Source organism: Euleptes europaea, chromosome 1 (assembly GCF_029931775.1).
Source record: "Euleptes europaea isolate rEulEur1 chromosome 1, rEulEur1.hap1, whole genome shotgun sequence".
NCBI classification, from domain to species: Eukaryota; Metazoa; Chordata; class Lepidosauria; order Squamata; family Sphaerodactylidae; genus Euleptes; species Euleptes europaea.
In genome coordinates, this window is record NC_079312.1 from 115,990,335 (window position 1) to 116,061,960 (window position 71,626).

Sequence of the window (71,626 nt, forward strand, 5' to 3'; positions counted from 1 at the left end):
TCGTGTACAAAGACGCTACGTCAAACGTTGCAAATATGGCTTCAGATGGAATATGCAAACCTTCTATTTTCCCTATGAAGTCCCGAGTATCCTTAATATAAGAACTAGTGCATTTGGTAAAAGGTTGCAGAAAAAAATCCACAAACCGTGATATGGGTTCTATTAGGCTCCCTATTGCAGAGATTATAGGATGTCCGGGTGGGTCTACCAGAGTCTTATGTATCTTAGGTAGTGAATAAAAAATAGGAACCCTAGGAAATTTTACCATTAAGTATTCGGCTGTTTTTTGATCAATGTAATTCAATGACACGCCTTCAAAGACGACTGTTCGAATAAGCTGCATTGCCTTCATGGTGGGGTCAGAAGGTAAAGGTTGATAAAATTGCTCATTTCTCAACTGCCTTCTATTTTCAAGATCATAGGCAGAGGAATCAAGAAACACAATGGCTCCTCCTTTATCTGCAGGTAAACAAACGATGGAGGAATCTGATGCTATGTCTTGTATAATTTTTAAGTCAGAAGGAAAGATGTTAGGATAGTTATTCTGCCATCTCCTATGCTTTTCCAATTTCCCTAAATCTCTAAGCACCAACATTTGAAAGGTATTAACTTGAAATCCCGGGTTTTTTGGCACAAACGTAGACTTCGAACAAAAAGAACTGTAAGCCGACCTCGGTCTATCTTAACCTTTAAAAAATTCCCTAAGCTTGATATCGCGAAACAACTTGAATAGATCTACACGTGTTTGAAAGCCCGAATACTTGGGAGTCCGGACAAAACTAAGACCCAGATTCAAAACTCTGGTCTCCTCGGGAGAAAAGACCCGAGAAGAAAAGTTGACTATAGGGCTTGGTTGGGTGGTCTCCGAGGTGCCCGCGGTCTGCACTGTGGTGTTGGGGCATAGGAAAAATCCCGGCGGTTGGGCTGGAGATAATAGGAGGAACTAAAAGATCCTCCGCTAGAAATGCTGGAACCACCTCCTTCAACTGAAGAATCTTCTGTATCCGTATTTCTATCTGCCCCTCTCCTGTTCTTAAAAGATGTCCATCTTTATTGAGCCAAAAATAAACCCGATCCCGGGCGTAATCATCCTTTTCTCTCTGAAACTTGCGTGCCTTATAGGCTTCTATGTCTGCCCCATACTTAAGTAGGTCATTCTCAAGTTGTTTCAATTGTGCCTCAAACGTCTCATCTGGAACTGAGGACTTAATGTCATTCTTAAATTTTCCAGCTTCCTCATGAGCTGCTTCCGCTTCCCTCAGGGATCTTTCTATGATCAACATCATGAGGTCATAGGAACATTTATTTAAAATGGCCGTCCACTTCTCATTGAATAATAATTAAGAGACCTAACTTTAGGTTGCCAACCTCCAGGTAATAGCAGAAGATCTCCTGCTATTACAACTGATCTCCAGCCGATAGAGATCAGTTCACCTGGAGAAAATGGCTGCTTTGGCGATTGGACTCTATGGCACTGAAGTTCCTCCCCTCCCCAAACCCTGCCCTCCTCAGGCTCCGCCCCCAAAACCTCCTGCCGATAGCAAAGAGGGACCTGGCAACCCTACCTACCATCCTCTAGAAATCCCAGCAGCAGCAGCTGCATTTTGTAAAAAAAGGGGGGGAGGTGTCCCAATCCCCAAGCCAAAAGTGCCGAGGAAACAGGCGTTACATCAGCCTACTTCTGTCACAAAGCAAGCCTGACAATTTTTGCAAAAAAAAATCTATTTGCTTTGTTGCAGCAATATACTCAAGGTTGCATCCTTGAGAAAGCTAATGTATGAATTAATGGTTTTATGCCCAGAATTAAATCTTACAGTATGAAGAATGAACAGATCACAGGTTTGCCACAATTATTTCTATGGGAAATTCATTCTAAGCTCAGAGGCGTTTATAATCATGCCTTCAGAGGGAACAAATTCAATGGTTTTGATAGATTAATGTGAGCTTCACATAAATGAGCCTATGTAGGGTAGCCACACCCAAAACATCTCAGATGGGAACTACAAAACTGTCTAATTTTTCTGAAAGCACTTTGGTGAGAATCTCAGAAATTGTATTTTATCTTTTAAATTTAAGACAGTAGGATAAAGGATGATACGGACATTTTTCTGGTTCTGAATTCATTGAGTTGGGCAAGTATTTTTGTATCATCGTGATTCTTTTATGTTTAATAATACCAAGAGTGATTGGATGGATTTTAAATTTTAAAAATCTTAATTGGTAACATGAGTGCTCTTTGGCTGAGATACAAGGTTTTCACTTGACACCTGGAATAAATAAACTTCTGGCTCCTCTTTAGTCAAAGGACTAATAATCTGCAGTGATGGTTACAAGAAGAGAACAATAATCTCAGTATAGTCTTGTGGTTTGGAGGATAATGTGTTGCTTTGGAACTGACAGAGAGACTCTTGGGGACAAGTTTAAAAGACTCTGCATCACCTCAGATACGCCAAATAGCAAAGACATGTTAGTACACCCGCTACACTGACACAGAAAGAAGAGAGGCTGTGGCAGGGTAGGAGATAGTCAGCTTCCTAAGCCATTCCAGTAGTGAATCCTCCCACAACGTCTCTGAAATGCTATGCCACCAAAAATCATGGTGTATCCCACCAGCACCCATGTAAATAAGGGAAACAAACAACCCCTAGCACCTGCCCTGCCCCTGGGGACACCCCAAAGCAGCACATGATGCTGACTAAGGGAGCTGTTCCACCACAGCAGCCCCTTGGCAGCCATCTCCCCTCACAGCCCCCTCAGCACCACAGAAACCCAGAACTATACACACACACTCCAGATGCTAAGCTGCATGGGACAGGAATACATCACTCAGGCCCATGCAACTGGGGCTTAATATCTTGCACCATGGTGGTGGAACTTGTTAGGTCCACGTGGGGAGGACACACGAGGTCGAGACGGAGTTCCAACACAACGCGTTTATTGAAGTACAGAACAGAACTGGAGAACTTGGTGCAAACGGCCCTGCTTATATGCTCCCTTGGCCGCCCACAGCCACTCCCCCCTGATGGCACGTGCCGGCTTAGGGCCAATAGCGCATTCAGGGCTTAGGATCCTTCGTCCAGGACTCAAGCTCCTAAGTGTCCCCCTGCATATCGCCTAACTATATACATACATAACACCCCTCCCTCCTAAGTCCGGACAATGCAGGAACACACAAAGTCCTTCAGGTGGCTTGGTGGTGCTCGGGTGCGCTGGGAACGGCGTGGCATGGGAATGGGGGTTGCCGACTGGGACGCCGGTGCGGGGGACGCATCTGTGGCGGCAGGGGCGTCCTCCGTTGGGTCGTCCGTGGCGGCCGTGTCGCTGGGGCACCGTCGGTCCTCTGGCCGCTCGTAGTCCAGCATTGCTGCTGGTTCCTGTGCAGTGGCACCAGAATGCGTCAGAGTCGCTGGGACAGGAACGGCGGGTGGTGTCGCTGGGCCCGGAACGATGGGCAGGTCCACGGGGGGGCGGCAGAGCTGGTCAATGTGCCGGCGCAGTACTTGCCCCTCCGGGGTGGTGATCCGGTAAGACAGCGGCCCCATTGATTCCTGAACGGTGGCTGGAATCCAGGTAGGTCCTGCCTTGTAGTTGTGGGAGTAGACCAGAACGTCCAGCTTCACGACTCGGGGCAGCCAATGGGGTCTTGTGGCGGGGGCACTCAGGCGCCAGATCGGGGTGCAGCCAGTTGAGCAGCGTTTTCGGCCGGCGGCCCATGAGGAGTTCCGCTGGACACTTCCCGGTCGCGGCGTTGGGTGTGGTGTGCTGGGCTAGGAGGAACCCCGCTAGCCCCCTGTCCCAATCGTGGCGATCGATGTGGTGTAACGCCTCCTTGGTCGTCCGGACCATTCGCTCCGCCTGACCGTTGGTGACGGGGTGGAACAGAGCTGAGGTCGTTTGGCAGATTAAGTTTTTGTCCAGGAACTCCTTGAACTCGGCAGAGGTGAATTGGGCCCCGTTGTCAGAGACCACGGTGTCTGGCAAGCCGTGAGTGGCGAAAACCTTGCGCAGCTCCCGGATGACAACACGCGAGGTCATGGATCCGACATCGGCCACCTCCAGCCACTTGGAGTAGGAGTCCACGATAAGCAGGAATGTCTTACCCTGGAAAGGCCCCGCGAAGTCTATGTGGATGCGGGACCAGGGTGTGTGTGTGGACTCCCAGTGTTGGGTCGGGGCTCACGGCATCTCCGGTCGCGACTCCTGGCAGGGTCAGCAACGGCTCACCCACTCCTCGACAGCAGCGTCGATGCCCGGCCACCATACGTAGCTCCTCGCCAGGGCCTTCATGCGCATGATTCCCGGATGGCAAGCGTGTAGAGCCCCCAGGACCTTCGTGCGCAGTTTTGCCGGAACTACAACGCGGTTCCCCCAGAGCAAGCACCCCTTGTTGAGCAAGAGCTCGTGCTGGTGCGTAGCGAGTGGCTTGAACAGCCGGCCACCCCTTCCCCACCCAGTTGAGAACCCGGGCGATGGTGCGGTCCTTAGTGATACCACTGCAATGGCTGCAATGTCCAAGGCTTGCAGTGGCGGCTCTGCAGGGTCTCCAGCAGCATGACTTCGTAGGCTGGGGACGGGTCGGGATCGATGTCCTCGAGCGGCAGGCGGCTGAGGGCGTCCGCGTTTGTGATGCTTGAACCGGGGCGATGCAGCAGCCTGAACTCGTAGGCATTAAGATTGACCACCGGAGCATGCAGGGGGACAGGATCTGCGGTCTGTGATGATGGTGAAGGAACGGCCGTCAGATGGTCGTGGAATTTCTTGACACCGGCCACGATGGCCAGAGCCTCCCAGTCAATCTGTGTGTAGTTGCGCTCCGCCGAAGAGAGAGTCTGGGAGTAAAGGCGATCGGGGCCTCCCAACTGTCTGGCAACAGGTGGTTGAGGACCGCGCCGATGCCGTAGGGCGAGGTATCGCACGTCAGCACAACCGGCAGACGCTCGTCGAAGTGGACGAGTAGGCTGGAGGACGACAGAAAACCCTTGGCGGCCTCGAACACTTGCTGCTGCGGCTTGCCCCAGGACCATGGGGCGGACTTGTCCAAGAGCCTTGTTGGGCAAGAAGGGGTGGTAGAAGTTTAAAAGTCCCAGGAACGACTGGAGCTCCTGCTTGCACTGGGGTGGAGGGGCACAGTGGATGGCCCTGATCTTGTCAGGCTTAAGGTGGATGCCGCCACGTCGATCAAGTAGCCCAGGAACTCCACCTGCGGCAGGCCCAGCTGGCACTTCTCCCGCTTCACCATGAGGCCGGCGTCCCGGAAACAGCAGAGCACCCGGCGGACGCACTCCAGGAGCTCACCCTTGGAGCCGGTGGCGATGAGGACGGCATCAAAGTAGGGGACGACGCCCGGCTGGCCCTTGAGGAGGTCCTCTATCAAGTTCTGGAAGATGCCCGGGGCGGTGCTGACCCTGAACTGCAGCCGAGTCACCCAGAAAGAACCCCGTGCGTAACTATGGTCTGGGCCGCGGCCGACTCCGGGTCCACCGGTAGCTGCTGGTATGCCTGGGCAAGATCCAGCTTGGCAAAGACCTGGCCCCCCACAAGGGAGGCCAGGAGGTGGCTGACTACAGGCACCGGGTAGGCATGAGGCTGCAGGGCCTTGTTTAGGGTGCATTTGTAGTCCGCGCAGATGCGGACCTCCCCGTTGGCCTTCAAGGGCGTCACGATCGGAGCCTCCCGTGGATTGTTGGGCACAGACACGAGGACGCCCTGCGCGATGAGCCCGTCGAGCTCGGCGTCGATGCGGTCCTTGAGTGTGAAGGGGACCCGGCGTGGCTTGAGGCGGATGGGGGTGGCGGTGGGGTCGACATGCAGGCAAACCGGAGGCCCCTTGTAGCAGCCCAGCGGACCCTTCCAGACATCCTCAAACTCAGTCCAGATGGAGTCGAGGGCGGGCTGGCTGATGCGGTGGATGCCGGCGAGGTGGATCCCCAGGGCCGGGAGCCACTCAAGCCCCAGGAGGCTGGCCTGGGGCCCGTCAACCACAACGAGGCGGAGGCGGCTGGAACGTTGCTGGAACTGGACATTCACATAAGCGACACCCCAGAACGGCACCCGACGACGCTGGTAGTCGGATATGAGGATGCCGGTCGGCTGCAGCTTGGGCAGGGTGGCGTGGCGCCCCAGTTTGTGGAATGTGTTCATAGAGATGAGGGAGAGGGCCAAGCCCGAGTCAACCTCCATCTCGCAGGGGACGCCCTCGATCCGGACGGAGATGGAGACTTTCTCTACACCGTGAATCTTGTGGAGGTGAATGCTGTGTAGCTGGGAGTCGCGGCGGCAGCGGCAGTGAGCGGGGCGCTCGTCATCGGACAGCATGTGGACGGGTTGGGCGGCGCCATCTTTCTTGGCCGGCCCCGTCAGCCGGCCCTTCTTCGCAGAGCGGCAGACCTTCGCGATGTGGCCAACCTGGCCGCAAGCCCTGCAGTTGGCGTCGTGGAAGCGGCACGTGCGGCGGTCGTGCAAGTCGTCGTAGCTGGCGCATGGGCAAGCCACGGGGCCCTGCGACCGTTGCGCCCTGGCAGACATTTTGTGGGTCTCAGCCTCGCTGTCCTCATTACTGGAGCTCTCGTAGTGAACGGGAGGAGGTGGAGGAGGTGCGCCCCGGTTGCCCCCCCAGTCAGGTCTGGAAGAGGCCTCAGCGGCGGCGGCCTCCTCAACAGCCGTAGTGAGGGTGATGTCCTTTTTTGCGATTAGGCGGCGGCACACCTTCTCGTTCCAGAGGCCAAAGACGAACCTGTCGAGCAGGGAACCGTTGAGGTCTGGGAACTCGCAGAAACGGGCCGTCTGATGCAGGGCGGCGAGGTAGTTGGCGGCGGATTCGCCTGGCTCCTGGTCCCGGAGGTGGAACGGCAGGCGGCGAGCGAGGCACATAGGCTTGGGTGTGAAATGGTTGCCCAGCACAACCATCTTGGCGAAGGGCGCCTCGATCACCTTGGTGGGGGCCAGCAGGGACTGAGCGAGCTGGAAGGTCCGTGGCCCAGACATGCTGAGGAACAGCGAGCGCTTTTTGCCGGTGTCCTCAACGTCGTTGGCGTCCAGGAAGCATGTAACTCGGTCCGCGGAGTCGAAAACTTGCATGTAACAACCATTTTGTAGTCACTCCATTGGTTACCGGTCACTTACCAAGTTCAAGACACTCATTATCACCTACAAAGCCCTTAATGGCCTTGGGTCCCACATTCCTGTAGGACCGCCTCTCCCATCATGTGCCGCCATGACAGATTTGGTCATCTAAGCAACACCATCTGAGGGTGCCACCTCGCAAACAGATAAGACTGGCACGTGCGTTCTCTGTGGTGGCGACTACCTGTGGAACAACCTGCCTGGGGTGGTCAGGAAGGCTCCACCACTTCCATTATTCCATTTTTTGTGGATCTAGCTGACACTCACTGACTCAGTGAAGAGCCTACAGGTAATATTGGACTCACCATTATTACTGGAGAAGTAAGTAAATGCAGTTGCAAAAAATGAGCTTTTATAAGGGAATAGGATTGCATTCTATTGCAATATGTGTTGTATTTTACTTACTTTCACTGCTGTTTTGTACCACTGTAAAACACTCTTGGCATTTCTTGTAGTATTTTGCCTTAGACAGTTTTCTGTTTGCATTGTTCCTTACTTTACTTAATCCTAGTCATATTGCATTGTTACAGGATGTCTTGTGCTCTGTCTGAATTGTTTTCTATATTTTGTAATCCACTTAGAGCCTCAGTGAGAAAGGCAGGCTATAAATGAAGTAAATAAATACCTACTGCTGACACCACAAACTCTCAGCAGGAGGGCCTAATCCAGTGTATCAAAGACTTTTGGTAGCTCCAGTAGCAACAAGGAAGCACAACCTTTGTCTACATTCAAAGGTTGTGCTTCCTTGTTGCTACTGGAGCTATCAAAAGCCTTTGATACAGTGGATTAGGCCCTCCTGCTGAGAGTTTGTGGTGTCAGCAGTAGGAATTTATTTACTTCATTTATAGCCTGCCTTTCTCACTGAGGCTCTAAGTCTACATTCAAACATAAATCAGCTAAAGCTACCAATGCCATATTTGTCTCATAGTTTGTTCTGATTGAAAGGAACTAGGGCAGATGTGTCATTCGGGAAGGCCTGGAGTTACTCTGCCACTACTCTGAAATAAACATAAGAAAAGCCATGCTGGATCAAGACCAAGGTCCATCAAGTCCAGCAGTCTGTTCAACAGTGGCCAACCAGTGCCTCTAGGAAGCCCACAAACGACTGCAGCAGTATTCTGCCTGTGTTCCAAAGCACTTAATAGGCATGTTCCTTTGATCCTGGAAAGAATAGGTATGCATCATGACTAGCATCCATTTTTACTAGTAGCCATGAAGAGCCCTCTCCTCCATGAACATGTCCACGCCCCTCTAAAATCCTTCCAAGTTTGCAGCCATCACCACATCCTGGGGCAGAAAGTTCCACAAGTTAACTAACCAATTTACAGTGATTGGTACACATGCAAAACTGTTACCAGATAATTGTCCCTTGTGGGGTTTTGTGTTGTTTTTTTTTACTCCGAGGTTGCTGTCATGATTTTGAAGCATCTTAATCATATTCCACTTTGAGCACCTTGTGGGTGAAAAAGCCATGCATAAATAAACTAACCCTACCTTTCTTTTCTTTACTCAGCTATAAGGTAGCCTTGGGAAAATAGTTGAGGAACAAAACCAGAGCCACCCTAAAGAACCCAGCTCCAGAAGAATGAACGAGTTGCGGCCCAAGCCCAGTCTTGTGGGTGATCCTTCAAGTTATTTCAAACTTTACAAACAGCCTAGGCATGCTACTGGTCCGGCACTGACCTTCATATTAGTTACCGTGATCAAAGCGTCAAGGGGAAGCGGAGACTCTTAACTCTATCGCACGTGATAGATTTGTGCAAACACTCTCTGGTTGGACCCGACTCTCTGACACGTTCTTTTTCTTTTCACTTGTCCAATGTTTAAGTCGGCAAACATGCACACTGCTACGTGAAGGAGTCCAGCGTGCTCCAAGCAAGGCCCGTGGACGTTAAGGCTTCGCTGCAAAGAAGCCAGACCCACGAAACTTAGCGCACAGGGCCCGAAGTGAGTTGAGGGCTGATCCAGTTTCGCCTGGGCTCAGACATGGGGTGGGAGCAGGTGTTGTGTTGTATGCATTGGGGGCCTGTGAAGAATTTCACAGGCAGAGAGGGTGGAGATTGGAGAATCAATAGGCCATCCCTTCCTCCCCCACGAGTAGGGCAAGATTATCAAGCTCTAGGGAGAGAGAAGTCCCTTCCTGTGTCCCAAACCTGTGGCTGTGGCTCAGTTTGTAGAGCATCTGCTTGGCATGCAGAAGGTCCCAGCTTCAGTCCCCGGCATCTCCAGTTAAAGGATCCAGGCAGGTAGGTGATGTGCAAGACCTCCGCCTGAGACCCTGGAGAGCCGCTGCCAATCTGACTTTGATGGACCAAAGTCACCTTCTCAGATAGGAGGATCCTTGAAGGGGGGGCCAGGGCTGACCCTATTACAGGGGAACTGAGCTCCTGGTTGAACCTGCTTTGATAAGCTCCTGTTGCTGTCTTTCCTTTCCTCCTTAGAGGTGTTTTGTGTCCTTTTGCCCTTTTCCCCCTCATACACCCCATCTGCAGAGTGTACCTTGTTACTTTGGACAAACTTTGACGGACTGACTTAGTGGGGTTGTCAGGTCCCTCTTCGCCACCGGCAGGAGGTTTTGGGGGCGGAGCCTGAGGAGGGTGGGGTTTGGGGCAGGTAGGGACTTCAGTGCCATAAAGCCCAATGGCCAAAGCGGCCGTTTTCTCCAGGGGAACTGATCCCTATCGGCTGGAGATCAGTTGTAATAGCGGGAGACCTCCAGCTAGTACCTGGAGGTTGGGGGAGAAACAGGCACCTCTATACTAATACTAATACCAAAGGTTAGGAAAACAGTAGAGGAGCGAAAAACATTTACAAACAAGGTGCAATTTTTACATAAGCTACGGAGGTTCCTATAAACATACAATGTACAAATACAAGTAACCGCACTATAACCAACACATAGTATGTACAAAATATACAATAAGGGAACAAATTTTTTTTTCAAAGGTACTCTGCTGAGACCTTTGAAAGATTTTTTGCTCCCTTATTGTATATTTTGTACATACTATGTGTTGGTTATAGTGTGGTTACTTGTATTAGTACCTGGAGGTTGGCAACCCTACTGAGGGACTCAAGGGCCTGCTTCAGTACAAGGCCGCCTCAGGCGTGGAGCGGGCCTTTCTTTCTCACAAGGGGCGTGTCCCTGAGGGCGGGCTCGGAAGGGGGGGAGTCCCAAAGGCCGCCGCGTGACGCTCCGCCCGTCTTCGGACGCGGAAGCGGAGGCCTGTGGGGAAGCGAGAGCCAGGCGTGGGGCTCTCTCGCGGGGGGCCATGGCGCCGGCTGGCCTGAAGGCGGTCGTGGGCGAGAGTGAGTGGCGGGCCGGGCGCTGAAGCGCGTGCGTGCGTGCGCGCGCGTGCGTTGGGGGCCCTTCTGCTGGGGACGCGCGCGCGCGACCCTCGCCTTGAGAGGAGCGCCGCTTCCTGCCTTCTCGCGCCTGTCCCCGATGGGAGGGGGGCGTGGGGAGGGTCTCTGCGTGTCGGTTGTGTGGGGAAGTGTTCGACCCCTCCTTCCCCCCACCCCATCTTGCGTTGCGCCTTCCCGAGGGGAGGCGGCGCGCCAGACCGGCACTTCCGCACGGCCCAAATAATGCACTTTCAGTGCACTTTGGAGGTGGAGTTTACTGTGTGAGGCTGGCAAGAGCCTCTTGCAAAAGGTGCACTGAAAGTGGATTATTCACAGTGGATTGAAAGTGCATTATTTGGGCTGTGTGAAAGCGTCTCGTTATCGCAGGTCACCTTTGATAGGAGGTAATTCACAGTGGGTCGCCGTGTTAGTCTGTCTGCAGTAGTAGAAAAGGGCCAGAGTCCAGTAGCACCTTAAAGACTAACAAAAATATTTTCTGGTAGGGTAGGAGCTTTCGTGAACCACAGCTCACTTCTTCAGATACGAAACCTCATACCCTACCAGAAAATATTTTTGTTAGTCTTTAAGGTGCTACTGGACTCTGGCCCTTTTCTACTCTGATAGGAGGATCCTTGAGGGGGGGGGGCAGGGCTGACCAGCCCCTCCTATTACAGGGGAATTGGGCTACTGGTTGAACCTGCTCTCATATGCTTCTATTACTGTCTTTCCTTTCCATTACTAGAGGGGTTTTTTGTGTGTGTTCTTTTGCCCCCCTTTTCTCATACACCCCATCTGCAGGGTGTACCTCGTTACTTCGGACAAACTCATTTGGGTTTTATCAACAAAGCTGCTTCTCTGCTTGTAAACAGCAAGTGTAGATTGGAATCACCTGTCTCTAATAGATGTCTCCTTAGATGTCATGAAGGAGCCCTGTGGCACAGAGTGTTAAGCTGCAGTACTGCAGCCAAAAAGGTCTGCTCACGACCTGAGTTCGATCTCAACGGAGGTCGGTTTCAGGTAGCCGGCTCAAGGTTGACTCAGACTTCCATCCTTCCGAGGTCGGTGAAATGAGTACCCAGCTTGCTGGGGGTAAAGGGAAGATGACTGGGGAAGGCACTGGCAAACCACCCCGCAAACAAAGTCGGCCTTGGAAACGTCAGGATGTGATGTCACCCCATGGGTCAGGAATGACCCGGTGCTTGCACAGGGGACCTTTACCTTTTAGATGTCATGAACACATGAAGCTGCCTTATACTGAATCAGCCCCTTGGTCCATCAAAGTCAGTGTTGTCCATTCAGACTGGCAGCAGCTCTCCAGGGTCTCAGGCGGAGGTCTTTCACATCCCCTACTCGCCTAGTCCCTTTAACTAGAGATGCTGGGGATTGCACCTGGGACCTTCTGCATGCCAAGCAGATGCTCTGCCACTGAGCCACGGCCCCTCCCCATTGATCTTGAACTGTTGGGTCAGGATCCAGAGCTGCTTTGAGAACTGATTTAAGGTGGACCATGATACCACCACCCTTTATTATAGGAGAAAGGGAGAGATAGGGTGGGAAATGAGGTGAAAGCATAATCCAGTTTAATATGACGTGAATAGCTAAGAAAAGCTTACCAGTGTGATACTGCTTATTTGCTCCTAGTGCCTTGTTGCAGCTAGGATGCTCCTCATTCTATGTGTACATTGTAAGTATGCCAGGCTATGGATCTCTGGTGTGCTAACATTGCATGTGCAGCAGCTGAGGGCCCAATTTAAAGGAGATGCTGTGTGTACGTGCACTGTCGCACAGGTAAGTTGATCTTTTCCACCAGCATCACATCTAAATAAACTCCAAAAGAGAAGAACAACTGGAGAGAACGAAATGGAGGAGAGAGACAAGAAAGGGAGACAATATACAGTAAAAAAAAAAATGGGACCCATGAAACATTTTGTGGAAAAGACTAGACTGTTACTTTAAGGGAAGGCAAATCAACAGATTGTTTTGTTGTTGAACTACTTCAAGATTTGTTCCCTAGTACGAAAATTTAACTGGTGGATATACTGAACAATTATGTTCTTTCTTTTTTGAAACCTGCCAAAAGGGACCCCCTGTGGTGCTCATTTTTCTAAGATTAGCAGCTTCAGCACAGTATCCAGGATGATTTACCATTTTATCCCCTAACGTCCTCTCAGTAGTTCCCTTAGGGCCAAACTAGATGCATCCTCATGGCCGCCACTAGGCTGGCACCACCATTTTAAAATGATTTTTTAAATGCTGCAAGAGCCTGATCTTGATCGGGCCTGTGGTGGGCTGAGACAGGCACTTTATCAGGTGTTGACACCCTCCACCCCTCTGTGGCTGTTTTGGCACTTGAAAATGCATGGGAGAACAAAAGTGTAGCCACAAGGACACCATCATGTCTAATTTGCCCTTCAGGCTTTTCTGATTCATCAGCATCTTTCTTCAATTGTAGTTCATTATTGCCGCTATCTGACTGAATAAGTCTATTTCTTTGCCCTTGACAGGGACTTGGAGAAGCCTAATAAAATGCCAGGAGTTGGGTCAGGTTGCTAAAAATGCCAGCTGTCCAGTCTCCTGTAGCATCATAGATCTCATCTGTATGCCATTTTTGAATTAGCCAAGGATGAACTCCCATTCCCTACTTTAAAATGGGATATTTCAACAGGCAGTGACTTTTTAGTTCAACACTAAGGTGTGCAGTCTTATGCATACTTGCCTAGGAGTAAGTCTAAAAGACTTGCTTTCTGACTAAACATATTAGGATTAGGTAGCAGGTTAGGTACCTGTGTTATGCAAGGCTGGATGTATAACATCAATTAGTTTGTTTCTAATGCTCATGTTATGTAATAATGTTAAAGTAAGGTTACGTTAAGCCATTATTCACTTAACTCTTTAGTATAAAGGAAAAGGATAAGTTTTAATACCTCACTTATTCCCTCCTTGAGCTGTACTTGACATACTAAACTTCAGAAGTGACTGCATTCTTGGGGTTGCAGTGTGTAACCCTTTTTTAAATTCATAAATCACCTGAGGAAGTTAAGATCTTGTCTTTGTAGGAGGCTAGCAATGCATCCTTTCCCCCGTCTCTGCCTATTTTCTTAATGCCACGTCGGCTGGGTTTCTAAACCTCTCTGCCCAGTTTCTCCACAAGCGTACTAAGGTGATGAATGATTAAACATTAGTAACTCGCTAATGTTAATTCTGTGGCATACTCTCCACACACACATTACTATTTTGTTTGTCATCACTGAGCTGTTTCTGAACATGACGCTGCAGCTGGTTGTGACATTGTCATTGTTATGGTAGCTCTCTGTCATTATTGATTCTTTGGAATCTCTGCTTTACAAACTCTGAGACATCATCCTCGTATCTTTATGTAGCAACTGGGCTAATAAGCAGGATGGCCAGTTAAAACCTTCCTCTAGTGAAATTGCCCTGACCTGGATGGCCCAGGCTAGCCTGATCTCGTCAGATCTCAGAAGCTAAGCAGGGTCAGCCCTGGTTAGTATTTGGATGGGAGACCACCACGGAATACCAGGGTTGCTGTGCAGAGGAAGGCACTGGCAAACCACCTCTGTCAGTCTCTTGCCATGAAAACCCCAAAAGGGGTCGCCATAAGTCTGCTGTGACTTGAAGGCACTTTACACACATACAGTGAAAAATTAAGAGAAACAAGGCCTCGTTCTTTACTACTGCGGCTGTTAGCGCTTATAAGTGGCCGAGCTTTTATAAAATTTTGTTGCGTGTGCTTTCACAACAACCTTGTGAGGTCCATTATTTTTGCCATTTAACCTGAGGATGAGAAAGGAGGACTTGCGGGTCACACGTTGAATCCATTGGAGGGGTGGGGGCTGTAGCTCAAGTCTGATGGGCTATATTGGTTTGCTTTCATTTATATTTGATATCTGAGCAGCTGTATAACCTTTGGATTACCCAGAGAGGGAAGCAGATGGAGATGATGTGAGTGAAGGTATTGCAAGACTGGTGCCCCACCTGTTATCTGCAATCGCTGGCAAAAGCTTTTGACCAAATCTCCTTCACTGTACTAACAACCCTAGTAAAAGATACCAAAATTTGGGTTTTAAAATCCTTCCGGGCTTACATATAACTAGGCATGCTTAACAAGTTACAAATTCAGAACTCATTTTTGCTGACTATTGAAAGGGAAGGATCTTTCATCCAGCGTGGGGTAGTGGTTAAGAGCAGTGGTTTGGAGTGGTGAACTCAGATCTGGAAAACTGGGTTTGATTCCCCACTCCTCCACATGAGCGACGGAGGCTAATCTGGTGAACGGGTGACCTTGGGCTAGTCACACTCTCTCAGCCCCACCTACCTTACAGGGTGTCCGTTGTGGGGAAGGGAAGGTGATTGTAAGCCAGTTTGATTTTTCCTTAAGTGGGAGAGAAAGTCGGCGTATAAAAACCAACTCTTCTTCTTCTTCTTCTAATTATTAAGGCTGTCAACTGAATGAAGATTTTTAGTTGATTAATCCATTGCCTCTGCATGTTTACAAACCCACATCTTCCCACTGCAGAACCTGGTGTACGTGCAACAGAACACATGTGCTGTAGGAAATGTGATATGGCCTGCATGTGCCAAGAGCCTTTATTATGTCGGCTGGCCATGGTTTGATCCTTAGACATCATTTCGGAAATCTCCCTTCATCCGTCATTGATCTGTTAAGCCAATAAAGGGGGCTGTGCGAATGGGCTCTCAGTTTGAGTGGTATAACACTCATCTACCTATTGGGGGAAAAATCCAGTGGGGACCCCCCACCCCTTGTTTCCACCAGTTTGTTTTGAACTCTCTCCAGAAGTGATAGACCAGTAGATCCCCGAAAGGATTTGTCGATACATTTCAGCATCTACTATGTTAAGGATGGGAAAATTCTGCCTTCTGCCATGTGGTGCTTGCTTGTGAAAGATGAGTGTGCATTTGTCATGTTAACCAAATAGAATAAAAGACATAGACAAGATTGATTTTATTTTTGTTATCAGGACCAGTTGTAGCTGTGTTAAAGAGGATCCATAAACATGAAAGACATTTTTTGTTGCAGGGCAATGTTTGAAGCAAGTATTTAAAAGGGGAGAGAACGGCTTTTGACCAAGTGAAGTTCAGTTAGGTTTTTGAACTGTCCGTTTTGTTTGTAATATGATAATTCAGTTGAATAGTGAGAGATTAAAAGGAACCTTAGTACACTCATTGAGGACAATATTCTGTGATTCAAGAACAAGTGAAGGGGTCCAGGAAAGATGTGAAGTGCAACACGATGTGATATTCCTCTTGAAGTCTGTAACTTCAGCTAAAAGTTGGTGTACATATTTAAGACACATGGTGTAAATAGACTTCCCTTTCAATCTGTTTAACATCTCCAGTAAAGCAGAGGCTTTTGAATTCTTTCCATCATTTTGTTTTAAAGGTGTTGTAATCTTTGTTTCTTCTCAGTAAGTGCATGTTTCATGCTTCACCTTGAGAGAGAATTCCACATACCAAGAAGATTACATGCTACCCCCCCTCCATTTTATTTGCTGAAAGCAAGCTCAGCTGAGCTGTCCATAGGTACCTTGTTCAAATCCTGTAACAGTAGGGCAATTCAAGGAGAATTGGGCTGTAAAATATTTCCAGGCCCCATGGAAAAGGCTTTAATTCACTGAAGGTCTTACTTTCATCTGAGATTAAATATACTTTTAACATACTAATGATGTGAGCCCTGATTTTGGCAAGTTCTCCTGTTTTGATTCTCTGTATAATGGCTTGTTGTGTTCTCATTTCATCATTAATTAAACATGTTGCTCTAACAAACAGTGTGTTGAAATAGTCTTGTTCAGATATTAAGTGCTGGTTGTCCTTCCTGCTCCCATTGCTACATATCTACCTGGGATATGTCTGAGTATTGTAAGGGAGGGTAAATTCAGCTGTGCAGCCTTCCTAGAGCAGCCCTGTATGGCAGCCTACATCTAGCTCAGGGGTCCCCAACATGGTGCCTGTGGGAAGAAGAAGAAAAGTTGGTTTTTATATGCCGACTTTCTCTACCACTTAAGGAAGAATCACTGCGCCCACCTTGCCATGTCAGAATTCCAAATGTGCCCTCAGGCTCAAAAAGGTTGGGGACCCCTGATCTGGCTTGATGAAATAATACAGTGGTAGCTGCATGAAGTCCCCGTAAGCCATTTACTTATTTTGCAGTAGGTAACAAAGTGAATGGCTAATTGAAAGCCTGGTTTTAGAAGAGCAGGAGTACCGTAATTTGACTACCAAAGAAGCGTTAAGCTGTCCTGTCCTAGTTGGAAAGATTGTTTTAGCAAGCCTTATTTGAGAAATGGTCTAGCTGAAAAAGGTAACTACGCAATAGGTAGTATTCTCTGCTAGTTTAAAGTGTTCATTTTATTAAACTAGGATGGCCTTCAACTTGTATGCTATATTTTTGTCCGAATATCCAGGCTGTGGTTCTAGGATTAACTTTGTTGTTTTAAAGCACTTTTACTGTAGTTGCTGAAATTTCAGTAATTTTAAAAGAGTGGTGTTATGGTGAATGCCTGTTATCTAATTTCTGCTATTTGTGTTAGAGCTGTTGTTGATTGACCAGACCACAAAAGGGAAGGGTGGAACATAAAACACCCACAGTTTAAAGCGGGTTTCCACCCAAGCCCAGAATTTGATAAGAATTTGCTGGTTTCCCCTCCTTGGTGACAGGAAATCTTTGTTAGATTTCCAGGGTTGTTATTGACACTCATCCCCCCCTCCCCAAATGCATCTGAGACAGACTTGTTCAAAGGGGAATAGTTGTAAATGAAAAGGTTTTATATTAGATTCCGTGACTGGAATTCATGACTCTGTAGCCAGTCATTCCTGTATTGATGGTACATTACTGTGGAGTGAGTTGATCATGCTCCAGACATGTTGGATTCAGGATGGATCCATGCTTGCCACCTATTCACCATTGTACCGCCAACATGCATATATCATGATTTGACAATGGCAACCTGACCGGAAATCAGTACAAACCAACTGATAACTGTGGCTGTTGTGGCCATATGATAGAGCCCAGACATTCCCCATGGCAAGGCAAGGAAATGCAATAGAGGGGGGGGGGAGTAGTATGGTGTGGAGAAATGCATTTTATGTTGAGGTTTGGGCTTTGCAAACCCCACACACTTGGTTTTAAAAGTTTTTTCTCGGTTAGCAGAAGGCAGCAAGAAGGGGGAAGTCAAATGCCCATAAGCATTGCCCATCTTGGCAATAACTCTAGCAAGTATCAATCATCGAAGCTCTGTGAGTGCAAATGACCCTCCTTGGCGAAAAAAATGAAATGGCCAACTCACATAAGAAAAGCCATGCTGGATTACACCAAGGCCCATCAAGTCCAGCAGTCTGTTCACACAGTGGCCAGCCAGGTGCCTCCAGAAAGCCCACAAACAAGATGACTGCAGCACCATCCTGCCTGTGTTCCACAGCACCTAATCTAATAGGCATGCTCCTCTGATCCTGGAGAGAATAGGTATGCATCGTGACTAGTATTCATTTTGACTAGTAGTCAAGGATAGCCCTATCCTCCATGAACATGTCCACTCTCCTCTTAAAGCCTTCCAAGTTGGCAGCCATACTAGGGTCACTATGCAGGGGTAGGCAATGGTGAACAACGTCTCTTGCCTTGAAAATCCTATGGGGTTGCCATAAATTGGCTGCAACTTGACGACAGGAAAAAAGGACAAGTGGTGAAACAGATAACTTGTAAAAGTAATCTGAGGTGGTGGCATTCTTCAATATTTGCTGGAAATGAAACCTTAACAGGAGTGTCTTAGTTGCTGGAACCGAATCTAGATATCTGAAATACCATGTATGGTCAAGAAGAAAATGGCAGTGCAGAAGTGTAGAAAGGTGAGGAAAGTGGGGGTGGGGGAGAGAAAGCTTCAACAGTTACTAAGAAAACAATTTATTGTGGTAAATAATAAACTGACACATTTTGGTATGATATTCTTTTATTATGGGCAGCTGCTTCTTTGAACAATTATTTTAAAATGCACCATTCAATAACCGGTGCATGAGGATTTTAGAAGTCTGGAACCACCAGAAAGAATTGAAGCATAGTATGACACATTAAATGGTACAAATATTAATAGTGTCCTCCTTTACAGTAAGCTATACAGAGCAGTATAGACCAGTCTAGACAATGTTTTGTGCTTGAATCTGAACCCTGATCCAAATCTCATATTCTATATGAAGCCACACACCCTGACTACTTGTACAGCTATCCTTGCAGCTACAGCATGGAGAGAATCATGTAGCTCAACACCTTAACAGGCACCCTACCTTAGCCCACAGTGTTCTGAGTACGAAAATAGTTCTCCTTTGTGATCTCTGTGGAGCCCAATGTGTGGGATCTGTGCTGACACAAACCCATACAAGGCCACTTTTCTGAAACATGGGATGGACACCATGTTGGGGAATGATGTACCACCTACCGGTATGGCTCTTATGCACAAGAAAGAGCTGCATGTGGCCCCTGAACCACTGAGTATTGCTGCTCAGGAGGGACACTGTGTTCATTTGTTACTAAGACAATAGGCTTTCCATGTAAAGGGCTTTATTTCAAATTCCAAGTTTCTAACCACAAGGTGTGACAGTTCAGCAGCAAGAATGGGAAAATCTGATTGAATTCTAAGAGCCATTATGAATGCCAAGCTGGTCCCAACTTGTCTGCATGATGATCATGAGGCTTGTTTGTTTTTTAAACTTGGGGGTAGTTTAAAAATTGCCTCACTGCCTATTTAAGTGAAAGTACACGTCCTACAGGAAGCCTTAGAGGCAGTTTACTTTGATTAATGCATCTTGATAAGGAGACTGTCCCAGTGGTATTACCCAGAATGTGTAACAGTAAATGACTTCTGCAAAGAGCCCTCCACAGAGACAGAATTGGATGTGAATAAGAAGGTGAGAGTAGTTGGATGCAGAATTAACTTGCTAGCAGATAAGCAAATATTTCTTCTTGTTCTTGCAGGTGGAGAGCTTTCTTTCTATGACAAGCATGAACTAAGAGAAAAAATGCTCTCAAGATTAAATGGACTGATGGAAACATGGATTTAAATCCTCAAAACACTCTCACACACACTTTGGATTTGAGTTACTTTACCATTTCCTCTAAAGATACATAGTGTGTGTTTGTGTGTTAAGTGCTGACAGTATGACTGTTAAATCACATCAATTCAATTATTATATGTTTAGATTCCTACTTTCTTCCAGAACAGGCAAACAAGCGACATATAATTTTAATATAGCTTTATGCCACCTTTTCTTATATCCTCATCCCCAAGTTTGTAAATGCCAAAGAAATTTTTGAGAGAAATAGTGGGATCAGTTCTTTTTCAAGAAAGTAATACGATTATTTAAAAACACTGCAACAAGTGATAATTCCTGCTCATCCCTACTGGACTTGAGTTTTCAGGCGATTTGCTTTGAACTCTGTGCACTTATCTCGTTATAATGATAAAACTAGCTATCCCATGGCTCAGTTTAATTACTCCTAGGGTTGAAGCTATGTGTGAACCACAACTTATCTGTTTCCAATCCATCCTTCACCTTGTCAACCCTGTTTTCTACTCATAACATTAATTATTGTTCTTCTCTTCTGAATGAACTGCTAAATATGTGGCACCGACTCATGTAGACAGTTGCAACTGCAGTGTGTTGTGCAGTACATTACACAGGGCAAAATGGCTGCTCCTCTGGCAGTGCTTTCTGCCCAAGTTGTTATTGCTTCATGAACTTTCCTCACAAGTCTACAATGTCAATGTGCTGGCATTGCCACTTGATATCTCTTGTATGCCAGACAGGGTGGCACTCCTCTCATACCAGGGGTAGACCTGAAGTGTCGCCGCCTCCAAAAATTCGTTTTGTTGATTTTAGATCAGACTCTGCTTGGCTACTGCTTTGTTTCTCAGAGATGTCTTCCTTTCAATGATACTGTATGAATTTCTTCTTTACCAACCATTCTCCCTACAAAAAAGGGACAGGAGAAATTAATGCTGTGACATTTATTTAGAGAGATCTGACTCCTGTGTGTTCAAAGCTGTTTCCTTTTCTTTACTATGATAAGGGAGCTTGGAGAATGTTGAATCTCCTCTCCCCAAGAAGGCTGTCTTCATTACAACAACATTACAACGTTAGATCTTGATCGAAGAGGGCTTGCTGTTGTCCCTATTATGTTTATTCTTGACTTCAGTGGGTGTCTGGCAGTATAGGTCCACCACTCATGGCTGGTAGTGATACTTAGTAGTCCTTGTATTACCCTCTGTCCTCTTCTGGACTTGGGACATGAGAATTAGTTAGCTTCAATGGCCACATCTACTATTATGTACCAAATATTGGACACTGGATGGAGGAGAGGCCATTTGCAACTGACTGTTTGCCTGGTCACCTGTAGATTTTCCCACCCACGTAGCAGCCATTTTCCCTGACACTGTCCCCATGGCAGCCACTTCCTCGCCACTGGGAGCCTGGCATTTAAATGTAATTATATCAATATAAAGGGCCCCGTGGCACAGAGTGGTAAACTGCAGTACTGCAGTCAAAAGCTCTGCTCACTACCTGAGTTCGATCCCTACGGAAGGTGGTTTCAGGTAGCCGGCTCAAGGTTGACTCAGCCTTCCATCCTTCCGAGGTCGGTCAAATGAGGACCCAGCTTGCTGGGGGTAGATGACTGGGGAAGGCACTGGCAAGCCACCCCGTAAACAAAGTCTGCCTAGTAAACGTCGGAATGTGATGTCGCCCCATGGGTCAGGAATGACCCGGTGCTTACTCAGGGGACCTTTACCTCTATGTCAATATAACGTTACAACAATATATGTAAAATTTAAAGAAAAGTAGGTGCCTAGCCCCTTCTGTTGCAAAGATATAAGGCAAAAGAAAGGGACTTGAGTAATTTTTTTTAAGCTAGGAATTCAGAAAATATTTTACATATATTGTTATAATGTCATCCTGATCTAACCATATTCAATTGTTGATTTTCTAAAAACTGAGAATGTTCCAGTGGCCTGAGAGAGGGGGATGGCTGTTGCTGGGGGACTGGATCAGGGAAACTGGGAAAACCTGCCATGTGGAAACCCCGTCAATGCTGCGCTGTATCAGCAGCCACACCAGCAACAGGGATACCATACAAGCCCGTCCCCATGTGGAAACCACTACATTTACATGAAACATACAGCCACATTTATTTATTTATTTTTGCACTTGTATCCCGCTCGCTGCCCTGACCTGGATGGCCCAGGCTGGCCTGATCTTGTCAGATCTCAGAAGCTAAGCAGGGTCGGCCCTGTTAGTATTTGGATGGGAGACCACCAAGGCAATACCAGGGTTGCTGTGCAGAGGAAGGCACTGGCAAACCACCTCTGTTAGTCTCTTGCCGTGAAAACCCCAAAAAGTGGTCGCCATAAGTCGGCTGCGACTTGACGGCACTTTACATACACACACACACATCCCGCTTGCTATCCCAGCCGAAGCTCAGAGCTGCTAACATCAAGTAAAACACCATAAAACAGCAATAAAAATATACAGGAGAATTCAATCCTAGATTAAAACCAACAATTTCTGGAATTTTAGGTAGCTGCTCATTTATCAGGACACAGGGCCGCAGCTAGCTAGGGGAGAGCAATCAGAAAGATCAGATGGAAGGAAAAGAAGGAGGGGAAGGGGAGGGAGGCCAGCTAAGATGGAAACCATTGCTGCCCTCGACCATAGGCCCGGCAGAACATTTCGGTCTTACAGGCCCTGTGGAACTGCGTTAGATCCTGCAGGGCTCTGGTCTCATTAGAGAGAGAATTCCACCAAGCCAGGAGCAAAGCCAAAAAAGCCCTGGCCCTGGTTGAGAACAGCCAGACACTTCTCGGGCCAGGGACAACCAGCAAATTGGTATTTGCTGAATTTCACTGCTGTGTTTCAAAAACCAGAGGTTTGGTTGTGGTTTATGAACAGTCTCTCCTGCTTTTCTGGATGCTCTGTTAGTTGTTTTCTCATTGAACTGGTGTGTGAGGGATGGGCTGAGATTCTCATCTGCCACGTACTCTAGTGTTGGCTTTCCTGACCCCTGTTTCTTGTTAATCTGCTTTCTGGTGTTGCTGCTTGCTCTCCTCTGACAAAACACCATGTTTCCAAGAGACATTGTTGTTCTGCAGCTACCTAAAAGCATTTGGTCTTCAGCAAACATAAAAGAGCTCCTAAAGTTAATTCGCAGTCATTTTGGAACACTTAATGTGGTTAATGTGCTAAGCAAATGAAATGGTTGCTGTATCCTTCTGGCCAGGTAGGAAGCAATTAACTTCAAATCAGTCCAGGGACTTTTTGTTCCAGTAAAACACTTTAGAGTGGTTTTGCAATATTGGAATGTTCCTGGGCAAATGTGTCTGTCCCTCCCTGATTAACTGTAAGGGTAGTAGTGACCGCTCTGTTTTTCAAAGCTTGTCTTCTATGAATGCACATATGTGCTGAGACGAAGGTTAACAACGAGTGGGTAGATCTCTGAAGCTGATTATCCAGGAATGGGAGTGTTCCTGATCTGCATGTCTTTTGTACTAAAAGTCCAGTTTAGCTAGTTTTCTGGATCAAATTTTCTTGTAGCCATCACATTGTGTAATACACAAGCACAGGACGCGGAGGAGGAGGAGGATGACCCCCCTGAAGTTTTGTGTAGCCCAGGAAACTAGGATGTGCCTAATTTCAGGGTTCAATGATAGCAGCAATCAATTCTGTGCCATAGGCAAGGGCCTACTCTTGAGAATTACAGTGGCTGATATTACTATATCAAAGATACATTGCCCTCAAAGAACATGCCAGATTGAACATACCCAGTTCCTTGAAGAAGGACTCACCTGGTGGACAATCAACAGCCATCACTCCAGGGAAAAACCACTTCACTGGTTTGCAGACATACGATTACTATGGATGCAAGCCTGGTGGGTTGGGAAGTCCATTACCCACTGGCCATGTACAGGACACATGGACCAAAACAGAATCCAAACACAGCATTAAAACTTTCTGGAGTTGAGTGATCTGCTTAGCCATATGCCATTTTCAAGAGAAAGTATAGAACATGAATGTCTGCATAAGAGCAGACAACAATACAGCCAAAGCACATGTGAATCACCAAGGAGGGACCAAATCAAGATTATTACAGCAGGAAGCAGCATGTATAATGACGTGGGCCGAAAAACACATAGCCTCGATAAGAGCAGAATACATTCAAGGCTGACTTAAATGTCCCAGCAGACTGGCTAAGCAGGAGCCAACTAGATCTGGGAGCGTGGCACTATTTCAGGAGATAGTGAGTCACTTTGGTTGCCCACAAGTAGATCTGTTTGCAACAAGAGACAATGCCAATATACCAAGATTCTTCTCCTCATTCATGTTCCCTCAAGCAGAGCAAGTGGATGCCCTGATGGTGCTGTGGCTGAGAGGTCTCCTTTATGCCTTCCCTCCAATTCCAGTCATTCCCAAAATGCTGCGCAAAATCAAACAGGAGAAGGTGGAAGTCATATGTGTGGCTCCCAGGTGGCCATGGTTCTCCAGTCTAGTAACCCAACCACCATTAGAACTACTAATAGTTCGAACATTCTAATGCCTGGCCCTGTTTCACACCCAGGCCCTTCATGATTGCATCTGATTGCCTCAAAATTGAGCGGCAGATGTTGTTAGCTCAAGGTTTTCCCGAGCAGGTTGTTCACACAATATTATTTGCACATAGACCATCTACATCATGGGAAGGCATATGTGAGATGGTCTAGTTGGAAGCAATGCTAACCTCAGTCAGCAGGTCTTCTCCAGATACTTCAATTCTTACAACATGTTTTGTTTCAAGGTCTTAGACCAAACCCCATACATAGACAAGTAGGAGCCCTGGCTTCAATAATTATGAATATAGATGGTTTCCCCATTTCAATGCACCCAATAGTTTAAGGGCACATCATTATCCAAATCCACCAACAATTCCAAGATTCCCAATGTGGAGATTTCATGTAGTGCTGCAGGTTCTGATTAAACCACCGTTTGAGCCATTCTCAAGTTTCTGACACTTATAGTACTGTTCCTAGTGGCAAGTACTTCAACAAGAAAAATATCCAAATTGGGAGCACTGTCTATCTCCATGGGAGTATGCATCTTCCATAAAGACATGGCGGTCCTACAACCAGATCCTACATTTGTGCCTGAAGTGAATTCAGTCTTCCACAGGGCACAGGAACTGATCTTACCATCCTTCTGTCCTAGTCCATCACATCCAAAAGAAAAAAACTGGTATTCACTGGATCTGAGCAGAGCCTTGCATACACACATTAGAAGAACTAAACCAACCAGAAAGTCAGAGGCATTGTTCGTAGCATATCACCCAGTAGTGTGGGGCAAAAAGGTTTTTAGGACTACTCTTAGCAGGTGGCTGAAAGAGTGCCTAATCAATAACCTACTCATTGCAAGGCCTGAAGGAATCCTGCCTGAAGGAATCATGGCACATTCTACCAGAAGTGCATCTACCACAGCAACCTTCCATACAAATGCCTCAGTGGAAGACATATGCAAAGCAGCGACTTGGACATCCAAGCCAGTGTTTGTCAGGCACTACAAAATGGACACTGTGGCAGCAGCAGATGCATCCTTCAGCCAAAGGATGCTGCAGCAGGTGCTCTAGACAAGCTTGTGTCTATGATTGGCAGTCAGGACCCTTCCACTGGACTCGTAGCTTTGTGGCATCCCAAACGTGCCAGGATGTCCTCCTCGTTTCTAATGAAAATAGAACATTGGACTTGTCATGAAGGTTCCTTTTGTTTAAGAATGAGGAGGACATCCTGGATCCACCCAAGGTTGTTGTTTTTTTGTCTCCAATGGTGGGGGAAGTGTCTGCCAACAGGATGTAAATTTGTTCTTATAGAATACTGATTGGACTTCTCCACAGTGGCTTTCTTTCTGATATTGCCTCTCAGTAGCTTACTGTTATTATTACTACCTTGATCCCCATTGGCCAGGTCTGTATTCACAGGTGCATATTCCATGGTTCTGTGATATTTCATCTGTGATATTTCTGTGAAATATTCCCCCCACACACATATACACAGTGTATCAAAATAGTCTTTGGTCGTTCTCTTGCTTGTCTTTCTTCCCTGTTACTCTACTTTCCTCTCAAAATGTTTCTTCCAGTGGTTCTGACTAGAGTCCTCAATATTGTGAGTCTTAGCTCTTCAGTAGTTGATAAGCTTTTGAATAATGCTTTAGATGAATGTTCAAAGTGTTTCATATTGATATTTATTAGTACATTTTTATCCTGATCTTATCCTGGTGTAGTGGTTAAGAGTAGTGGACTCTAATCTGGAGAACTAGGTTTGATTCCCCACTCCTCCACATGAGCGGCAGACTCTAATCTGATGCACTGGGTTGGTTTCCCCGCTCCTACACATGAAGCCAGCTGGGTGACCTTGGGCTAGTCACAGCTCTCTCGGAACTCTCTCAGCCCCATCTACCTCACAGGGTGTCTGTTGTGGGGATGGAAAGGGAAGGTGATTGTAAGCCAGTTTGATTCTTCCTTACGTGGTAGAGAAAATCGGCATGTAAAAACCAACTCCTTCTCCTCCTCCTCCTCCTCCTTCTCCTCCTTGTTCTTCTTGTCCATTTGTTGCTGCTTCAGTTTTTTGGGTTGCCCATGCCACCACCAGCTTCTCCTTCTACTAGCCAGCTGATTCAGGGTGGCTTGGATTGGAAAGCAGGACAACTTTCCCCACTATGTTTCTTTTGTCTCTTGCTATTTCTGGATGCCGTTTCAAACCCTTCCAAGCAATGGTTATGGGGGTTGCTAGGCATCTCCCAAAATGGCAGTCATGGTCTTGCAACATTATTTTGTGAGACTGGCTGTGTTTAAGTTGTATCTGCACAGGTCGGACATAATTTCTTCAGTTCGTAAAATCTCTGATTTTTATTTTAAAGTTTTTGGATTTTTCAGAAAGCTTGAGGAATTCCTGGGTTTATTGAAAATTCTCCCTTCTCTGTCCATGGCACTATTTTGTGGATTTATTGAACAGCATTCTAGGGCCATATTCAGAAATGGATATACGGCAGATGGTGGTCTAACAGCTGTTCAGGGTCTCCCTGAGCATTTCCCCCTCTTGCATAGTTTTGATGCTGTTCTTAATCAGAGCTTTGGTGTTGGCAGCTGAATTCCTCTAGGTTTCACTTTGCTACAGCGGCTTGTTTTATGGCCTAGTTTTACATTCTTCAGCTTAGGTTCTGTCATTTATTGCCATAATCCTCCAAACAAGTGCTACTGGTTCTTCTCAGTTCTACCTTTCCTTTCCTTTTATCCCTTAGAAGCTCCTTGATCAATTGATCTTGAGCAGCATATATCTAGTGTTGGAGGGATACAAGGACTGAAACAAATCTTGCCACTGACAATGTAGCCTTGGGGTCCCTATCACTTAGTAAAAAAGGCATTATGTCAGTCACAGAGGCATTGGATTTGTATATTAAAAGGGGGGAAATATAGTGCGATCGAAGTTCCTCGTAAAAGCGGCATTCCAAAAGGGCATGGGCTAATGAGTCAATAGAGCCAGAAGAGCAAGGGCAGATCCTCAGTTCTACCTGCTAACTATCATGTGCATGTGTTTTTATGTATGTAGTTGTGAGCTGGGCATATCAAACACTTAAAACACCTTGAATATTTGACGAATTAGAAAGGATTTAACACGTTAGTTAGTAATGTTGCTGAAGATCGTAGTTATCTGGTTTGAGATCCAAACTTGTCCAGACCGTATGCTTGGTTGAGTTTTGAATTGAGTACTGTGACCTTAAGGTATTGTTCAGCTTCAAAAGTAAAACAAAACAAGCTTCTTGATGTGTACAAATCAACAAAATGCCCTGAGAACTTATGTTCTGGTTACCTAGAAATCCCACTACTGAAACACAGTGGGAAAACTGTGTTGGAAGTAGCAATGTCTAGCATGCAAAGGAATTGAGAAGAAGACCCAAAAGGGGGCGGGCAAGTGGTCAGCTAATTAGGGCTGTAAGGCTAGAGACCTTTCCAACCTTTTCACATCTCTTGTCTGTCCTTAAACTGATATTCTTAGGTCTAATTTCCTGCTTCTTCTGGGAAGTCACTCTACTCTCTCTATCCCTCCTTAGCTACTTAGACAGCCAGAAGCTCTGTCTCTCAGCTTTCCTATCCAAAATGTAGTTCCCTCAATAAAGAGCAACTTTATCTTTAGTCAGTGAGTCTGACACTTCTCTGCGTTAGCATACTGCCAAGAAAATACATGTTTCAGAGTCCTTGGTGGGAAACCACCATGTCAGTGTCTCAAGGAACCACCCAAAATGAGCAGAGAGGGATTTGCGCACGGTGACTTGAATAAGCTGAAGTAGTTCACAGTCTAAAACCTTTTTTGTCCGCCTTCTTCGAAGTTGAACTATCCTGCCTCTAACTACTTTCCGCAGGGCTGATTTCTACAGAGGGTTTTTTTTCTGTGATGGTCATGTTCCTGTGATGGTTATTGGTCAGTTCACACTTACAGTGGAGATTCCAGACACCACAGGGTAATCTGTTTTTTTCACCATTATTAACCTTTTCACAACTGATATGCATCGCACCCACATACACACGCTGTTGTCCTGCTGCCATCATGAGTCTCTACCTACTCTTTAAAAGAAACGTATCGCAGTTCTAAACCCTTTTTTCTTAAAACCTTGCATTTGCTCAGTTGCGGTGCTGAACAAGACACTGGGGCAGATCCCCTCGCCCAATCTCACTCTAATTAATTTGATCCCTTCTATGTTTGGGCTCCATTGTAGTGCTGAACAAGATACTTGTGCCATTTCCCCTCCCTCCTCCTTGATTTTGTATTGCCAAACTAAAGTAACTGCACTACAATATTGTCCTGACCCCAGAATATTAAAAAATAACAACCGTCAGGCAGTGAAAAGGGGGGGGGGAAGAGTGCATTTTTCCTTCAAAGACACGATGTACCATCCCTTTCAGACACACACAAAAAATTGTCCAATAAAGGCATCAGGGGAAACTTTGGGAGTTTTTCTAGGGTTGTTTTTTTTTAAATAGAGGGTTTTTTCCAGAAAGAATGGGCTTTTCATAATTGGTGCAAGAATGGAGGACAATGTTATAGGGAAATGGAAAACAAAGTGCATGAGTCAGGGGTCTGAAACAGGGAAACAACTCCGTGTGGAATCAGCCCTGGTTAGTAATATTATTTTCCATGTTGACTTCAGGGTTAAAACAAATATTCAGGTTATTAGGAAATACACAGTAGCTTGTATCCAGCCATGCAGTTCCCCCAATGGGTTGACGTTTCCATTTGCAGAAGAGGGGCTGTCCGTTCCTGCTAATTCCCCCCTCCATCTGCAGACCCCCCCCCTCTGTCCCCTGAGATTTTCCTGAGGGCCCACTGATCTCTTGGAACAATTTTTTTGGTAGTGTGCAGGGTGGGCTGCAGGAAGGAGAAGCAGGAAAGTCCTTTGCAAAGTCCATAGATGGTTGGATATATGTCATTATTTCCATCTGCTAATTCAACTTTAAAATTTAAGTGAATCATTGGATATCTGACAGTTGTGGTTGAAGAGGTTCTCCAAGCTGGCTGGTACCATTAGCAAAGGAAATACTTCCTGTTAATCCATAAGAAGTTTATGGCATTTGCCAATTATTAGAGATTAGAGTAAATTTACAAAATCCAGCCTCTGGTTTGTATGGAGATGAAATTGGGAGCCTTGATTTTTAATTTCTGACTTCCTCTCTGGTCAGTTGAGTCGGGGGTATTTATTGTGCAGTCCCATGCAGAAGCACTCTAGTCTAAACCCATTGCTTTTAATGGTCCAAGGTTGGAGCAACCCTGCATAGGATTATACTGTTAGGTTTGCCTTCCAACACAAGAAGCAAAGGTGAAATTCTACCGTACTGTTATTTGTTACAAGTTTCTTCCCCTCCCAGTACCTCACCTCTTGATGCCAGAGAGGTATCTACCCTCCTCCCAGGTTTATCAAAAGCATTTGCCACACAGAGGTTTCTGGAAGACTTTGGTTTATTTGTTTATCATAAGCTGTCACGTGTCCCTTAGAGCGTTGCCCCTTTTTGTTCTTCTGAATGAATGTTCTCAGGCTTCCAGAGGGCCTTGCCAGTGGTGCTGATGCGGGATCTTCCCACATGAGCTGTCTGTTCCACATGAGTCTGTTGTACAAACAGTTTACCGGAGCAACTTGTGTTCTAGCCACAGGAAAGTGGCAGGCCACACTGCTCTTATAATGTATGAGTAATGCCTTGTGTGTCTCATTAAAGCGGCCTGTATCTGGGAGGTTTTCTGGTGAGTAGTGTTGGAGTGCAATTAAGGTACGTTGGCATTACAATTCTGGGTATTGTTAACTCTGCACCTGTTTGAGATGCGCATTGCCTGTCCTCAGTGGAAGTGTTAGCCTCTTGATTTGTGATTAGTGTTGCCAATATACAATATCTGGAGTGGACCTGGCTTCTCCCCAGAAGTACTGTTCTTTAGAAGGGTGCACACGTCCCTGTTCTCAGTCCTCTACTTTCACAGTTGTTGACCCACTGAATGCAGAAGGGTGGGATGAGGACAGAATGCAGCTCTTGCTTTGATTGGAATCTGTGTCATTTCATAGAGACCGATGTCCCCAAATTATGTCCCATCTAAAAAAATGGTGATGTCACATTAGATTAAGTATTTGGCTACTATAACAGAGGCAGGCCGCTCGCATCAGATCTTCCTTCTGTTATCTCCAAATCACTCGAAAAGAATAGCAGCTTCAAGGTTGGAGGGTGATTTGTCTCTAGTGCCACAAAACCCAAGGTAAATGAGGAAAGCACCTACATTTTGCTTTATATGAGCACTAACATTATATATTGAAGAAGAAGAGTTGGTTTTTATATGCTAACTTTCTCTACCACTTAAGGAAGAATCAAACCGACTTACAATCACCTTCCCTCCCCCTCCCCACAACAGATACCCTGTGAGGTAGGTGAGGCTGAAAGATCTCTAAGAGAGCTGTGACTAGCCCAAGGTCACCCAGCTGGCTTCATGTGCAGGAGTGGGGAAACCAACCCAGTTCACCAGATTAGAGTCCGCCGCTCATGTGGAGGAGTGGGGAATCAAATCCAGTTCACCAGATTAGAGTCCACCACTCCCAGTTCACCACTCCAGTGGCTCTTAACCACTACACCACGCTGGCTCTCTGTAGTTGATTACTATAATCCACCAAAGGAGTCTGCCCTGATGTTGTGAGGTGCTGTGAAGATTACCAAGTACAGGAAAAGGCCAGTTATTCTAATGGCAATAGAAGGCGTCTCAGTATTAACTGCGAGCTATTTTTTTAATTTTCAGAAATCCTGAATGATGTCATCCGTAGCATGAAGAAAGATGGCGAATGGAAGGTAGGCGTGTGTTGCTGCAGTGTTGGGGGAGCTGCATATGGCTCTCAGGCCTGATGTGTGTGTGTGCCTTCAAGTCGCAGCCGACTTATGGCGACCCCTTTTGGGATTTTCATGGCAAGAGACTAACAGAGGTAGTTCGCCAGTGCCTTCCTCTGCATAGCAACCCTGGTATTCCTTGGTGGTCTCCCCTCCAAATACTAACCAGGGCTGACCCTGCTTAGCTTCTGAGATCTGACGAGATCAGGCTAGCCTGGGCCATCCAGATCAGGGCTCAGGCCTGATACAACCTACTAAAAACTTTAAATACATCTTGAAGATAATCTGCAAATAAGGGTATTGTCTGCCTTTGTGGAATCCACTGTTTAACTACGGTGTCACAAAGATAATATGGTGGCAGGTGTTCACTAGACCTTTTGTATCCTTGACTGTGGGCAGTTAAGGTTCTTAGAAGTACCCATAACTTTTCCTGATGTGAAGGTGCAGGCCAGGCCAGCCATGAAATTACTGGCTGCAGACAGATCAAAGAGGCTATTGGAATTAGCTTTGCCCCACTGGTTCTGCAAGGGCTTAATGTCACTTATAGGTTGAGTGTGTTTGTTTTCCCCGAGGCCTTCGGTACTTCACAGCTCCTATTTGCTGCATCTGTCACTGGAGAGATACATGTTTGCTGGAGTCAGTTTTGTGTGTTCCTAACTTCTAGTTGGTACTGATAGTGTAGGTTGAATTAGGGAGCATACTTAGGAGTTACCTTGCCCCACATATTAGATTATAACCACAGGTTATAAGAAGGCAGCACACCCTGAATTTATAAGCTCTGTAGAGTGTGTTTATTATAAATTTCTTTAGGATCTTGTACATTTTAACTAATGTTAATTTTTAAAATCAAGATTTTAACTTTCCAATAGTTTACACTGTCCTTTTGTTTTGTTTTGTTTTTGTTATTGTTGTTTTTGTTTTGAGGAAAGGAGGTAAGAGCTTTGGTATAAAACACCTCCAATATTTCATACTTCTGGCATCACTTTGAGGTTTGGGATTTATTCATTGATGGATTAATTTATATTTTATCCCTCTTTTCCAAACAAAAAATTTGTGTAATGCCCCTATCAGTTGTATAATCATACGCAGACACACAACAGACCAGCAACAAATATATTCAGTGGGTCAAAACGGAAAAGAGCCAAGTAGATCAGAGCAAAACAAAGAAATCAAATATACGGTGACGTAAGTAAGTCTGTGCCTGGCACATAAATGCTAGTAAGTTAGTTGCCATGTAAATCTCCCAAGGAAGGTTATTCAAGAGATGATCAATCACCTGCCTTGCATCAGGTGATGGGAGTAGACAAAAGCAGAAGGGAAAAGAGTTTCTCAAAAAGTACCACATTTTATTAGAGCCCAAATGCGTTTTAGAAATAAGCTTCCTTCAGGGACAATCTATAAGCATAAACCTAAAACAGTCAAATAGCTAACATACAGCTGCAAAATTTGAACGAATTGCAAAATGTCTGCTGTTCACAAATTATTCATTCACAAACAAGATAAATTTGAATTTACTTTGGGCTCCAATAATAAAAGGCATTTCTTGAGAAGTTAGTTTCTTTTCTGCTTTGGTCTTCATACAGTGCCCCCCTCCTGATTTAATTCATTTATTCATTCATTTATTAAAATATGTATATTCTGCCTTTCCTCATAGTTCAAGGCAGCTGACGAGTCACAATTAAAACATTACAATTTAAAACCAAGAATGATACCCTCTCTCCCCCAAAATATTTATTCCGCTTATACCCCGTTAAAAGCACAGACAAATAAAATGGCCTTACAGCATCTCCTGGAGGCTTCTAATGATGGTGCTTCCCTCCTAGTTGATACTGAGTAGGTCACCTCAAGTGAGGCCCCAGGCAGTAGAATGTCAGCCAAAAGACTAGTTGGTGCAAGGAGGTAGTCCTTTAGATATGTGGGTCTTAGGCCATATAGGGCTTTAAAGATCATAGCCAGCACCTTGAACAGGACTCAAATCAACTGGTAATTTTTTTTGAGGGGGTGGACTAAAGGGCCTTTTAATGAATACAGGGGCTTGTGGTTCTTTAGGTATCCTGGGCTCAGACTATTTAGAGCAGGGTGTCGAACTCAATTGTTACGAGGGCTGGATATGACATAAATGTCACTTGGTTGGGCCGGACCATGCCTTGCCAGCCCAGATCGAGAGTGGGGTGGGGTGGCTGTCTCAGCTGGCTCATGGTCCGGATAAGAGCTCTCAAGGAGCCGGAGTCGGCTCACGGGCCTCATGTTTGACACCCCTGATTTAGAGTTTTGTATGACAAAACCAGCACTTTGAATTGTGCCCAGAAACAAACGGAAAGCCACTGTATTTCTTGGAATACAGAAGTCATACTTTCCCTACAGCATATTGCTTACAACAGCCTTGCTGAAGTATTTTAGACCAGTGCGGGTTTCCCAGAGGTCGTTAAAGACCGTCCTACATAGAGCACATTAGAGCAATTTAAACTTGGTGTGTCCAGATTATGGATAACCAAAGCAGGATCAGCTTGGTAAAAAGGTGTTTGTTGCCATAGAAGCAATTGTTGGAGCCAAAGCACCCCCAAGCCATGAACCTGCACTGGGGCATCCCATGGCACAGTTGCCAAGGAGCAGAACTAAATTCCTGCAATACCAGCTTTTGAAATGTACCTTCCAAAGAGAAACAAAGCTAAAGAACTATCAGTCTTGATAGGATAGCATAGTTGACTGTATCAAAGCCCGCTTAAAGAGCCTGAACCATCAACAAGATAACACTCTCCTTGTTTTTATCCTGGTGTAAATTACCAGTAAGAATGACAAAGATAGTTTTGGTACCAAACCTGGGCCTGAAGCAGGATGTAAATGGGTCAAGATAATCAGCCTCCTCCAGAAGTGCCTGGAGTTGTCCAACCAACACATGTAGTAACGTGTTGCTAAAAAGGAAGACCTGAGAACAGCCAATAGTTTGAGCAATCCTGAGAGTCCAAGGAGGGTTTCTTTAGGACTGGCCTAATGAGCGGCGGAGGCTAATCTGGTGAACTGGATTTGTTTCCCCACTCCTACACATGAAGCCAGCTGGGTGGCCTTGGGCTAGTCGCACCTCTCTTAGAGCTCTCTCAGCCCCACCTACCTCACAGGGTGTCTGTTGTGGGGAGGGGAAGGTGATTGTAAGCTGGTTTGAGTCTCCCTTAAGTGGCAGAGAAAGTCGGCATATAAAAACCAACTCTTCTTCTTCTAGGCTGCTGAGACCCTCATCCCAAAGAGGCATTTATAATTTCCTAGACATGTCACTGTCTCCTGGATAAGTGTAATTAGGTAACAAGAGTAAAGAGGATAAATGGTAGGCTGGACCCCTGCAAGCACCCTGTACACCTCTCAGGTTGCAATGACTGAGACTCTGGTGCCTGCGTTGTATCAACAGCGATGTTGAAGTCACAATGAATGCAAATAATTTATCCGCAGAGTGCCTCGTAAACACATCACAGTGGTATGTTGAGATGTCAATAAAGTTTTAACCCAGTCTACACCAAGCAGGTTCTTTGGGATGCTCAAAACAGCTCCACCGGGCAGCTCTGAGCAGGTGCGTGGGTGGTGGGAAGCAGCTGGAATGTAAAAGAGGTGGAGTGAGAAATGTGAGTAGGCTGGTCTGCTCAGTTTTCTGCCCAGTTCTGAAAAGAGAATGGAGGCTTGATGGCATTGTGATATAGGCAGGACACCAGGATTTAAAATTCTAGTGCATAGAAAGAAGCGGGATGTAGCAGACGGAGGAGGAGTCAACATGTTCCGTGCTACTTCTGCCACCATTCACAAGTACCATGCTTCTCAGTTGAAAAATGGACCACTAGAGTCTCTTTATTCCTGCAGGTACTCATTATGGATCATCCCAGCACACGCATTGTCTCATCCTGTTTTAAGATGTCAGACCTCCTGGCCGAAGGAATCACAAGTGAGTGACTTTAGCAAGGCTCTTTGTGCTCTGCTTGATCTTGTGAGCAGGTACCTCACTTCTTGTCTACATAACATTAGCCCCCCCCTTCCATCCCACGAATGAGGGATGTCAATCCAAGCTCAGCTGGATCCTCAGGTTGCTGTCTAGCACCATCCCAACACACTTGCAATCTGGTTCACTCAGCATCTTCATGCCGTTGGTTTGTATGTTCACGTCACCCCCATTTTCAGCAGCCTTTGGGAATTGTTTTGCTCCTTTGTTTCTCTTGCAAACCATCCCAGATTCAACCACCTGATACATATTTGCTTTCTGCAGTTATCGAAGATATTAACAAACGCCGAGAGCCCCTCCCCAGCCTCGAAGCCATCTATTTGCTCAGCCCCATCGAGCCGGTAGGTCCTCCGTCTCTGCATCCATTGGGATGGCTGTCTGCCAATTCCTGGAGAAGGAACAAATTTATTGGTAGGACTGGTGGGGGTGGAGGGTGCATGTGTATTTGTGTGCATGTATACACACACATTGGCTGTTACTACTTCCTGGGGTCTTTATGGACTTCATGCAATTTCCACAGGACAATCAATCCTCCCTCAAGTAGTGTATGAGTGATGGTGCTTGATCGCTGATTTGGAGTATGATCTTGAAGCCAAGGGAGGCTAGTGGGAGAATCTCCAGGATGTGCGTTCTTGCTACTAACACACCATTTTCCCCTCTGCAGTCAATTCGCGCTCTGATAAATGACTTCAAAGGCAGTCCCACCTTCTCGTACAAGGCCGCTCATGTCTTCTTCACTGACAGTAAGTTGAGGGCTGCTTTCAAGCATGCAAGAAAATGCTAACTGGGAAGTGAGAGGTGATATGATTTGGGGGATGTAAGGTGCTTTGAAGCTCACCAGGGAGTTCCTGGGATCCTTACAGCCACTTGCATTCCCAGGGAAGTGAGCCATACAATGCAGCAAGAGGTCAGAGGGAACAGAGATGAGTTTCCACAAAGAGAGAACCATTTGCTCTACCTGCCAGGGCGGGCAAGATGGATAGTTGTTATAAAACATGATCTGGGTACTGAGATCTGTGGGAGATGCGCCCTGGGATGATTGGGAGATTGGGGTTCACCTTCTCAGGTGGGGCAAGTTCCCTAAATCTGGATTGGGTAAGAGGCTTCCCACCAAAAAAGGCAGGAAGAGTTAAAAGATCGGAAACATCCATTAGTGTTTGTTCAAATGCTAGAAGTTGGATTCCCCTGCATGGAGCCAGTGACGGTCAGGATGTGCATTTGTTCCATGGACATACATTGGGGATGTCAGGGGTAACTCTTCTGCATTATTAAGTTAGTTTTATTCTTTTCCTTAGATCTGTAACCAGTAGGCATGATAGCTATTTTCCCTATCTTGTGCTCTAGCTTAGCACGTAGCAATAAAGTTTTCCTGTTTAAGAGAACAGACTGTGATTCAAACTCCTCCTCGTGTGCCTTAAGCACTGTCTGACACTCAAGCATGCACACACTGGAGAAGGGCTGAAGTACAGGTTGAGTATCCCTTATCCGGACTGCTTGGGACCAGAAGTGGTCCGTATTTCAGATCTTTCCGCATATTGGAATATTTTGTAATTTTTGCATATACATAATCAGATACCTTGGGGATGGGACCTGAATTCATTTATGTTTTATATACGCTTTATACACATAGCCTGAATGTAATTTTAAACAATATTTTTAATAATTTTGTGTACGTTGAACCATCAGAAAGCAAAGGTGTAACTATCTCACCAGAATACTTGTATAAGCTGTTAAACAAGAGCAACAACAAACAAACAACGATAGGCTTTCAGTCTCCGCCTATGCTGTGTACACTGTGTTTTATTTTTTTTAGGTGAGAGGAAACATTGAAAGCAATTCTGCCTGCATGCTGGCTCGAAGGGTCCAATTTTCGGATCTGTCCGAATATAGGATGTCCAGATAAGGGATACTGTACCTGTAATTGGGAAACGCTGCCCTTTGTACTTGTTCAGAGGCAGCCTTTACTAGTTTTCCCCAAGTCACTGGTAGCGTGGGAGGCTGGATTTCTAACTTGGGGTGGTGGCACGAAGGAGAGGAATACACTTTACATGCACACGAGCATGCTACATGCATGTAAGCATAGACAGACCCAGAGTGGGTTTAGAATGAGAACCCCATTGTGGAATAGGAGAGCACCTTGCAGCATGGACTCCCCCCACTGAGAATGTCTGGCTTGTGTGCTGTGCTGCTCCCTCCATGAGGGGAAGTAGTTAAGCAATACGAAGGACATCCTGTCTTAAAATGCACTCTACCTACAGGCCTTTGGCAGCACACCAAGTGTATATTGTACCATTGTGTTAAAAAAACCCAATTCTGCCCTTGATTGAAAAAATGAAATCTAGCCAAGAATTCTCTGTATGCCAGTTTTTGTTGAATGATACTATTCCTGAAGTCACTTTAAAGGTGGCGGAATCTTTGATGGAAGTTGTCAATGAAAGGACTAAAGTCTAATCCATATTTAAATTGAAAATGTATGGACAGCGAATTTTGTGTACCGCTTACACCATGTTTCTGAGTATAGGCCAATAAAGATTGATTGATTGATTGTACCATTGTGCAATTTCTTGAGAGATCAACCGCAGGGTTCCATGGATGTGGGGCCCCCACTGTGTATATCTGAACCATGAAAAAACGAATATCTGTCCAGCAGAGCTCAGAGAGGACATTTCTCCTTCAATAACAGCATTTTTTATTTGTTGGCTGTGTAGGCTTGTTGAAGCTTTTTGTGGATTATCTGTACAAAACTAGGAATCTTTGTTATTTAGTGGGACATGTAGTTGCAGGGGGATCATGTAAAACACTATTTTGACACTGTTTGGGGAGCTATAAGGGTGGGCATATTACTATAATTTTACTGTGCAGTAAAGTGAAGTGGAGACAGGAGGGAGGAGTATTTCTGTAGAGCAACAGGGTAACACTAACCTCCTCTCATTCTCTTTCAGCCTGCCCAGAGAACCTCTTTAATGAACTGGGCAAGTCTCGAATCATCAAAGCCATTAAAACTCTTAAGGAAATCAATGTTGCTTTCCTTCCCTATGAGTCACAGGTGAGGAGAGGGGCAAGCAGAGCATGGGATGTATGAATGCGGGCCTTCTGTTTCTTTTAATTGGACTCTAAAGAGCTGGGGGCTTTTTATAATGGCTGTGTAAAATTTGAGAAGATTAGCAGAACAGCCCCAAAGCCGCACTCTTAGCTCTATCACTGAGAATGATATCCTGTCTTCATAACCAGTCAAACATCCCTCTTTTTGATCTGGGCCCTTGATCAACCCAGCAGGTAATTCACTTGACTAGTAGAATGAAACAGACTCAGGGGTTTCCCTAATATTAACTAACTGCTTCATTAAAGCACTATGAGTAACATAGTAGAACAGAAGCCAAATTACAAAATTAAGTAAGGTAAGAAAATGGGGGGAAAGGTATAAAAAGGACGCTGTATGTGGCCACAAGGAAAAGCACTAGATACATGGATGGGGAACAAATTAACTTCTACTCAAGCGCCATTAACGATTCCTTAGTAGACATCACAGCTGGTAGTGAACCGTGATAAATTTCAAAGACACTCGCTGAAAATTAAACTTGTAAAATAAGATTCGAGACATTCAAGGATAAGAGCAAATTATTGGTTCAGCTGAGTTTCAGCCAGTTCTATTTTCTAATAGTGTTTGCCTCCCTAACACTCTCCTGCCCACCCCAGTTAAAGTTAAGCTCTCTAAATTTCAAATGTTGCTGGCAGAGATGCCTGTCAGAGAATCAAGAACCAGGACAGCATATGCAGACCCCCTCCTCCCCCCCCCTCTCTCTCTCTCTCTCTCACACACACACACACACACGGCTCACCTGCTACTGCCCTGGATCATTTCAGCCTTTCCCTTTATTCAGCGTGGTAACCTGCTTCTAGAGCCCCGTGGCGCAGAGTGGTAAGCTGCAGTACTGCAGTCCAAGCTCTGCTCATGACCTGAGTTCGATCCCAATGGAAGTTGGTTTCAGGTAGCCGCCTCAAGGTTGACTCAGCCTTCCATCCTTCCGAGGTCAGTAAAATGAGTACCCAGCTTGCTGGGGGTAAAGGGAAGATGACTGGGGAAGGCACTGGCAAACAACCCCATAAACAAAGTCTGCCTAGTAAACTTCAGGATGGGACATCACCCCATAGGCCAGGAATGACCCGGTGCTTGCACAGGGGACGTTTACCTTTACCTTTTTACCCTGCTTCTAAGAGGTGGGATCATGAATACAAATGTTTCAATATAAAGTGATCTGCCCCTTAGTTATTATTATATTTAATATATGTAGTTGCAGGGCTTAAGAATAGTTAGGCCTCCTGATTTTTATGCAGAAAATGAGCTAGAAGCTTAAAATTTAGTGGCAGAAGCTAGCTGTGGTTCAGCAGTTCTCCATCGCCCTTCCCCGCTTTGCCTGGCAACCCTTTCATCAAACTGTGTTGCAGCTGCTAGATTTTAATACGGCTCTTAACACCTCCAGCAAGCAATCAGGATGTGCTGAAGTGTGCTCTGTACATGTGATGAATGGCAGTCCCAAAGAGCTTGACGTAATAATGCTAATTGGAGACTTTATGCAGAACTAGGGAAAGCCAGGGCACGTAATAGATAAATTACAGGCTTCCTTGAGCCAAGGATCTGACAGCCCTTAATGGTTTAAAGTGTTACATATCCAGAGTTCACAAATAACCATTAATGCCTGCCCCAGGGATGATGGCGTAATGTCCTGAGTGAGGAGGCTACTGTCAGGCGGATTTAAGATATGACAACCAGGAGATCCCCTGTCAGGTATGGATCAGTTGGCAGTAGGGTTGCCAGCTCCAGGTTGGGAAATACCTGGAGATTTTGGGGGTGGAGCCTGAGGAGGGAGGGGCTTGGAGAGGGGAGGGACTTCAGTGCCATAGAGTCCAGTTGCCAAAGCGGCCATTTTCTCCAGGGGAACTGATTTCTGTCACCTGGAGATCAGTTGTAATAGCGGGAGATCCCCAGCCACCACCTGGAGGTTGGCAACCCTAATTGGCACCCAGAGGGGAGGTGTGACTAGTGGCCTCCAGAAGACTATTTTTCAGAAATATGCAGTTTGTTTTGTGGCAGTCTGTAAGAAATGGACTGTTAAAGTTCAAGTGGCTGAGCTTGTATGGTCTCCTTTTAATACAAAAAGATTTAAAATAAATGGGCTCCTCTGTGATGATTCTGTAGCTGCTTCCAATGAAAGAGCATTGCTTGAACCCTGTGAGTTCAAGGTGCCTTCCTCACTGGGGATGGCGCACCACCCGTCCTCTGATCCTCTTCTCTCCCTCCAGGTGTACTCCCTGGACAATCCCCAGAGTTTCCACAATCTCTTCAGCCCATACTGCAGAGAAGATAAGAACAATCAACTCGAGAGGATGGCAGAACAAATTGCCACGTTATGTGACACTTTGAAGGAGTACCCCTCGATTCGCTACAGAAAGTTAGTGCAACAATCTCGCTGTATGTGGAGGAGAGGGAGAGGGCGGGTAAATTTGTGATAAGCAAATGCTTGTCCTTGGTTTTCGATCACGAAATCAAGAAGGGTGAAATAAGCCATATGCTGAGTGAAGGAATTGGGGCGGGGTGAACAGGAAGAGGTTTTCCAGCTATCCATATCAAGAAGATTATGGAGTGAGGAGATACTCTCTGTATTCCAACAATAAGTAGCAGGATATTTGGATTCTTACTTAGGGTGAGCCAGTGTGATGTAGAGGGTATCATCCTAGAATGTGAGAGGCCCACTTTCAAATCCCCATTCGGCCGTGTAATTCATTAAGTGACTTTGGCTCGTTATTATCTTGGCCTACACTCACAGGGCTTGTGAGGGGGGAAATGGAATAGGGAAGAACCCTGTGTGCCACCCTGGACTCCGTCAAGTAAGGGCAAGGTAAAAATGTGATCGATAGGATTGGGATTCACCGTCAAGTGGCCCCAGTGCTGTGGGGATTGAAGATGACAGCCAGGTTGCGAGGGAGAAATGGGCCAGGTTCCTCAGAGGGAAAATCCTCCCTTGCCTCACTGAGGCTCACGTGTTGCCATTTCCACATACCTTAATGGTGAAGGGCAGGTGCTCAATGTAACCTGTGTTCCTTTCCTGCAGTGGCTCTGAAGATTGCTGTCTGTTAGCCCATGCAGTGCTGGCCAAGCTGAATGCATTCAAAGCGGACAACCCCACCATGGGAGAGGTGAGCAATGCTGGAACTCTCTCAGAGTCTGTGGAACTAAAGCGGGAGGAGCGGGGTTGGGAGTGAGAACAACGTTGGCCTCTGCAAAACGGCAGCTCTATAGGGATGCCGTCAAATTCCTCATCCATGCTACTTGACTAAAATCCCTGTTTTTATTTGGTGTCTCTCTCATGCACTTTTGAATGTTCGTGCATTAATATGTGAGAATGATGTACATCGTGTTTATGTATGCCATATGGCATAAAAATAACAAGCAAATTCTCCAGGCCAGCAAGAAAACTGGGTAGACTGCAGCTGTTCACAATGACAATACATGGAAACCAAGAAGAGCACGTTTATCCACCAGCTAGTGCTCTGACACCGCCTGAGCAATTCCCAGAAGCAGAGGTCATCCTTCCAAAACTCGTTTAGAGGGCGGTAATCCTTAGAAGTCACCTGATCCTCAAGCAAAGGTGATAAAACAATCTGTATTGCCCAAGTCAGGTGAAGGAAGTAAGTTCAGTCCTCCAACTAACATGACAGATGCAACAATGAGCAATTGAGTATCAAAAGCAGCCTCTTCAAAGGTCTCCACCGCAGAAGAAGAAGAGCCTTTCAAAACACGTGGACGAGCAAATGTTGCCATTAACTACTGGCTTATTCTTTTTAACGAGATGCTGGGATATTCTGCCAGATAACTAGAAAATGTGCTCTTCCGAGTTCCCAATAGCATCCTGCAGAGAGCTGAGCTGAATTTAAACTTACACTAAGGGGTAAGTCAGGCAGTCTATGGGAAGCCTACGAACAGTCTGTTTTTCTCTGAGGACCCAAGGTGATTTACCAGGTTGCAAAAGCAGTTAAAAAACATTTTAATCAACAATTACTAAGCAGCCACTATTCTCTGCACCTTCTACCAACAAAACCACCTTTCCATTAACCTCCCAAAATGCTGTCCGAAAGAGAACAGTCTTGCTTGCCGTATGAAAAATAGCCAATGCTCCCCTCTGCACCTCCGCATCTAGGCTGTTCCAGGTCGTTGGGCTGATGAGTGAGAATGATCTTTCCTGAGCTGACGCAGAACACTGACGCAGAACATTGCTGAGCTGTCAGCAATGCTGATTCTATGAACTTAGGCAGATGATGAGAGGGAGGGCATCTTGGCCATCTTCTGGGCATGGAGTTGAGGTCACTGGGAGTGTGGGGGGGAGGTAGTTGTGAAATGCGTGTATTGTGCAGGCGGTTGGACCAGATGAACCTGGTGGTCCCTTCCAACTCTATGATTCTAATACGTTCGCCTGAGAAGGGGGTATAGTCAGGAGGCTGTCATCTGAGGAATCAAAACGCCGTCCCAGCTGTCGTTTTTTCAATTCATGTGTGAAAAGCTAAAAGCATGGTGTAGTGGTTAAGAGTGGTGGTTTGGAGCGGTGGACTCTGATCCGAAGAACCGTTTTTGATTCCCCACTCCTCCACGTGAGCAGCGAATGCTAATCTGGTGAACTGGATTTGTTTCCCTACTCCTACACATGAAGCCAGCTGGGTGACCTTGGGCTAGTCACAGCTCTCTCAGTCCCACCTACCTCACAGGGTGTCTGTTGTGGGGAGGGGAAGGGGAAGTGATTGTAAGCCGGTTTGAGTCTTCCTTAAGTGGTAGAGAAAGACAGCATATAAAAACCAACTCGTCTTCTTCCCGTTTCACCTGAGAATAGCATTTGTTTTCCAAAAGATACTTCTGTATTTGTACTGCTACCTACTGGCTGAAAAGGGCATTGCACTCTAGCGCAAACCCCAACTCATCCACTTCCTAGCCAAGTTCATTTTTAGGATCGCAGCCTCATGGGAATTGTTCTTATGTAAGTGTGATTTCTTCCTTACTCTGGCCAGCTTTGCACATGGCTTGGAAATAGAAGCTTAGTGCTATGATTGAAAAAGCCTAACATGTATAGGAGTCACACTGGGAGGGGAGGGAAACAACCTACCGCTGTTCTTTTTATAGAATAAAAGGTTTCATGAACTGGACCTTTCACCAGCTGCCAGTTTGTGTGCCCCCCACACACACACCACCACCATTGTTCCCTGTTTCCCTCTTTAAGGCAGCATTATCTTGACACTGGGACTACTCCCCATCTTACATGTTAGCCTCATCCATGGGCCATGCATGGGTCTCCTAAAAGGGCTAATGATGGGGTTTCCCCTTTGTCAAAGGGGCTTTTGTAAACTAATGTTGAAGAATGGGCAACCAGCAACTGGCTCTTTTCCCCTGTAGCTTGGGCAGGCTGACGTGTCCCGAGTTACTGAGTCATCTCTGCATTAATGGGATTTGTGTGCTGTCAAATGGGAAAGGATTTTGTACTTTTGAATAATTGCATTTCTGACTGTTCCTGCATGTTGGAGAGATTGCATGCAGCTGGTAGCTAATAAAGCAGCCTAGTTGTGGAAGGGAGGGGGTGACTGAAGTTTGTCTCCTTGCCTTTGTCTTTGCTATGACCTGGGGAAGAAGCAGCCCTATCTGTGTATGAAGCTATGCTGCAGGGTATAGGCAGCTGCTGGCCAGGCTGAGTTGAGGGAGGGTTGACTGCTTTGACGGAAGCTGGAGCCCCCTTCGCCGCCTACTCCCAGTTGGCCATGGATGGGGAGGGGAGGTGCCAAAACAAAAACAATTCCCATGAGGCTGCGGTCCTAAGAATGAACTTGGCTAGGAAGTGGATGTGTTGATGGCTGCCAACTTGGAAGGCTTTAAGAGGGGAGTGGACATGTTCATGGAGGAGAGGGATATTCATGACTACTAGTCAAAATGAATACTAGTCGTGATGCACACCTATTCTCTCCAGGATCAGAAGAGCATGCCTGTTATATTAGGTGCTGTGGAACACAGGCAGGATAATGCTGCAGTCATCTTGTTTGTGGGCTTCCTAGAGGCACCTGGTTGGCCACTGTGTGAACACACTGCTGGACTTGATGGGCCTTTGTGTGACCCAGCATGGCTTTTCTTATGTTCTTATGTAAGCATACAGTAGTGATGGACCGGCTAACGTCTCCTCCACCTCTTTTTGTCACTCTTCTCAGGGCCCTGACAAATCTCGCTCTCAGCTCCTGATTGTGGATCGGAGCTATGATGTAGTATCTCCTCTTCTGCATGAGCTTACTTTCCAGGCCATGGCCTATGACCTGCTTAACATTGAGCAGGACACTTACAGGTGAGAGACTTGAAGGGGGGAGGCACGAGAAGGGTATATGGAGGAGAGGGCTGCCATCACACTGAAACAGCAAGTGTGTTTGTGTGTATGTATTATCTAGCCTTCTGTTGTGGCTTCTTCTCCATCCCTCAGATACGAATCTACGGGTATCAGCGATGCACGGGAAAAAGTGGTGCTTCTGGATGAGGACGATGACCTATGGATGCAGCTTCGACACATGCACATTGCTGATGTATCCAAGTGAGCACTTGTCCCTCTTCGCACATGCATGCACACAGACCTTCAGTTCTGACCATCCTGGATGTGTCTGAGTTGGCCTTTCCTGTAGCTGGTAGCTCCACTTCTCAGGGCTGCTTTAGTTAAAGATCAGGTTTAAAAGAAAGAAGCCTTTCCCCCACCACTTCTAGTGTTGATGCCCTGTGAGCTGCTGGGAGCCCTAGCCTTCATGAGCCACATGGAACTCCGCCCTTTATTGCAGAGGCTGAGTCCCATCGTTGTGATGTGTTCTGTTGGGCTTTAGCTTTTCCTAATGTAACTTCCTTCCACAGGAAAGTGACTGAGCTCCTACGTACCTTTTGTGAGAGCAAGAGACTCACCACGGACAAGGTAAGTTTTCTAGATCTGTGACTATTATTATTCTTCCATGGAAATCCAAGAAGCTTATGTATGATTCCCAATCAATGTCTTTTCAGTCAGCTTATGTAACAAGTCTTTAAGTTTCAACATAAGAACAGTGTTACATATCTTCATCTCATTCTCTGGACCATCAATGAGAAATCAGTGCTATGTGTTATGTATGACATGAGGAGGGTCACAGTTGCCTGAACTGACTCTTACAGTGCATTCCTGAGACGAATGCCTGCGCTGCACTGCCTCCAAAGGAGGTTTCGGCCCCAAAAAGGTTTCGGCCACCTAAAAGGTGGTGTATCTTGCCAAAAATAAAAAGGGGCATTCCTGGGCTGAAAGGGCTTTGGAGGGCGCCTAAACGCGGCCCTGCCCCCAGCCCGGCGTCAGAAGGCCCCGGGACAGTGGCGCAGTCTTTGATGGCGTTCGGACGCTGGCAGAAGGCTCTGTCGGCATCCCAGGCCAGTGCTGGCATGGCAGCGCCCCGTGACTAGCGTCCGGGCCTTCCCACGGGCATTTGGGCCACTAACGCCAGCATTAGCTGCCCGGACACCAGCGCGGGGGGGCCTGACGCTTCCGCAGCGCCTTCCTAAGGGCTTTCGCCCTTAGATCTCAGGAATACGCTGTTAGTCACACATTCATGCAAGGTTTTTTTTTAAAAAACCGCTCCATCACTGTATATGGCTCCAAAAGTTGCAAGGGGGAAGGAAGGCCTTCGGGCTTCCCTGCCATGCCATTTTTGCTGGCGTAAATGGCCAAGGGGCGAGGGTGTTTGTCCCTTCTTCTGGCTCCATCACAGTTGGGAGAGAAGCATTAACCCCCTCCTTCTGCCTGACACAGTTTGGAGCCACCTGCAGCAATGGAGAGGTTTTTAAAGGGTAGTCCCTGTGTGATTGTGTGGACTGAGAGTCAGGTACTCACGACTCAACTCATGTCACACATAATGTGCATTTTGGCCTGTAAGTGAGTATGCTGTCGGAGTAGCTGACCAGACACTGTTGGATAGGGACCTTCATTGCTTAAAGTCCCTGCATTCAGTCTTATGGAGCATCTTTAGAGTTTCCAGATGTTCCAGGGATTTTGGGCTAGGGCAAACTTCACTGAGATAGATGCCTCTAGCCTCAGGTCTTTGGGATATGAAAAAAACTGGTGATCTGAAATCTGTTACTGTCACTGCTTTGGGGGTAATTTCTGTTGCCCTTACTGCCTTTTCGATACCCACCTTAGGCCAATATCAAGGACTTATCGCAGATCCTGAAGAAGATGCCCCAGTATCAGAAAGAGCTCAACAAGGTAAAGTGGTCATGAAACTGGGGCTTGATTATGGGCTACTTATTCTTTTCTGAGCTAAATGTGGAATTGCAGGAGAGAGAGAAGCTGCTTCTGCCTTCCGTGAGGCAGCTGGGAGAGGACTGCATACTGTTCTGCAGCATGGCTCATGAAGGGGCTAACTAATGTGAAAGGGAGGAGTCTGAAGACATCATCTTGGGAACCTGCGGGAAAATCCTTATTTCAGCAAGTTCAGCATTAGCAAGCACAGGAGATCAGCATATTGCTATGATGCCCTGGCCCCCTTCCATTCCAGCTCCACAGTTTCTTCCCTGTAGTAATTGGCAACCTATCCCACAGGGCAATCTTTAGCACAAGTTTGCTTGTGGGCATTACCGACCCTGAGGAATTTCTGAATAGAGGGACCACCAGTGCTTCTCTGCACGCAGACCTCTTTTGAGTTATTTTGCCAAGTGTCACGCACTCACAGAGGATCAGGCTGCCTGACCGTGCCCAAGAGCAGAAGAATCAAAACATATTGAGAACCTTTTCTTCTGGCGACTCTAGCCCTTGTGGATGCATAGATGGGCTTGAGAGTGTGTGGACAACATCTCCAAAGTCATCTAGGGAGCTCACTAGGATTTTCCCGTGCCTGATGCTTCATTGCCCAGCTTTACGCCTCGCTTTAACCCCTGAGTAGAAGAAGGAGAATCAATATGCAAATAAACAAATTTGTAGAATTTGGGTTGTCTTGGTGAAGAATTGTTTTGTTTGTTTTGTAGTAGATAACAGCCCTGTGACTTCTGTAGGGACCTCCTCAAATTCAGCTTTGCTGCTGTTTGCTCTTTAGAAAGGAGTTTCAAACTCATTTGTTACAAAGGCCGGATATGACATAAATGTCACTTGGTTGGGCAAGGACATGCCTTGCCAGTCCAGATTGGGAGCGGGGTGGGTGGGTGTTGGCTGCCTCAGCTGGTGAACCTGCAACGGGCTTGCCAGCCCAGAACAAGAGTGGTGGGGAGTGGCTGCCGTAGCTGGCGAGCTCACAGTGGGCTCACCAGCCCACATGGGGACTGGCGGAGGTGGCGGCCTCGGCTGGCTCATGGGCTGGATAAGAGCTCTCAAGGGGCCGGATCCGGCCCCCGGGCCGTATGTTTGACACCCCTGCTTTAGAGGATCTGCTGCACCTGAGCAAATAGCTTGCCTGTGAAGGAGAGGGAAGAATCGCTTAAGATGGTGGCTGAATTAACTAACCTGTTTATGTACCTTTCTTCTCCGTGCTGTAGTATTCCACACATCTGCATCTGGCAGAGGACTGTATGAATACCTTCAAGGGCACTGTGGAGAAGCTCTGTGGTGTGGAGCAGGTGAGCATGTTAAAGAGGCCAACCATGGTTTGATGAATGTCTGGTTTAATGTGATGTCTGACTGCAGTCTTCCCAAAAACTCAGGTGGTTTTGTGGGTGCAAAACTGAGATTCTGGATCAGTATTTGTGCCTCGTTAGCTGTGGTTTGTAATGATATCTAAATATAGAAATCTCAGTTTATTCAGTAGTACCAGTATTCTTAGCCTCCTGCATCCACGCAGGCTTCTCTCACAAATATTGGATAGTGCACTTTCAGTGGACTTTAGAAAGCATTTACAAATTTTTGCTAAAGTGCATTGAAAGTATATTATCCAATGTGTGTGAAAGCAGCTTCTGCAAAGCAGCTGTGCCTTATCTCCGCTAGTAATGGCTCATCTAACATAAGAACATAAGAAAAGCCATGCTGGATCAGACCAAGGTCCATCAAGTCCAGCAGTCTGTTCACACAGTGGCCAACCAAGTGCCTCTAGGAAGCCCACAAAAAAGACGACTGCAGTAGCATTATCCTGCCTGGGTTCCCAAGCACCTAATATAATAGGCATGCTCCTCTGATCCTGGAGAGAATAGGTATGCATCATGACTAGTATTCATTTTTACTAGTAGCCATGAATACTTTCCCACCAGCCAGCGAGGAGAGGGCCAGCGTGGAGAGAGCCAGCGTGGTGTAGTGGTTAAGAGCGGTGGGAAAGGAAGCAAGCAGTAGACAAACCAAGGTTTGCAAACAAACTATGGTCTGTCATATATGGTAGACTAAGCCACTATTTGTGGAATAAACCCTGGTTAGACTACACCCGAAGAGCCCCGTGGCATGGAGTGGTAAGCTGCAGTACTGCAGTCAAAAGCTCTGCTCACAACCTGAGTTCGATCCTTATAGAAGTCGGTTTCAGGTAGCCGGCTCAAGGTTGACTCAGCCTTCCATCATTCAGAGGTCGGTAAAATGAGTACCCCGCTTGCTGGGGGTCAAGTGTAGACAACTGGGGAAGGTAATGGCAAACCACCCCATAAACAAAGTCTGCCTAGTAAACTTTGGGATGTGGCATTACTCCATGGATCAGTAATGACCCGGTGCTTGCACAGGGGACTTTTTAGACTACACGCAGGAGTAGTGGAAAAGCTCTATAAGGCTCTCTCAGTACTCAGGCCAGGCATACACAAATGTACCATCTTCTCTTGGTTAATACTTTGCTCTTTTATTGGGAGGTGAAAGTGTTGCTCTGTTGCAACTCTCTTGAACTGTTGCTCTTTAAAGCAGCTGAAAAGAGGGAATTCCTGTTTCCTAGGACCTAGCCACAGGTACAGATGTGGATGGAGAGAAGGTCAAAAATCCCATGAAGAATATTGTGCCGATTGTCCTGGATCCCAGTGTTTCAGCATTTGACAAAATTCGAATTATCCTACTTTGCGTCTTTCTCCAGAATGGTATTTTCTGTTCACTTTCTCCCCTCCAAGCAACTATAGGAACTGGGGTAAAGGAAAGGAAGAGCAGATTTCATGTAGCCTCTTGTTTTTGCCATCTGCAAAAAATATACCTTCCTAGCTTGTGCCTCCCTGTTGTCAGGGCTAGGCTCAAGTATGTTTTGGGGACCTTAGGGACACTATCTTCCTAACACAAGAGCCACAGTAACATTGAGACTAGACTACTGTAATGCACTGTACATTGGTCTCCCCTCAAAATCAACTCAGAAACTCCCAACTGGTTCAGAATGCCATGGCTTGGCTAATAACTGGAGCTGGACAGAGCGTGCATATTACTCCTATTCTGCAGGCTCTCCGTTGGCTGCCCATCTGTTACCCAGCTCAGTTTAAGGTATTGGCTGTCGCATATGTGACGGACTAGGGGTTAATTTCTGTCAGTTGCTGTTTGTAGGTGGGCGGAGCTTAAAGGGAAGAGACTCAGAGCTGCTGGAAGAGAAGGGGGCTTTTACTCTGGGTTCCAGTGTGATAGGTTGTGCCAAGTGTGACTGGGGTAGAAACCTGAAGGGTGATGAAACAGAGTTTGGGGAGAAGGGTCCCTACTCTAGCCACTGGGGGGAGGAATAGTTCTGGGGAAGGAGGTATTCCTGGCCCAGTTTTTCCTCCCATACCTTTCCCTGTGAAATAGAACAGAAAACAGAACCTTTATTGGCATTAAACCCTGTGAAATATAATAAAATTCTGTTATTTTATTGCTGAACTGAGTAAAGCCTCTGGTGTCTCAATTGTCTGAGGTAAAGCGAAGTAGGTGATTTGGGAGAGTTTCCCCCCCCCCTCGTCAGAACATACAAAGCCCTTCATGGCCTTGGCCCACCTTAGTTGTGGACCGCCTCTCTCCCTATGTTCCAGCACAACAACTTCGCTCAAGTCAGCAGGGGCTGCTGCAGGTGCTAATCTGCAAATGGGCAAAGTCAACACCTCCGCGTACACGTGCTTTCTCCATTGTGGCTCCCTCCTTGTGGAACAGTTTGCCCAATGAGGTCAGGAAAGATCCCACTCTCTGGGCTTTCCAGAAACTATGCTAAACTGAACTATTCAAGAGGGCTTTTCTGTGCCGGTTATAGGGTTGAACAGTACAAAGTGGTTTTACAAACTTGCTTGGATAAATGGTTAGGGACTGTGGTCTATACTGCCATGCGTAACTTATTGCAAGTAGGATCCTATTTATGTAATTTCTGTACTGCTTAATGTGTCAGGTGAACACTTATGCTATGCTTCGGCTCTTTCTGGTGGTTCCAAACTTCTACTGTCCTAGTGCATTGGGCTTTGAATGTCCCATTTTGTCGATTGTACTGACTCACTATGTGAAATCCGCCTTGAGTCCCTGGGAGAAAGCCAAACTATAAATAATGTAAATACATAAAATAAACAATAAATCAATCAATATGACTCCTCCTGAACCCACCAATTCATGTCACATCCTGGATTTTTATATGCCATATATTTATTGTGGGAGGGGAGGGGGACCAGGCTTGGGACTGAAGAACAGAGGGGCCCGTACCGTGATTACCCAAGGCTGGGTACAGAATCCTTGAGTACTGATCCTGAGCTGTATTTCTCTTGGCACAGGCATCAATGAGGAGAACCTTATGAAGCTCATCCAGCATGCCAACATCCAGCAGGAGAGAGATGTCCTCTACAACATGCACTGCCTGGGTGCCCCCATCATGCCAGAGGTACTTAATCTACACGCCACATCATTCGTGCTACCTAGGTAGTTCTACCAAGGCTTTTTGAGGAATTAGAGCCGGGTTGTAGAATGTGTATAGTGATTTGGGGGCCATGGAAAGTACTGGAGGTATGGGGGGGGAAATAACTTCTGGGTTTTCTATTGAAGATGGATTCCCCTGAGAGAGGGATGCAGGTACCCTTATGACTGCTGGTCTATCTCTTTGCTCAATCTGCTCTGTGTTCTTTTTCTCTTTTGAACCTCTCTTTCGCCAGAACACCTGGGCCCAGTTAGGTAAGCCATCAATCTCTTTGCTGCCTTCGACATTCCTACTCCATTTTCCTGTACTTCAACCCCCCGTCCCTCTCCACACACCTTCCAGTGCTGCTCACCCGTTACTGATTCTCTCCTCACAGGACAGTGGGCAAATGAAACCTGTGAGGAAAGTGAGGTTGGAACCCACCTACCAGCTCTCTCGATGGATCCCTGTTCTTAAGGACGTCATGGAGGTAAATAGGGTCCAGAGGAAGAAAGGTTTGGGGAGGGGGAGATTATCCTTGCGTCACCTGTCACCGGAGGCGTCAGGGTTCACTGCCAAGAGCTTCTGTCTCTAGAGGCAGAGCAGCTATGTAAGAGGGTGTTCACTGTGAGAGGCTGGTTCAGAACATTGGTGTCAAGATAAGAAATAATAAGACCCAAAGAGGACTTTTACCCTGTGGTATGTAAAACAAAATGTCATATTCTTGATTAGAAGAAGAGTTGGTTTTTATATGCTGACTTTATCTCCCAGTTAAGGAAGAATCAAACCAGCTTACAATCACCTTCCCTTCCCCTCCCCACAACAGACACCCTGTGAGGTAGGTGGGGCTGAGAGAGCTCTAAGAGCTGTGACTAGCCCAATGTCACCCAGCTGGCTTCATGTGTTGGAGTGGGGAAACAAATCCAGTTCACCAGATTAGCCTCTGCCATTCATGTGGAGGAGTGGGGAATCAAACCTGGTCCTCCAGATCAGAGTCCGCTGCTCCAAACCACCGCTCTTAACCACTATACCACGCTGGCTCTCAACTGCAGAACCAGGAGCACAGGAAGGAACTCCTTTCTTTTTTCTTTCTCTGGAGAGCCAGCGTGGTGTAGTGGTTAAGAGCGGTGGTTTGGAGCGGTGGACTCTAATCTGGAGATTAGATTGGGTTTGATTAGATTAGATTGGGTTTGATTTCCCCACTCCTCCACATGAGCGGCGGAGGCTAATCTGGTGAACTGGGTTGGTTTCCCCACTCCTACACACAAAGCCAGCTGGGTGACCTTGGGCTAGTCACAGTTCTCTCAGCCCTGCCTACCTCACAGGGTGTCTGTTGTGGGGAGGGGAAGGGAAGGTGATTGTAAGCCGGTTTGAGTCTCCCTTAAGTGGGAGAGAACATTGGCATATAAAAACCAACTCTTCTTCTTCTTCCCCCTTCCCAATCTGGGCACCCCATGATCATTAGGAAATCAGTTGTGCGGGTATGGGGAACAGAATGGTATGAGGCCGTTGTGCACTAATGCTTTCGTGTTTAATGGGATATCGCACTGTGCTGCACTCTGCCCCCAGGTTCTTTTCGGCACCCTAATGAGATCAAGGCAAACCGTGCATGGTATTGATTGGATTTATGCATCAAAACTTGTTTATTAAACAAAGCAGCCCGGTATTCTAGCAATAGTGTCAAGCTTATGCAAAACATGTTTTGTTACCTCCCTCAGTGGCATAGATGGTAACATCTGAAAGCTGCACGGTGGCTAGCCTTTCACTTTAGTGGTAGAGGACGTGATTAGATTTAGTCTTCTCAGCAATAACAAGGAAGAAGCAGACACCCACATTTGTGCCTAGCTTTACTTCTTCTGCGTTGGCAAGTATAGCAAAAAACAGAGTTTTTATTGCTTTCAGTAGGCAGGTCAAAAGATAAGTTATGCCATCTTCCTGCAACTGACTCTTTTACATGTACTCTGGCCACATCTGTCCAAGACAAGCTAACTTTGACATATGCAAATAAAGAAAGAGCTTAAGCAAGATCTGCAGTCCCCACTAGCTCCAATGGGGATTGCTGTTCCAAGGTTATGTATGTTGTGGAACTCCCTGCCCCAAGATGTGGTGATGGCTGCCAACTTGGAAGGCTTTAAAAGGGGAGTGGACATGTTCATGGAGGAGAGGGCTATCCATGGCTACTCGTCATGATGCATACCTATTCTCTCCATGATCAGAGGAGCATGCCTATTGTATTAGGAACACAGGCAGGATAATGCTGCTTCAGTCGTCTTGTTTGTGGGCTTCCTAGAGGCACCTGGTTGGCCACTGAGTGAACAAACTGCTGGACTTGAGGGGCCTTGGTTTGATCCAGCAGGGCTTTTCTTATGTTTAGCCAGCAGTTACATACCGAACTATAATTTAATAGATGGTTCCCCAAATTTCCAAACATTCCTAGAGCAAATGATTTTCATAGGTGCCTTGGCTAGTCTGACTACAAATTAATTATCGTTTGGTTCCAGATACTTATCCAAAGGGTCCAGTAAATGTCTGTGTTTGGTTTAACCAGAACTTAGTGATTCTTCTTAGTCTGTAGGTCTCCTTTACATCTTTCCCATATCAGCTGTACTCTCTGAGCCTTTAATTCCTTATCCGAGTACTTAGACCCCTAAATTCCACAGATCTTGGGTAACATGAATGAAACGCTACATATTTGATCCCATCTCCTAGAACAATGTGCAAATATGGAATATACTGAAGATGAAGCAGGTAGTCTTGGAAGATAAGAACATAAGAAAGGCCATTCTGGAGCAGACCAAGGTCCATCAAGTCCAGCAGTCTGTTTACACAGTGGCTAACCAGGTGCTTCTAGGAAGCCCACAAACAAGACAACTGCAGCAGCATTGTCCTGCCTGTGTTCCACAGCACCTAATATAATAGGTATGCTCCTCTGATCCTGGAGAATAGGTATGCATCATGACTAGTATCCATTTTTACTAATAGCCATGATGAAATGCTTTAAAGTGGAGACTGCAGGCCAGCCTTCCTCTAATGAGGTCACCTGGTCCCTTGTATTGCCCTTTCTTGGTCCATTCAAGCAGCGTGGATTGCATTTGACTAGGTTAGGGCTGTGCATATTGATAAACTCAAACCGAAAATAAGCCCAAAAAAGCCATTTTGGTAAATTTCAGGTTTACCAAATTGCAAAATCTGGGGGGAAAGCCAAAGCCGAATTGGCTATTCCCGAAAAAAACGGGTAATGATCTGGCTTTTTCGGGTTCTCCCAAGGCTTTGCGAAGCTCCTAAGGGGGCATTTTTTGAGGTAGAGCCCCCAAACTTGCAGGGTAGCTTGCAGGGACTCTCCTTGCAAGAACCCCAAGTTTGGTGAAGATTGGGTCGGGGGGTCTGAAGTTATGGGGTCTGGAAGAGGTCGCCCCCTCCTGCTGCCATACAGAAGCAGGAAGGTAAGAGTCAGATTCTCTGTTCACTAATTGGCTAATGCTTGTCTATGGAGGAGGGAGGTGTGACCTCTCCAGAGCCCATAACACCGGACCCCCTAACCCAATCTTCACCAAACTTTGGGGTTCGTGCAAGAGGAATCCCTGCAAGCTACCCTGAAAATTTGGGACCTCTAACCCAAAAAATGCCCCCCCCCAGGAAATTCGCAAAAAAACCAACCTTTGCTTGACATTATGGGAATTGACCATTAGCCTACTTTCGCTACAAAGACACAATCCTGTGGAAGTCGGCTAATGGGAAATTCCCACAATAGCAAGCAAAGGGGGCCCAGTGTTATGGGCTCTGGAGAGGTCGCCCCCTCCTTTCTCCATAGACAAGCATTAGCCCATTAGTGAACAGAGAATCTGATTCTTACATTCCTGCTTCTGTATGGAGGTGGGAGGGTACGACCTCTTCCAAACCCCATAACTTCAGACCCCCCCCCGCCGACCCAATCTTCACCAAACGTGGGGTTCTTGCAAGGAGAGTCCCTGCAAGCTACCCTGCAAGTTTGGGGGCTCTACCTCAAAAAATGCCTCCCCAGGGCCGATTTCTTTCGGGAAACCCAAAAATAAACTGAATTCCCATAGTTACTGGTATGGGAATTCGGCTTGTTTCGGGTTTCCCGGAAAAAATCGGGCCCAATAAACCCGAACCTAAATTTTACCAAAAAAAATTTTGCACACCCCGCCGGCTCAAGGTTGACTTAGCCTTCCATCCTTCCAAGGTCGGTAAAATGAGTACCCAGCTTGCTGGGGGTAAAGGGAAGATGACTGGGAAAGGCACTGGCAAACCACCCCGTAAACAAAGTCTGCCTAGAAAACATCGGGATGTGATGTCACCCCATGAGTCAGGAATGACCCAGTGCTTGCACAGGGGACCTTTTACCTTTAGAGTAGGTGCTTGCTGTCTCCTTTACCTCCATTCCCAGGCACTCATCAGAGATTGCCTTGTTTTAAATGTTCTCATAGGTGACACTTCTGTATATAATCTGATTTAACTTGTGTAATGGCCACTCTCCATCCCAGGGCATGGAATGTTTCTGCCACCTTTGCTAGCCTGGACTCGCGTGACCTTGACGGTGATTTTGAAACCGCCCTCTTGAGGATTTGTGGACAGGCCGTTGACCCGGCTTCAGGCCAACCATTAATCCAATCAAGGAAGCTTCTCGTCCGCCCACCTCTCAGCCAGCTCCATGTCTATGTGAAGGGCTGCATGAAATGTTAAGCTCCCACTGTAAAAAGTCAACAACAGGATTAATGCGAGAAAGTCCCTATTATAAAGCATTACTCTGTTGTCGTATAGTCTAGGGTTGTTCACAGAGCCAGCATACGTGCCAATGAGCCGAGAGTAGCACAGCAATGATCCCACCTCCTAGATGCTGATCTGTGAGCAATGCTTTGAGAAGGAAAGAGCAAGGGTACTTTTACCCCTAAAAAAATTTTTTTGGGGGGGTAGCAAATGGCAAGTCACAAAGTCTTGAAATGGAGGGCAAATCAACTGACTGGCAGTGCAAGATGTCTTACATAATCTGCCATATGTTTTTTTTCTGTGTTGTGGGTAGCCAGTGCTAGTCTGTCAGTAGCAGTAGAAAAGAGCAAGAGTCCAGTAGCACCTTAAAGACTAACAAAATTTCTGGTAGAGTATGAGCTTTCATGAGCCACAGCTCACGAAAGCTCATACCCTACCAGAAATTGTGTTAGTCTTTAAGGTGCTACTGGACTTTTGCTCTTTTCTACTGTGTTGCTAGGTTAGCCTTAACACGCTGTGTTCCAGTGTTCAAGAGCTGGTTTTTCCCTTGCCTTTTCGTCTTCAGACTGCTGAATGGCTCACCTTGTACCTTGGCTCTTTTTGAAGCCACATTGGATGATGTAATGAGCTCTGGAGCCTTATTTATTTTTCCCATCTAAGTAGGAAGCTAACCTAATCTGTTCTCTGTGTTCTCACAGGATGCCATTGAAGACAAGCTGGACAAGAAGTTGTGGCCTTACGTATCTTGCCCTGCCCCGGGCCCCTGCTCTCAGGCTGCTGTGAGGTGAGCAAAAGTGTCACCATTTGTGGTGTTTATTTAGAATCATAGAGTTGGAAGGGGCCATACAGGCCATCTAGTCCAAACCCCTGCTTAATGCAGGATCAGCCTAGAGCATCCCTGACAAGTGCTTGCCTAGCCTCTGCTTAAAGACTGCCAGTGAGGGGGAGCTCACCACCTCCCGAGGTAGCTGATTCCCCAGTTGAAGAACTCTCACTGTAAAAATTTTTCCCTAAGATCTACCCGGTACCTTTCCACCCACAATTTAAACCCATTAGTGCGAGTCCTATCCTCTTCTGCCAACAGGAACAGCCCCCTATCCTCCTCTAAGTGACAGCCCTCCAAATACTTACAGAGAGCAATTACCGTCTATACTCGTGTATAAGCCAAGTTTTTCAGCCCAAAAAAAGGGCTGAAAAAGCCGAACTCGGCTTATACGCGGGTCAATACGGTAGAGGAGGGAGGGGGGAACTTACCGCCGCCATTGCCGCCGGGCCCGCGCACCTTTCCCTGGGGGTCAGGAGGGCCCGGGAGGCCGGCGGGAGGGCGACCTGGGACAGGGGCGAGATCATCCCTGCGCTCTAAAATGGCGGCCGCGGGTCAATAAGAAATTCCCTTTTCTGGCCTCAAATTTGGGGGGGTCGGCTTATACTCAGGTCGGCTTATACCCGAGTATATACGGTATGTCCCCCCTCAACCTCCTCTTCTCCAGACTAAACATTCCCAACTCCCGCAACCTTTCTTCACAGGGCTTGGTCTCCAGGCCTCTGATCCTTCTCTTTGCTCTCCTCTGCACCCGCTCCATTCTGTCCACATAATCTCCCCACCACAACCAACACACACACACACCAACACGAGTTTGTCTCTGAGTTCCAGTTGTCGGTGTTAGATCTCCTTTTGGGGAGGAAAATGGGGAAAATGCACCAGTTGGTGCCTCTGCATGACAATTACATTTTCTGAGCCACAGGGCAGTTAAGAACCAATGCAAGAAGTGATTGGAATGGTATGTGAAGCAGCTTGTTTATTGCCATAAGCCTTATTGGGAAACACTATTAACATCTTTTCCTGTTATAAGAAGTATGAACCCTAGAAAGTGGCTGTCGTACCTTTGAGCTGCTGTAGAGTACACAGTGGGGCTGACTGCTCAGGCACCAAAGAAAGGAGGCATATGATGAAGCTCAGCTAGGCCTGGGCTGCAAGGGTTTTCGTTGATGGTTGCAAGAGGAAGTTAGAGGGAACTGCTCTTCATTTGGCCATTCTGTTGCATCAAACTTTGTATGAGGTTCAAGAGCAATAGATCCACACCTGCAGGTATAAAGCCTCCTTGGGGAGGGGCCGTGGCTCAGTAACAGAGCATCTGCTTGGCATGCAGAAGGTCCCAAGTTCAATCCCCAGTATCGCCAGTTAAAGGGACTAGGCAAGTAGGTGATGTGAGTGACCCCTGCCTGAGACCCTGGAGAGCCGCTGCCGGTCTGAGTAAACAGTACTGACTTTGATGGACCAAGGGTCTGATTCGGTATAAGGCAGCATCATGTGTTCATATGTTCTCCAGATATATGTCATTGTGCTTCCCTTATTTTATTGGGGGCAAATGTCTTGCTTTACTCAGAGTTTGCATGTATATACATCCAATTTCTTTCTGCATGTGCAATTAGTACTACCTTGAAAGCTGTTAATATGCACTGGAGTAATGTGTGTAAGACCAAGCTCATGATGGAGCCAGTCTTGCTGGGAGCAGCTGGTCCAGGATGGAAGAAAATAGTGTCTATCTGAACTGCTTCTAGCTATCAGTTTTCTTGAAACTGGTCCCCAATGCACGTGTGCATCTCTCTTCCACAGTGCCCGCTTTGGTCACTGGCACAAGACCAAGACAGCAACCGAGTACCGTACAGGACCCCGCCTCATTTTCTACGTGGTAGGGGGAGTTACCATGTCAGAGATGCGCTGTGCCTATGAAGTCACGGAGGCCACTGATGGCAAGTGGGAGGTTCTGATTGGTAAGTGTGCCAGTGGGGGGCATGACTAAGGCAAAGCTAGCTCTTCAGGGTAGGGACTATTTAAGACAAGAAAAAGAAGAAGAGTTGTTTTTACAATCACCTTCCCTTCCTCTCCCCACAATAGACACCTTGTGAGGTAGGTGGGGCTTGAGAGAGTTCTGAGAGAGCTGTGATTGGCCCAAGGTCACCCAACGGGCTTCATGTGGAGGAGTGGGGAATCATACCCGGTTCTCCACCACTCTTAACCACTGTATCACACTGGCTCTCAGAGAATGCTCGTCAAGGAAGAAGAAATACTGCTGTGTGTGTTGGGACATGTAATTGCCACTTGAAGAGAAGGATGATCAGCTCAGTCAAGAGATCAGAATGCATGCCACCAATATCAGGCTGTGTATTCAGATAGGTTATCTGGGACTAAACAATAACTTTGTAGAAATGGCTGTAGAGAGAAAGCAGTACATCCACCAAGCAAACCTGGCCTGGGGTATTTATTTTGCTGCGAAAGGAAGGATTGGCTTAAAACGTCTGCTGCTTGTTTCTGGCAAACTATTTTGACCTTGTGAGCCAGCATGGTGTAGTGGTTAAGAGCGGTGGTTTGGAGCAGCGGACTCTGACCTGGTGAACTGGGTTGGTTTCCCCACTCCTCCACATGAAGCCAGCTGGGTGACCTTGGGATAGTCACAGTTTTCTTAGAGCTCTCTCAGCCCCACCTACCTTACAGGGTGTCTATTGTGGGAAGGGGAAGGGAAGGTGATTGTAAGCCCGTTTGATTCTTCCTTAAGTGGTAGAGGAAGTCAGCATATAAAAATCAACTCTTCTTCTTCTTCCCTCTTCCTTCTTCTTCCTTCTTCTTCCTTCTTCCTTCTTCTTTTATCAACTTTCTAGGCAAAGCTTTGTTGGGTATTGCCGTCTCCCTTGTGTGCCCTAATGCTGTTGAATTAAAATCTGCTCCAGACTGTGTCAGAATTCACAGAAGAAACTTACTTGCTGTATCCTTCCTAAAGTATTTGAGGCAGGAACGAGTTGTCTTGGATACGCTGACAGTCGCAGCAGTGGCCCACTTGTGTGGGAGGCGGCTAGTGAAACTGACTTTGGTAGGTGCTGGCAGTGAGCTTCAGTCTGCTGCTAGTGCGGTTATTATGACTGCTTTTTCTTGACCTACTGCAGAGGTTTTAGTGTGACTGCCAGTGATTCAGCAGGGCTCACATGTGCATGGGCTGTGATGGCTTCCTATGGTAATCCCACACGTGTTTTTTTTCCTTCTCGGCTGCACAGGCTCATCCCACATCCTGACACCCAAGCAGTTCCTGGAAGATGTGCGTAACCTGACTGAGCAGACTCCACTGAAGTCCTAAGGGGATCTCTGGCTCCTAAAGAGACTCGCTGACAGCAGCTCTACTTATTTATATGCTGGGATAAAGTTGTTCTCAACCAGATGCCCATTCTCACGCATCCTTTTCCACTTCTGCCCTTTTAAGACTAGCCCTTCACGTGGTCCCTCCGTATTGAATGAGCCTGACACTGAAGGATCTTGTCTAAGATCCAGGCTGAAGATGGGTTCAGCTACCTGTTATACGTTCCTTGTCTCTTACTGTGATGAGGTTTCTGGTTGCACTTTATCTCCCCTTGCCCTCTTGCCCTCTGCCCCCCAAAATAGGGGAGAAGAGGAGCGGCTGCATACTGGATGAGGCCCTCTGTCCCTCAGCTGAGGAAATTGTCAGCTGCCTTCAGGGGAACTTCCGGGAAAAGGGCTGCTTTGACGCCTCTCCTCACTGTTTTGTGGTTGTTGGGCCCCACCAAGATTCTGATTTAGTTTTACTCTTTGTAAAGAAACTTGCCCACAGTGAAAGAACAAATTGCCTGAGGGATGTTGAGGAAAACTTTATGAATGAATTCAGGAACATTCCATTGACACACTCCTTGTAGGAAAAAAAGAACAGTAGAGGTAGTAGTCATTCCATTGCTGGATGTTCACCTAGCAGCGCTGTTTACAGCTGGTACAAAGTAAGGGTTTCGCCTCTTACTTCATAATGACTCGGGTGACATCTCTGCATAGGGCCGTGTATACTTCTCGTGTGACAAGAGTTGTATATCTGTATTGAAAAAGTACAAAGACTGTAAAATAAATATGAAAAGTAAGCATCTCTGCATAATCTGTTTTGGAATTTGAAGTCAAATGGTAATAATTCTGACTGGGCACTGGAACAAACCCAAGTCCCCAGCCAAGATGAAATGTCCCAAGACAATATTTGGTGGTTTTAATCTTTCCCTCCCCTTTATCATTTTATGAAGAAGAGTTGGTTTTTATATGCCGACTTTCTCTACCACTTAAGGAAGAATGAAACCAGCTTACAATTGCCTTCCCCTCCCCACAACAGACACCCTGTGAGGTAGATGGAGCTGAGAGAGCTCTAAGAGAGCTGTGACTAGCCCAAGGTCACCCAGCTGGCTTCATGCGTAGGAGTGGGGAAATCAACCCAGTTCACCAGATTAGCGTCCGCCGCTCACGTGGAGGAGTGGGGAATCAAACTCAGTTCTCCAGATTAGAGTCCACTACTCCAAACCACCGCTCTTAACCACTACACCACGCTAGCTCTCCCTGGCCTGTACCACTTTCTATTAGAGGCCTGTAGGTCAAAACCTCCTTCTCTGCCTGTGGAAAGTGAGCATGTCAGGGAGAAGTGTTCTAGCCTTGCTTTCTCCTTGATGGGCTAGCTTTCTGCTTGTTGGATGTCCTGATATAGAGTGGAAGGGCAGCCAAACATGCAGTCCCCAATCTGCATTCTGTAGTAGTGTCGTTGCAGGAGGACTGCGCTGGATACGTTTTCCAAAATATTTAGGTTCAAATTTTTATATGATGTGTTTAGTATGGACATGTTCAACACTTTTCGTTATAATGCTGCTGACGGGCTCTTCTCAAAGCTTTCTGAAGCCTTCCCTTCTCCTGTCTTGTGAGGGGATGTAATTCTGTTTCTGGAAGTGATGTCCCAGAGGGTCTGTTGCATAGATAGCTACTAAATCTCTTCAGTTTAAAAGTCTCCCATTGGCTATCTGCAAGATGTAATGTTATGACAGTAACCACCGCATATATCCCACAGTTGGTGTACCTCAAAACGGGTGCTCTGATTTGTAAAATCTAGAATTGGAATGCGTGTTTCCCCAGCATGCAGCAAAAATTAAGTTTGCACTACAATAAAACGTTTAACTGTGGCCTTTTATGCAGGGACATTTCCCTATAGTCACCCCTGCCGACTGTTTTGGGGCTTCCTTTTGATTATGCATGTTTTTTCCGCCCGTCAATGGTCACCTCGCTCTCCCTGCGCATTTTGCCCGCATTTTCCAGATTCTGGCTAAAACAGCATCTGGGAAACATGGGCAAAATGCACTGGGAGAGTGAGCCAACCTCTGATGGGTGGAAAAGGCATGCATAATCAAAAGGAAGCCACGAAGCAGTTGGCAGGGGTGACTGTGGAAATGTCCCTGCATAAAAAGCCTTAGACATTACCCTACAAAGAAAATGAAATGCAGTGATATTCCTGTGCATGGATATCTATGTGTAATTACTGTAATTTTTAAAAACCTTTCCAAAAAGGTTTTCCTTTGCAGAGGCGGCTGTGAGTTTACAGATAGTGAGACTGGTGCAAACAGAGGAAATAATTAAATTTAGATGTACTTATATGTTGCAGACCTCTGTTTCATCTCTTAAGACACAATGGGCTGAGAGTAGCCAAGTTAAGAACTGTGCATGCCAGGCCCCCAGTGTTGACCTAGCACATTACATGATGGCCTTGATTTCTATGGAGCATGCTGCATACCTGCTGGTGATGTGAGGGGAACTAAGGAATGATGGGGCAATTCCCTACATAGCATGTACCAATATTTGCCTCCCTTCTGAATCTTAAATCACAGTCTCATGCAATCCTCTTCTCATCTGTGCATCTCCCTCCCCTTTGAGTGTGAACACTGCCAACCTAATCATCTTAAAAATATTGTCGAAGGCTTTCACGGTCAGAGTTCATTGGTTCTTGTAGGTTATCCGGGCTGTGTAACCGTGGTCTTGGAATTTTCTTTCCTGACGTTTCGCCAGCAACTGTGGCAGGCATCTTCAGAGGAGTAACACTGAAGGAGAGACACTGTCCTTCAGTGTTACTCCTCTGAAGATGCCTGCCACAGCTGCTGGCGAAACGTCAGGAAAGAAAATTCCAAGACCACGGTTACACAGCCCGGATAACCTACAAGAACTAATCATCTTAGTTTGTTTATCAAAACATTTGCATCCTACTTTTGTGGTGGAGCCCTGTGGCACAGAGTGGTAAGCTGCAGTGCTGCAGTCAAAAGCTCTGCTCATGACCTGAGTTCGATCCCGATGGAAGTCGGTTTCAGGTAGGCGGCTCAAGTTTGACTCAGCCTTCCATTCTTCTGAGGTCGGTAAAATGAGTATCCAGCTTGCTTGGGGGTAAAGTGTAGATGACTGGGGAAGGCAATGGCAAACCGCCCAGTAAACATAGTCTGCCAAGTAAACATTGGGATATGATGTTACCCCATGGGTCAGTAATGACCCAGTACTTGCACAGGGGACTACCTTTACCTTTTGGGGGGTGGTGTGGTGGAAGGAAGCAAAATGTTGAAGACTGCTTCACACACTACATTTTTTCAATATGTACTTAAATCTTACATGTGTTTGTAACCTTTACCCCTACCATAGAATCATACAGTTGGAAGGGACCACCAGGGTCATCTAGTCCAACCCCCTGCACAATGCAGGAAATTCACAACTACCTCCCCAGTGGTAGTTATACACCCCCAGTGGCCCCTACTCCATGGCCAGAAGATGACCAAGATGCCTTCCCTCTCATGAACTGCCTAGTGTCATAGCATCAGCATTGCTGACAGATGGCCATCTAGCCTCTGCTTAAAAACCTCCAGGAAAGGAGAGCTTACCACCTCCCGAGGAAGCCTGTTCCGCTGAGGAACCACTGTTAGAAAGTTCTTCCTAATGTCTAGATGGAAACTCTTCTGATTTAATTTTAACCCCATGTTTGTAATGTAGTCGATACCCAGAACTGGCTGTTAACTTTCTGCAGGGTGTGCATCTGCTGGCAAAGTTGGCTTTACTGCCCTTCAATATGTGAACTGATCTTGGTTCACGCCTGCTGGATTTCACCTTCCTCCCTTCTCTTAGCGGGCTGGCTTCCTTTCTCGGTAGGTGAGGTGACCAGCGGATGTCTGGCTGCCGTCCACCCGTTGTGTTATGAGAAGTGTCATGACCCCAGCAGCCTCGCCTGACATGTTTACTTGATGTCCTCCTGCTGCAGAGCTGCGACACACACACACACACACACCAGCCCAATCTGTGCAGAGCTTTTAGTCCTGATCCCTACTTGGGAATTATCATCTGCAATTAATATCCATTTGGATAATTGCTACATAGCAGCTGCTATGTGGGTGGGTAGTGGATTGGGGTGATGAATTAGTGTTAATGTTTGGTTGAGAGGCACTGACACCTGGATAGGTTTGGACCTGGCCCTGAGAGGAAGGAGAGGGCTATCTAAGCCAATAACATTTTGTTCTTGAGGGGAAACTCTCTACGCAGGGCAGTCTTTGGGCACAAGCAAGAAAGCCCCTTGCAATTCTCCCCATTGGCGCTAAAGGGGCTTAGTGTCCGGGAAGACATCGGCCCTTCATTGCACTGACACTAATGAGGACAGTTGGCAGGGTGACTTAAGCCAGCTTTTAGATGACCAAGGTGGTTCATGAGGACTTTGTTAGTAGATGCCATGATTTAGTGGCTGGCCAATTGTGAAAGCAGCTAAACCAGGCCATTCACAGACAAAGCAGAGGTCTTAACACACTTGGGGACTTCCCTGGGTATACATGCTATATTCATATACATTCTATACATTCTATATTCATATACATTCTATACATTCTATATTTCCTTTTATATCAGATCTCTGTCATCCTTCTCCTAAAGACATGCTACTCACAGCCACTTCTTTAGGTAAAAGATCCCGGCTTGCTGCACCCGGCACAATCACACAAGCTAATTCCCCATGTTAATCTGAATGTAAGTTCACATGTTTGGTGGTAACATAGAGTGAAATCAGCCTTTGTAAATTAACCCCCCCAAAAAAGAACCCCAAATGGCCTAATGAGGACTAAATATGCACCAGGAGTACAGAATGCTAAGCGTAGTTGAGAGACGGGTTAAAAAAAGGCCGAGAAAAAAGAAGCCTGCTCAAGCCCCTGAGAGGTAATTAAGTCCTGGATGGGAGGGGGGGTTGGGGACTAAGGGTTTCCAAAATGTTTGCCCTCCCACAATTCCTCATGGAAGTTTAGCCAGCTTGTATAGTTGTAAAAGTGATATCTCTCCCATACTTTGTGGGAAAATTCAGAAGTCTCCAAACTCTGTTTTAACAGTAATTTCTGTCACAATCAGCATTCTAATGTACATCAGAACAGGCCTGCATTTCTACCCTGCAAGAGAGAGTGCCTGCCATCTCTAGCCTACTCGTGTAGCACAATAAGCACCACCTGTACTTCAGCTTTAGGTAGGGTTGCCAACCTCCAGGTAGTAGCTGGAGATCTCCCGCTTTTACAACTGATCTCCAGCCGATAGAGATCAGTTCACCTGGAGGAAATGGCTTTGGCAATGGAACTCTATGGCACTGAAGTCCCTCCCCTCCCCAAACCCCGCCCTCTTCAGGCTCCGCCCCCAAAATCTCCCGCTGGTTGAGAAGAAGGACCTGGCAATCCTAGCTTTAGGCCTACCCTGCTTTTGCTATTAAATAGAGGAGACTGAGATTCAGCACTCACCATACTTGGCCATCTCAACAGAATGGCTTTCTTCAACCCATCTAGCTTCTCATCAAGATTCCAGCACAATCCTTCACATTTTGCATAGGAATACCAAAAGAGGCAAAACGGTGATTTCCCATATTTTATTGAAGAAGAAGAAGGGTTGGTTTTTATACCCCGCTTTTGTCTACCTTTTAAGGAGACTCTAACTGGCTTGCAGTCGCCTTCTCTTCCTCTCCCCACAACAGGCACCTTGTGAGGTAGGTGGGGCTGAGAGAGTTCTGAAAGAACTGTGACTAGCCCAAGGTCACCCAGCTGGCTTCATGTGAAGGAGTGGGGAAACCAACCCAGTTCGCCAGATTAGAGTCCTCCGCTCATGTAGAGAAGTGGGGAATCAAACTCAGTTCTCCAGATTATAGTCCTCCACTCCTGACCACTACATCATGCTGGATCCTTTTGGTTTTATTTTACTGCATGCATGGAAGCCTCTAAAACAATTCCTGAAGCAATCATGTGCAAGGGCATGTACAGACTACACTTTAAAATATTGTGGACTGTGTTAATTGACAGTGTACACTTAAGGAAAGCAGAACTAAATCAGGCATATGTGCATATAGGTATTTTGCATAACTTCCCTCTAGTCACTAGGAGTAAGGAAGGAGCTCCACCCAACTTCTGGAGATCTTGACCTCATTTTCCCTGATAAGCACACCTGCACCTAGATTTCTGGCTGGCAGAAAGAAGTCGTGGCATTTAAAGACTCTTTCCTGTTGCTGCCTAGAAACTGATTACATTTCTGTGAGAAACAATGTGTGCCCCCACAGGGAACAGGAAGATTGTTCCATTGCTCCTTTTGTGTTTTGCTACACTTTCCATTTCACTCGGCATCCATCAAATATGGCAGGCTTTGTCTCTGCATTCCAAGCTTGTTGGGAGATGTCATCCATTGCAGGATATGTCTACAGCCCCATCTGTATCACTACTAGTTGAAAACCAATACAAAGTCTGTGGATTTTCTTGGGGGTCACCAAATAGGATTTCTTCTGGCTGTGATTCTCTCTAGTACTTTTCAGTGCCATGTAGTATGCATTTTCTGTGTGTGTGAGAGAGAGAAAACGAATTCACACCTGCAATCTTGTCAGTTAGGGTACATGTTGCAGAAAGACTGGAAATGCTTATTATTCCTCTGTTGATATAGGGCTTGGCAGGCTATTGTTATATCGCAAAAGGAATGTACAGAGGTGTTGCAGAAGGTCCACATATCTTTCCTTCTGCTAGCACATCTGGCGCAAGGGTATCCAAATGGTTCTCCCCTAGTGGGAATGTCAGCTGCAGGAAAGTTACCCATTGCCAGCATTCAAACCACAACTTAATATTGCCGGGAAATATATCCCAATAGTACTGTTTGCTATGCCAGCTGTGTTGTGTGTGCACCATTGTAGGGTTAATGGTACTCTCTCCCTTCAGCTACAGTGCTAGTCTTTAAAAATGTTGTAACCGTACTTTTTTTTAAAAAAAGCAGGTAGATCCTTGCTAGGAGCCCCGTGGCACAGAGTGGTAAGCTGCAGTACCACAGTCCAAGCTCTGCTCACGACCTGAGTTCGATCCCAACGGAAGTTGGTTTCAGGTAGCCGGCTCAGCCTTCCATCCGAGGTCGGTAAAATTAGTACCCAGCTTGCTGGGGGTAAAGGGAAGATGACTGGGGAAGGCGACGGCAAACCACCCCATAAACAAAGTCTGCCTAGGAAACGTCGGGCTGTGACATCACCCCTTGGGTCAGGAATGACCCGGTGCTTGCGCAGGGGACCTTTACCTTTAGATCTTTCCTGTCAGCGAGGAGCATATGATCTAGCTCATTATTTTTCTTGATAACAAAATTGTAAAGATTGTCGAAGGCTTTCACGGTCAGAGTTCATCGGTTCTTGTAGGTTATCCGGGCTGTGTGACTGAGAGACACTGTCCTTCAGTGTGACTCCTCTGAAGATGCCTGCCACAGGTGCTGGCAAAACGTCAGGAAAGAAAATACCAAGACCACGGTCACACAGCCCGGATAACCTACAAGAACCGAAAATGGTAAAGCTTTAACTGGGTATATTAATAAATTGGACAGTTTGATTAATACAGACAGGTGTATGCTTTAGGGCCATTGGTTCTGTTGCACTACTGTAATAGGAAAGGAGTTAACAATTCCATCAACATCTCAACAAAGCTTCTGCCTTGAAGTTCAATACTTTTTCTCTGGTTATTGAATGCACCTGCCTGATGCTTACTATTTACACGATACAATACAATAAAATAAAAGTTTATTGTTTGTGGCTGAAGGCCATCACAATCTATCATACAAAACATTAAAATAACAGTAAAATAACATTAAAATAGTCTGACCCACAAGAAGCTAGTAATTACATATATTTAACACCCTGATTAAAAACAGCTTTAGCCTGGATTTTCTTGGCTGCTAAAGCAAAAAGTGATACTATGGGAAACATCAGGATTGGCGTCTGATAGGAGAAAGAGCAGCTTCTCTGGATCTGAAAAAAGATTTAGGCCCTTTAGAAACGCTGCGAGAAATTTAGATCTGGGCTCTGTATAAAGAGAACAGAATAAGGTGTAATGTGTTAGGTCCTCTGGAACTGCGGCTCCACAAATACATAGGCAAGAGAAGAAGAAGAGTTGGTTTTTATGTGCCGACTTTCTCTGCCACTTAAGGGAGAATCAAACCCGCTCACAATCACCTTCCCTTCCCCTCCCCACAACAGACACCCTGTGAGGTAGGTGAGGCTGAGAGAGAATGACTTGCCCAAGGTCACCCAGCTGGCTTTGTGTGTAGGAGTGGGGAAACAAATCCAGTTCACCAGATTAGCATCTGCCGCTCAAGTGGAGGAGTGGGGAATGAAACCCGGTTCTCCAGGTCAGAGTCCAACGCTCCAAACCACCATTCTTAACCACTACACCACGCTGGCCCATGGTGTTTGGGAGTTACGTCCAGCTAACAAAGCCATTGGCATAGTTTGAAACCGGAGGGAGGTAAAAGCTATTCTGAGATTATGGAAGGGGATACTGACCAGGTATGAAGCTCTGACATGATCCCTTTAAAACTGTTTAAACCACCTCCAGCCAGAAGGAAATCAAGAGCAACGCCACCTAAGACTGCAGGTATTACTCTAGGTGAATTCTTTCCTGGCTCACTCAGTCAGGGTTGCCAGGTCCCTCTTCGCCACCAGCAGGAGGTTTTTGGGGAGGAGCCTGAGGAGGGCGGGGTTTGGGGAAGGCAGGGACTTCAATGCAATAGAGTCCAAAGGCCCAAGCGGCCATTTTCTCCAGGTGAACTGATCTCTATCGGCTGGGGATCAGTTGTAATAGCAGGAGATCTCCAGCTAGTACCTGGAGGTTGGCAGCCCTACACTCAGTGCTTCTTTCTATAACCGCATCCTCTTGCTGTCTTCAGACAACAGTATCGGTGCCAGTGCTGCCTTTCTGCAGGGCTCACAATGTCATGCCTTTTAGGGATATTAGTTAGGTTGAGACTTAGTACTTGCTATAGTCCCTGTAACTGATTCCTCTCGAGAGTGGGGACAGGGAGCGGCTTTTGCTCTTTTTACAGTTATGCAACTGGCCACTAATGCTGCCTAAAACCTTGCAGGCAATCAGGAGCCCAAAGCTGTTTAAAGAGTGACTTTAGAGATGTGCCACTGCTTGAAATGAAATCTCATTTCCTAATTACTGGAGAGGCTCCAACAACACCTCCTGGACCCCTCGGCTCTGTGCCAACTAGTCTGCGCAGCAGGAAGGCGGGGATGCTACCGATTGATTTTTCTGCATAAGAGAACACCCTTCTCCATCACAACTGGCCTTTGAATCTATCCAAGCCTGTTCCGTCTGCTAAAGGAGGTATTCTCAATCTCGCCCACTGCATCTGTCCTCTGGATCGCACCCCTCTTGCCTTACTGCTTCTCTAAATTGGTATCACGGCATCTTTAAAAGGAAGTTGTCGGTCATGAAGGAGAAAAGGGTCAAAAAGCATTCAAACTGTTTGGAACAGAATACTCAAGCTCCAAAACAAAATGCTGCCATTTATCCTCATTGGCAGAGTGATGAAGAGCGGCGAACTCTAATCTGGAGAACCGAGTTGGTTTCCCCACTCCTCCACACAAAGCCTGCTGGGTAGGGTTGCCAGGTCTCTGTTCGGCACTGGCAGGAGATTTTTGGGGCGAAGCTTGAGGAGGGCGGGGCTTGGGGAGGGATTTCAATGCTATAGAGTCCAATTGCCAAAGCATCCATTTTCTCCAGGTGAACTGATCTCTATTGGCTGGAGATCAGTTGTAATAGCAGGAGATCTCCTGCCAGTACCTGGAGGTTAAGAAAATCAGTACAGGAGCGAATATTATTAGAAATCAACAAATTCTTATTGTGACTACACACATATATATTACAAAAATAGTCACGTTGACCATCAACATACAAAACGCAACATGCATCAGACACAAAAGGTGGGTAATAAATAGGGTGAGTACACTTCAGTCAATAATCTTTCTATGTTTCTTTTTCCTCAGGAGAAGGTTTGTATGGACGAAAGGATGCCAATGGACAAAAGTTCATCAAGAGGATATGATTGTTTCGAAGTCTCAAAATTCAAATCTTCATCAGTCCTTCATAACAGAAGTCTCATAAATTCCTATGTTATCATCCAAGTTGCACAATCCCCTTAGGGTAAGGTTGCCAAAGTATTGCTATATCAAAATATCCCAAGCAGGGTAAAATTCAAAGTTCCTTCCTCTAAGGGTAAGGTCAGAAAAAGGCTTTTTCTGAATTTTACCCTGCTTGGAATATTTTGATATTGCAATACTTTGGCAACATGGATGATAACATAGGAATCGTATCTGAAGAAGTGAGCTGTGGCACCCTACCAGAAAATATTTTTGTTAGTCTTTAAGGTGCTACTGGACTCTTGCCCTTTTTAACATAGGAATTTATGAGACTTCTGTTATGAAGGACTGATGAAGATTTGAATTTTGAGACCTCGAAATGATCGTATCCTCTTGATGAACTTTTGTCCATTGGCATCCTTTCGTCCATACAAACCTTTTCCTGTGGAAAAAGAAACATAGAAAGATTATTGACTGAAGTGTACTCACCCTATTTATTACTCACCTTTTGTGTCTGATGCATGTTGCGTTTTGTATGTTGATGGTCAACGTGACTATTTTCGTAATATATATGTGTGTAGTCACAATAAGAATTTGTTGATTTCTAATAATATTCGCTCCTGTACTGATTTTCTTATCCCCTGGATATTTGTACAGAGGTGTCTTTTTTCCTCCTCCAGTACCTGGAGGTTAGCAACCCAAACCAGGCCACATCACTATATTTATGAGATCAGTGTTTTCTTTGTGTGGGGAGGGGTCAGTATTTAAATGTCAGAAATAAAAACCAAATTATAATCCAGCCTATGCTTGCTTGCCACATAGTGATTTGTTTTTTAATTTGAAGGCACAATATATCCTATCCTATGTTTGAATGGAGGGGTTTTTTTTGTTTTTTTTTTGCCCAGGGCAAGGCAGCCAGCTCAACAACAGAGGGTGATAGCCAAACACTGTTCACACCTGTGTGTTTAGGGTTGCCAGGTCCCTCTTCGCCACCGGCAGGAGGCAGAGCCTGAGGAGGGTGGGGTTTGGGGAGGGGAGGGACTTCAATGACATAGAGTCCAAGTGCCAAAGTGGCCATTTTCTCCAGGTGAACTGATCTCTGTCGGCTGGAGATCGGTTGTAATAGCAGGAGATCTCCAGCCAGTATCTGGAGCTTGGCAAACCTATGTGTGTGGCACAGTTGTCATTTTTAGATGTGTACCTCAGATGGTCCATGCACACTTAAAATAGGGTTGCCAACCTCCAGGTACTAGCTGGAGATCTCCTGCTATTACAACTGATCTCCAGCCGATAGAGAAAATGGCCGTTTTGGCAATTGGACTCTATGGTATTGAAGTCCCTCCCCTCCCCAAATCCTGCCCTCCTCAAGCTCCACCCCAAAAACCTCCCGCCAGTGGCGAAGAGAGGCCTGGCAACCCTATCCATTCTGGATGCTAGAATAAAGTGACTTGTAGGGGAAGAGAGCATAAGGAAAACCATGCTGGCTCAGAACAAGGTCCATCAAGTCCAGCGGTCTGTTCACCCAGTGGCCCAACCAGGTGCCTCTAGGAAGCCCACAAACAAGACAACTGCAGCAGCATTATCCTGCCTGTGTTCCACAGCTCTTCTGATACTGGAGAGAGATGGTTCATTAACAGGTATCAAATTTTGCAGTAAATTTGCTTGAAGTGCCTGTTTGTGAGGATGCCCCCGAGTTCCTATTACAGCCCCATAGCAATTTACTGCACTAGGACCCTGATCTTCTTCCTACCATTAGGAGCCAACCCTTCCTTACGTTATTCCCGACAGTGCATATTCACAGAATATCACCTTAATTATGCTATGCTCATGGAAAGTAGAACTGGGTAGAGAACAGTGAACTTCTCTGAATAACTCCATGGACTACACACCTGGCCAAGAATCAATGCAAGCAGACAGCAAGAGCAATTATCTGTTTTATCAGCTGTCCTGAGACCAGTGGTCTGTTCAGTTGTTGAGACAAGGAAACTAGATCTCAACACACTG

General features: G+C 46.4%; 1 protein-coding gene across 1 annotated transcript; it reads left to right on the forward strand.

Moving 5' to 3' along the window:
• Nucleotides 1-10,386: 10,386 nt before the first annotated feature.
• Nucleotides 10,387-59,614, forward strand: STXBP2 (syntaxin binding protein 2). The gene is made up of 19 exons (XM_056851414.1): nucleotides 10,387-10,428; nucleotides 30,822-30,871; nucleotides 34,751-34,832; nucleotides 35,151-35,227; nucleotides 35,551-35,629; nucleotides 37,829-37,932; nucleotides 40,188-40,336; nucleotides 40,997-41,081; nucleotides 44,124-44,254; nucleotides 44,387-44,494; nucleotides 44,803-44,860; nucleotides 46,106-46,171; nucleotides 47,434-47,514; nucleotides 48,795-48,933; nucleotides 50,557-50,663; nucleotides 51,073-51,165; nucleotides 56,102-56,187; nucleotides 58,021-58,178; nucleotides 59,454-59,614. Exons 1-19 carry the CDS (start codon nucleotides 10,392-10,394, stop codon nucleotides 59,531-59,533), a joined length of 1,770 nt encoding a protein of 589 aa, XP_056707392.1. The 5' UTR covers nucleotides 10,387-10,391; the 3' UTR covers nucleotides 59,534-59,614.
• The last annotated feature ends 12,012 nt before the right edge of the window (nucleotides 59,615-71,626 follow it).

Excerpts from the sequence above, each read along its gene's own strand:
- STXBP2 (XM_056851414.1), top strand. The coding sequence starts at position 10,392 with ATGGCGCCGGCTGGCCTGAAGGCGGTCGTGGGCGAGA. Across the intron at positions 10,429-30,821 it reads GAAGGCGGTCGTGGGCGAGA|AAATCCTGAATGATGTCATC; the intron begins GTGAGTGGCGGG and ends TTTAATTTTCAG. Across the intron at positions 30,872-34,750 it reads AGAAAGATGGCGAATGGAAG|GTACTCATTATGGATCATCC; the intron begins GTAGGCGTGTGT and ends TTATTCCTGCAG.